The 63,938-nt window shown below is 39.5% G+C and overlaps 2 protein-coding genes across 6 annotated transcripts; both read right to left on the bottom strand.

Moving 5' to 3' along the window:
- Nucleotides 1-19,428: 19,428 nt before the first annotated feature.
- Nucleotides 19,429-39,805, bottom strand: LOC113096142 (butyrophilin subfamily 1 member A1-like). 3 transcript variants are annotated; one of them, XM_026261590.1, is made up of 7 exons: nt 39,731-39,805; nt 39,565-39,640; nt 27,692-28,042; nt 27,161-27,430; nt 25,472-25,579; nt 21,680-21,703; nt 19,429-21,030 (listed from the first exon to the last, which is right to left on the bottom strand). In XM_026261590.1, the coding sequence occupies exons 1-7, from the start codon at nt 39,734-39,736 to the stop codon at nt 20,486-20,488; spliced, it is 1,380 nt and encodes a 459-aa protein (XP_026117375.1). In that variant the 5' UTR covers nt 39,737-39,805; the 3' UTR covers nt 19,429-20,485. The 3 variants fall into 3 exon arrangements, with proteins under 3 accessions (XP_026117375.1, XP_026117376.1, XP_026117374.1); XM_026261591.1 differs by having other exon boundaries at nt 39,735-39,793; XM_026261589.1 differs by lacking the exon at nt 39,731-39,805 and having other exon boundaries at nt 39,565-39,716.
- A 988-nt stretch (nt 39,806-40,793) lies between these two features.
- LOC113096141 (butyrophilin subfamily 3 member A3-like) lies at nt 40,794-61,501 on the bottom strand. Of its 3 annotated transcripts, none has more exons than XM_026261585.1 (8): nt 61,301-61,501; nt 61,076-61,107; nt 60,878-60,954; nt 60,406-60,756; nt 60,017-60,286; nt 48,591-48,713; nt 47,734-47,760; nt 40,794-41,530 (listed from the first exon to the last, which is right to left on the bottom strand). In XM_026261585.1, the coding sequence occupies exons 2-8, from the start codon at nt 61,096-61,098 to the stop codon at nt 40,986-40,988; spliced, it is 1,416 nt and encodes a 471-aa protein (XP_026117370.1). In that variant the 5' UTR covers nt 61,099-61,107; nt 61,301-61,501; the 3' UTR covers nt 40,794-40,985. The 3 variants fall into 3 exon arrangements, with proteins under 3 accessions (XP_026117370.1, XP_026117372.1, XP_026117373.1); XM_026261587.1 differs by having other exon boundaries at nt 61,305-61,501; XM_026261588.1 differs by having other exon boundaries at nt 60,878-60,937; nt 61,305-61,501.
- Between the last annotated feature and the right edge of the window lie 2,437 nt (nt 61,502-63,938).

The raw sequence follows: 63,938 nt of genomic DNA, 5'->3' as shown, positions 1-63,938 counted from the left end.
TGTGGCTTCTGTTTGTATTAATAGGCCTTTGGTGTACACCTATGCAAATAACATATTATAAAATTACTGGTTTATAGTTGCCCAAATGCAATTGTTCAACATGTTTTTGATAATTATTGACCTTCAGAGTCTAGAGAATTGTACTTCAGTGGTTTTATTGATTTTCAGCTTAAACCGTATCACAAGTATGCCAAAGTAACTTTTTTAAATAATCTTGAATATTTAATTAACAGCTTTATTGACAACATTGGTCCCAGAGGCAAAGTTGTTCAGAATGAGGAGATTTATCATATGATATGAAGATCTAGTGTTTTTGAGTGAATATATGAGCATTTTCAAACAATTTTGAGGCCATTTACCATAAAAATCTTGTGTTTTGAGACCTTTTCTACTGTTATAGCGCCACCTATGGTCTGATCTCCTTAAAACTTTGCATGCTTGTTAAGAGTCACCTGTTACATGATTTCACCGAGTATCATAAAGTTTTGAGTTTTCGTTTAGGTTTTATAGGCTTTGGGGTATGTTTGGCCACACCCCTTTTACTAAATTACCCCTTTACAGCTAACCAAAGGACAAAATTCAACATTTTTTTGATAATTATTGATCTAGAGAGTCTACAGAATATTACTGCAGTGGTTTTGGTTCCGATCGGACAAAAAACCTAGGACTAGTTCGCAAAAGTAGGTTTTTAACATATTTGTGAATAACAATTTGAACGATTTGATTGACAGCAATGGTTCTTGAGGCAAAGTTGTGCATTATGAGGAGGTCTATCAAATGATATGGATATTGTGTTGATATGTGAAACACCATGTGATTACAGAGCCATAAAACTTGTTAGCGCCAACTAGTGGCCGATTTCTTTCAAAATTCTTACAGACCTTGAGGTTCAAGAGTCGAACGTACCCAGCGAGTTTCATTCCGATCAACATCCGTTAACCCTTTCAAATAGGTGCTTAAATTTGTTTGGCCAATGGCGGCCATGTTTTTTGAGATATGCAAATGTCCTCATAGGTACTTGTGCCCCTTCAGACCAAGACACTGCATACCAATTTTCAAGTCGATCGAGCCAACGGTTGCCTAGTTATATCCATTTATGTGTTTTTTCTATCTTATTGCGCCCCCAAGTGGCAGAGATGCGCAATTTTTTTGTTTGACCAAAGATTGAGCTCATACATATGTGTACCAAGTTTGGTGAAGATATCTCATTCCGTTCAAGAGTTATAGTCAAAATAGCATTTGGCTAACGTTAGCATAGACGCTTCTTGGCGTACTGTTTCGCGTAAGAATCGAAATTTTCAACTTTTTTTTGATAATTATTGATATTGAGTGTCCAGGGAATATTTCTGAAGTGGTTTGGTTCCGATTGGTTGAAAATCCTAGGACTAGTTCGCAAAAGTAGGTTTCGGACATAGCTCGATTTTGTGAGAAAACGGTGCGTCGTAGAGCAAAAAATGCAGTTGTGCACTTTTGTTCGGACTAACCCAAGGATTGCAACGATGCCTTGTTTTTGAGTCTACGGCTAACGGTTTACGATCTGCGGCCAAAAATGTCAAAAAAATTTTGTTTTTTGCGCTGTAGCGCCCCCGTTAGGCCGATTGGGCTGAGACTTTGATAAGTTCTCCCCAAAATGAGCTCTAAGATCTGTCCAAATTTCAGCTCTCTAGGCCTTACGGTTTGGGCTGCACGTTCAGTTCTAGGGCGGAAGAATAATAATAATAATAATTAAAGCTGCAAGCAGCATTTACGGGGTTCAAGCACATTTAGGCCTCTGAGGTGGTCTGAGCCAACCTGGATGTACGGATGACAGTTAAACACATCCAAAACGGAGAATAGGCTGACAGACAGACACACGCACTGAAATTTAAATGATTAAACTATTTTTTAATAGTTTGGATGTCATTTTCAGGTTTCACTGTAACCATAATGTGGCAAAGTTTTAAAAACTGATAAGTCTGTATGAACAAAATGGAAAACTTTAACTCAGTGAGATTTAAAATGTTGTAACTGTTTTCTTTTATTGTTTAGGCATGAATTCATAAATCTTTTCAAAAGTACTGTTTCAATTTGCTGAATGAGCCCATTAGTGGTCTCCGCTGCCATCTAGTGGTTATAAATTGCATTTACTCAAACAACACTGTGTTTTTAAACATAACTGTTATAGTGTTGTTATTGTTTTTTGCCCAATCTCTCCTAAATTTTGCATTATTTTACACAGTTTTTGATCATTTGTGGGCTTTCTGTTTGTATTAATAGGTCTTTGTGTACACTGTGAAAAGAACATATTAAACAATCACTGGTTTATAGTTGTCCAAATGCAATTGTTCAACATGTTTTTGATAATTATTGACCTTCAGAGTCTAGAGAATTGTACTTCAGTGGTTTTATTAATTTTCAGCTTAAAGCCTTGGACTACTTTGCCAAAGTAACTTTTTTAAATAATCTTGAATATTTAATTAACAGCTTTATTGACAACATTGGTCCCAGAAGTTGTTCAGAATGAGGAGATCTATCATATGATATGAAGATCTAGGGTTTATGTGAATATATGAGCATTTTCAGACAATTTGAGGCAATTTACCATATAAATCTTATGTTTTGAGACCTTTTTTACTGTTATAGCGCCACCTATGGTCCGATCTCCATGAAAATTTGCATGCTTGTTAAGAGTCACTTGTTACATGTTTTCACCAAGTTTCATAAAGTTTTGAGTTTTCGTTTAGGTTTTATATGCTTTTGGGTATTTTGGTCACGCCCCTTTTCTAACATAGCCAGTTATAGCTAACCAAAGGACAAAATTCAATATTTTTTTGATAATTATTGATCTAGAGTGTCCAGAGAAAATTACTGCAGTGGTTTGGTTTCGATCGGGTAAAAAACCTAGGACTAGTTCGCAAAAGTACGTTTTTAATATATTTGTGAATAACAATTGAACGATTTGATTGACATCTTCGCTCCTTGAGGCAAAGTTGTTTACAAAGAGGAGATCTATCATATGATATGAAGATCTAGTGTTTGTGTGAATGTATGAACATGTTCTACAAATTGTGATCATTTTCTATTGAAAATGTGTGTTTTTGAGGCTTTTCAACTGTTATAGCGCCACCTATGATCCGATCTCCATGAAACGTTGCATGCTTGTTAAGAGTCATGTGTTACATGTTTTCACCAAGGTTCATAAAGTTTTGAGTTTTCGTTTAGGTTTTATAGGCTTTGGGGTATGTTTGGCCACACCCCTTTTCTAAATTACCCATTTAAAGCTAACCAAAGTACAAAATTCAACATTTTTTTGATAATTATTGATCTAGAGAGTCCACAGAATATTACTGCAGTGGTTTGGTTCCGATCGGACAAAAAACCTAGGACTAGTTCGCAAAAGTAGGTTTTTAACATATTTGTGAATAACAATTGAACGATTTGATTGACAGCAATGGTTCTTGAGGCAAAGTTGTGCATTATGAGGAGATCTATCAAATGATATGCATATTTCGTTCATATGTGAAACACCACGTGATTACAGAGCCATAAAACTCGTTAGCGCCAACTAGTGGCCGATTTCTTTCAAAATTCTTATAGACCTTAAGGTTCATGAGTCGAACGTACCCAGCGAGTTTTGTTCCGATCAACATCCGTTAACCCTTTCAAATAGGTGCTTAAAATTGTTTGGCCAATGGCGGCCATGTTTTTTGAGATATGCAAATGTCCTCATAGGTACTTGTGCCCCTTCAGACCAAGACACTGCATACAAAATTTCAAGTCGATCGAGCCAACGGTTGCCTAGTTATAGCCATTTATGTGTTTTTTCTATCTTATTGCGCCCCCAAGTGGCAGAGATGCGCATTTTTTTTTGTTTGACCAAAGATTGAGCTCATACATATGTGTACCAAGTTTGGTGAAGATATCTCATTCCGTTCAAGAGTTATAGTCAAAATAGCATTTAGCTAATGTTAGCATAGACGCTTTTTGGTGTACTGTTTCGCGTAAGAATTGAAATTTCAACTTTTTTTTGATAATTATTGATATTGAGTGTCCAGGGAATATTTCTGAAGTGGTTTGATTCCGATTGGTTAAAAATCCTAGGACTAGTTCGCAAAAGTAGGTTTCGGATATAGCTCGATTTTGCGAGAAAACGGTGCGTCGTAGAGCAAAAAATGCAGCTGTACACTTTTGTTCGGGCTAACCCAAGGACTGCAATGATGCCTTGTTTTTGAGTCTACGGCTAACGGTTTACGATCTGCGGCCAAAAATGTCCAAAATTTTAGTTTTTTGCGCTGTAGCGCCCCCGTTAGGCCGATTGGGCTGAGACTTTGATAAGTTCTCCCCAAATGAGCTCTACGATCTGTCCAAATTTCAGCTCTCTAGGCCTTACGGTTTGGGCTGCACGTTCAGTTCTAGGGCGGAAGAATAATAATAATAATAAAAATCCTAACAATTACAAGAGGGTTTCAGCACTGCGTGCTTGAACCCCTAAAAATCCTAACAATTACAAGAGGGTTTCAGCACTGCGTGCTTGAACCCCTAAAAATCCTAACAAATACAATAGGGTTTCAGCACTGCGTGCTTGAACCCCTAATTAAAGCTGCAAGCAGCATTTACCGGGGTTCAAGCACATTAAGGCCTCTGAGGTGGTCTGAGCCAACCTGGATGCATGGATGACATTTAAACACATCCAAAATGGAGAACAGGTTAACAGACAGACACACACACTGAAAGTAAATGATTAGACTAATATATGTATACTCTATAAGCATATGCACTCACACACACACAGAAAAACACACATATACATGCACAAACATTTTGTTGCAGATATAGGTATTTGAAATAAGTGATAGGTGACAATAAACTTATTGCAAGTCTTCTCTTTTTAAGAGTTTAGATGTCATTTTCAGGTTAAACTGTAATCACAATGTGGAAAAATAGTAAAAACTGATATATCTGTAAGAACAAAATGGAAAACATTGACTCAATGAGATTTAAAATGTTTTAACAGTTACATTTTTAATGTTTTGGGATGAATTCATGAATCCTTTCAACAGTACTGTTTCAACTTAACTGAATGAGCCCATTAGTGGTCTTTCACTGCCATCTAGAGGTTATAAATTGCATTTACTCAAGCAACACTGTTTTTAAACATAACTGTTATAGTGTTTTTTTTTTTTTTTTGCCCAATCTCTCTTAAATTTTGCATGCTTGTTTAGAATGAAATTATGCATTGTTTTACACAGTTTTGATAATGTGTGGGCTTTCTGTTTGTATTAATAGGCCTTTGTGTACACTATGAAAAGAACATATTATAAAATTACTGGTTTATAGTTGTCCAAATGCAATTGGTCAACATGTTTTTGATAATTATTGACCTTCAGAGTCTACAGAATTGTACTTCAGTGGTTTTATTGATTTTCATCTTAAACCGTATCACAAGTATGCCAAAGTAACTTTTTAAATAATCTTGAATATTTAATTAACAGCTTTATTGACAACATTGGTCCCAGAGGCAAAGTTGTTCAGAATGAGGAGATCTATCATATGATATGAAGATTTAGTGTTTTTGAGTGAATATATGAGCATTTTCAAACAATTTGGGGCCATTTACCATATAAATCTTGTGTTTTGAGACCTTTTCTACTGTTATAGCGCCACCTATGGTCTGATCTCCATGAAACTTTGCATGCTTGTTAAGAGTCACCTGATACATGATTTCACTGAGTTTCATACAGTTTTGAGTTTTCCTTTAGGTTTTATAGGCTTTGGGGTATGTTTGGCCACACCCCTTTTTCTAAATTACCCGGTTACAGCTAACCAAAGGACAAAATTCAACATTTTTTTAATAATTATTGATCTAGAGAGTCCACAGAATATTACTGCAGTGGTTTGGTTCCGATCGGACAAAAAACCTAGGACTAGTTCGCAAAAGTAGGTTTTTAACATATTTGTGAATAACAATTGAACGATTTGATTGACAGCAATGGTTCTTGAGGCAAAGTTGTGCATTATGAGGAGATCTATCAAATGATATGCATATTGTGTTGATATGTGAAACACCACGTGATTACAGAGCCATAAAACTCGTTAGCGCCAACTAGTGGCCGATTTCTTTCAAAATTCTTACAGACCTTAAGGTTCATGAGTCGAACGTACCCAGCGAGTTTTGTTCCGATCAACATCCGTTAACCCTTTCAAATAGGTGCTCAAAATTGTTTGGCCAATGGCAGCCATGTTTTTTGAGATATGCAAATGTCCTCATAGGTACTTGTGCCTCTTCAGACCAAGACACTGCATACCAATTTTCAAGTTGATCGAGTCAACGGTTGCCTAGTTATAGCCATTTATGTGTTTTTTCTTTTTATAGCGCCCCCAGGTGGCAGATGTGTGCAATTTTTTTTATTTGACCAAAGATTGAGCTCATACATACGTATACCGAGTTTGGTTAAGTTATCTCATTTCATTCATGAGTTATAGCCTGTTGCGTAAAATTTGGCCTCGACTTTCGAATATTTTGGCATCCCATTACGACAGTGAGTCGAAATTTCTACTTTTTTTTGATAATTATTGATATTCACTGGACAGAGAACATTTCTGCAGTGGTTTGGTTCAGATTGGGTGAAAAACCTAGGACTAGTTCGCAAAAGTAGGTTTTGGACATACTTCAAGTTTGCGAAAAAACGAGGCCTCCTAGACCCCAAATCAGAGTGACCGTTTTTAATTTCGCTTGACCCAAGGATTCCAGAAATGTTAAATTTTTGAGTCTACGACAAGCGGTTTAGGAGCTATTAGCAAAAACGCATTTTTGATCGCTGTAGCGCCCCCCACTGGCCGAATGGGCCGGATCTTTGTATCTGAGTAGCGAGCAAGACTACTACCTTTTGACCAAGTTTCAGCTCTCTAGGCCTTACGGTTTGGGCTGCCCGTTCAGTTTTAAGGCGGAAGAATAATAATAATAATAATAATTAAAGCTGCAAGCAGCATTTTACCGGGGTTCAAGCACATTAAGGACTCTGAGGTGGTCAGAGCCAACCTGGATGTTTGGATGACATTTAAACACATCCAAAATGGAGAATAGGCTGACAGACTGACACACACACTGAATTTAAATGATTAAACTAGTTTGTAAGAGTTTGGATGTCATTTTCAGGTTTCACTGTAATCACAATGTGGCCAAATTTTAAAAACTGATAAGTCTGTATGAACAAAATGGAAAACTTTAACTCAGTGAGATTTAAAATGTTGTAACAGTGTTTTTTTTTATTGTTTAGGCATGAATTCATAAATCTTTTCAAAAGTACGGTTTCATTTTGCTGAATCAGCCCATTAGTGGTCTTCCGCTGCCATCTAGTGGTTATAAATTGCTTTTACTCAAACAACACTGTTTTTAAACATAACTGTTATAGTGTTATGTTTTTTGCCCAATCTCTCTTAAATTTTGCATGCTTGTTTAGAATGAAATTAGGCATTATTTTACACAGTTTTGATAATTTGTGGGCTTTCTGTTTGTATTAATAGGCCTTTGTGTACACTGTGAAAAGAACATATTATACAATCACTGGTTTATAGTTGTCCAAATGCAATTGTAATTATTGACCTTCAGAGTCTATAGAATTGTACTTCAGTGGTTTTATTGATTTTCAGCTTAAAGCCTTGGACTACTTTACCAAAGTAACTTTTTTAAATAATCTTGAATATTTAATTAACAGCTTTATTGACAACATTGGTCCCAGAAGTTGTTCAGAATGAGGAGATCTATCATATGATATGAAGATCTAGTGTTTATGTGAATATATGAGCATTTTCAGACAATTTAAGGCCATTTACCATGTAAATCTTATGTTTTGAGACCTTTTCTACTGTTATAGCGCCACCTATGGTCCGATCTCCATGAAAATTTGCTTGCTTGTTAAGAGTCACCTTTTACATGTTTTCACCAAGTTTCATAAAGTTTTGAGTTTTCGTTTAGGTTTTATATGCTTTTGGGTATTTTGGCCACGCCCCTTTTCTAATTTAGCCGGTTATGGCTAACCAAAGGACAAAATTCAACATTTTTTTGATAATTATTGATCTAGAGAGTCCAGAGAAAATTACTGCAGTGGTTTGGTTTCGATCAGGTAAAAAACCTGGGACTAGTTCGCAAAAGTAAGTTTTTAACATATTTGTGAATAACAATTGAAAGATTTGATTGACATCTTAGCTCCTTGAGGCAAAGTTGTTCACAAAGAGGAGATCTATCATATGATATGAAGATTTAGTGTTTGTGTGAATGTATGAACATGTCCTACAAATTGTGATTATTTTCCATTGAAAATGTGTGTTTTTGAGGCTTTTTCAACTGTGATAGCGCCACCTATGATCCGATCTCCATGACACTTTGCATGCTTGTTAAGAGTAATGTGTTACATGTTTTCACCTAGTTTCATAAAGTTTTGAGTTTTAGTTTAGGTTTTATAGGCTTTGGGGTATGTTTGGCCACACCCCTTTTTCTAAATTACCCATTTAAAGCTAACCAAAGGACAAAATTCAACATTTTTTTGATAATTATTGATCTACAGAGTCCACAGAATATTACTGCAGTGGTTTGGTTCCGATCGGGCAAAAAACCTAGGACTAGTTCGCAAAAGTAGGTTTTAAACATATTTATGAATAACAATTGAACGATTTGATTGACAGCGATGGTTCTTGAGGCAAAGTTGTGCATTATGAGGAGATCTATCAAATGATATGCATATTGTGTTGATATGTGAAACACCACGTGATTACAGAGCCATAAAACTCGTTAGCGCCAACTAGTGGCCGATTTCTTTCAAAATTCTTACAGACCTTAAGGTTCAGGAGTCGAACGTACCCAGCGAGTTTCGTTCCGATCAAAATCCGTTAACCCTTTCAAATAGGTGCTTAAAATTGTTTGGCCAATGGCGGCCATGTTTTTTGAGATATGCAAATGTCCTCATAGGTACTTGTGCCCCTTCAGACCAAGACACTGCATACCAATTTTCAAGTCGATCGAGCCAACGGTTGCCTAGTTATAGCAATTAATGTGTTTTTTCTATCTTATAGCGCCCCCAAGTGGCAGAGATGCGCAATTTTTTTGATTTGTCCAAGGATTGAGCTCATACATATGTGTACCGAGTTTGGTGAAGATATCTCATTCTGTTCAAGAGTTATAGTCAAAATAGCATTTGGCTAACGTTAGCATAGACGCTTTTTGGTGTACTGTTTCGCGTAAGAATTGAAATTTCAACTTTTTTTTGATAATTATTGATATTGAGTGTCCAGGGAATATTTATGAAGTGGTTTGGTTCTGATTGGTTGAAAATCCTAGGACTAGTTCGCAAAAGTAGGTTTCGGATATAGCTCGATTTTGCGAGAAAACGGTGCGTCGTAGAGCAAAAAATGCAGTTGTGCACTTTTGTTCGGGCTAACCCAAGGATTGCAACGATGCCTTGTTTTTGAGTCTACGGCTAACGGTTTACGATCTGCGGCCAAAAATGTCCAAAATTTTAGTTTTTTGCGCTGTAGCGCCCCCGTTAGGCCGATTGGGCTGAGACTTTGATAAGTTCTCCCCAAAATGAGCTCTACGATCTGTCCAAATTTCAGCTCTCTAGGCCTTACGGTTTGGGCTGCACGTTCAGTTCTAGGGCAGAAGAATAATAATAATAATAAAAATCCTAACAATTACAATAGGGTTTCAGCACTGCGTGCTTGAACCCCTAAAAATCCTAACAATTACAATAGGGTTTCAGCACTGCGTGCTTGAACCCCTAAATATCTGCTTGTTAGCCTGCAGCCCGACGCCCTCATCCTGAAAGCCTCTCAACTTGCATGTGTCAGTGTTTATGAATAGATTTAATGAAACGAGAAATTGAATCTTGACAAACTATGTATCATTATAAAGATCTAAGCCTCAAGCATCGACGACAGATCACGGTTTTTCAATGGAAAGCTTATAAAGACTGTATTTGCTACATTTGTGTAAGCAGTACACATAAAAAACATGAACATTAGAACTTTTTTCCACCGGAAAATTTGAATTTTGGCACTCCCTCGTGACGCGCTCTGATGCACCGGTCAGCTGATGGAGGCGGAACTTATAGAGATCGCCTTTTTCTATGTTTGTTTCATTTTTCAACAGTTTTTATATGTGAGTGTTTTTATCTTGAATTTGAATGTATCTGCATGATTACCATCTGTTTGAGTGCAAATCAGCCCAAATCAGCTCGCCATTAGTGTATGATCACAGCTATCAAAGTGAACGAGTTTATATGAATAGAGAGGGTGGATTATTTACTTTGGCACATTTCTGTCATTACCATCTGTATAAGTGGACATCAGCACTTTTTTGCATCGTAATTCATTGCAATTCTAGCTCTATCTCAGGATTTTCTGTAATTAGCAAACAAAGTTAAATCTTTTTTTTTTCTTATTATTCTTATTTTTATTACTCAAATTATTCTTATTGTATTTTTCTAGTGCTCAAATAAATCACTTATATGATGTCTAAGTTTCTGTATAGTGTTTTATAATAATAAAAAAAAACTATGCAGTGGTATGTTTACTGACTAAATAGTTTGTAGAAGCCTTTAACCTGTTAGCCAGCACCCACCATTATGGGACTCACGGCTGAAAGTGCTCTACCTAACTTATAATTGTAACAGTTTTCAACTTCAGTGTGTTACAAACATAATTTTGGTGTCTTTGGAAAGAAGACACTTTGGGCTTTACTTTTTATCAACCTGATTTGATAATGCTCAAAAATATTAAAAGTAATAGACAGTAAAGTGCCTTGACATTTTTTTTTATCAACCAGATTTGTTAATGCTCAAAAATATTAAAAGTAATAGACACTGAAGTGCCTTGACATTTATTTTTTTTTTACCACACTTTTTTTATTTAATATAAAAATACATGAAATGAGTCCTGGACAATGATGCGCGGATCAATGAATTAATAACCCGCACCCGACCGACGTTTTCAACTAACCCGCCTGCAATTTGGACCGCAAAAAAATAAAATTAAAATATTGTACCCGACCCGAATTTTTAAAAAGCAGTAAATGCTCATTGTAGCGTCATTGTGCCAAAGGAACGTAGGCAAAACTAACTAGGCAAAACAAAACATAATATATTATAATTTTGTCAATAATTATACAAAATTGTCAGTAAGCTCATAATTTGTACTAAAATAATTAGTCTGGCTATGTCTATTTGTATGTTTCTGCAAGGTCAGCAGACATTGAGGCTCTGGTTTGTTCCGATCAGAGCTTGTGCGGAGAGCGCATTTCGAATATCCCGATCCACTCGCTCATTCCATGGGGTCACTCGCTCAACCCAGAACGGCCTGCTGGTTCGAAAATATGCAAGGTGTCATTTTATTGTTTAGTAATAAACTGGTGTTTTCTGTGTTGCTGCAAAGATAAAGTTGACGATGCAGACTTGCCATGAATGCCAGAGAGAAATTCACATTTCATATGGATTACATCATCAGAGAGTAGCCCGTTTATTTTGGTTTAAATATTTTAGTTTAAAAGAAGACATTTCAAGCTGTCTGTTATATATAGCCTATATTTCTCAAATCTGTGAGGCACACGCTGAGTTTAGTTCACATGCAATGCAATGGATAGTGCCGGTGCCTCATTACATTGTCTGCTATATATATTTGCTTCTTATTTATTAAATACGGGCAACTGATTGATAAAACATTTATCAAAATTAAGATACAATTTATACAAAATGAACATCTTTTAAAAAGTTTTCTATAAAACAAAACTTAATGAAGTCGTCAAAATCATGTTTTACCAAAAACAGCGATGTTGCTCCCCATGCAGTCTTCTTTGCCGCCTCCATCTCTACGTGCAGACTGAGCTCGTGCTCAACTTCATGCCAGTTATTCAGCCAATAAAGTGTAAGCCTATGTATTTCAAAAATATGTCTAGTAGGACCCGACCACCCCGAATATCATTAAAAATATTTTTTAATGACTCATTTTGGATCAACCCGCGCATCACTGGTTCTGGAGCAATATAGAAAAGTAATGGGTTGAAAGCCACATGTCTCATGAATTTCTATTTAAAATCTGAATAAGATATCATACAAAATGAGACTCCTGCAAATATTTTTCTGAGACCATGTCTAGACCCCCACCCCACAAATTAAAAAATATATATTTTCCAATAGTATTAATAAGCCATATTCAGAGTAGAACATTAACTTTCTATAAAAACGAAGGTCAATCAATAGAATTTTTATAATTTTGGTAAAAAAAAATGTTTTACAGAAAAGGATTCAAATAAAATGCTGGAATCAACATTAAATCACAAATTATGTTGTTTGAGCTTATGTTCTATTAAACTAAGTATATTCCTGCTAAAGACAATTTAATAAATACATACTGAAAGTCCATGAAATTTCTGAGATGAGCACACACATGAGGGTTGTTCCTCTTCCCTGAGACCTTTCCACTTGTTTTGCCTCTATGTATCCATCTTGTATCCAGTGAGTGTTGTGATTCCAAGAAAAACCTCATCACATAAAAACAAGCAGAAACATCAGGATAAAGTTAAGTATTAAATTAAATTAGCTCAATAAAATAAATGTCAAAATGCCACTTATACAATACAATCAGCATTTACCAGTACTTAACGGGTTACTCCACCCCAAAATGAAAATCTTGTCATTAATCATTTACCTCCATGTCTTTCCAAACCTGTAAAAATCTTTGTTCGTCTTCGGAACACAATTTAAGATATTTTGGATGCAACTGGGAGGATTGTGACTGTCCCACTGACTGCCAAGTAAATAACACTGTCATGGCCCAGAAAAGTTTGAAAGACATCATCAGAATAGTCCATCTGTGGTTCAACCGTTACATTATGAAGTGATTACAATACTTTTTATATGCAAAGAAAACAAAAATAACAACTTTATTCAACAATTCCTCTGCTTCAGCGAAGCGCCATTTTGGAGAGTTTTCACTGGACACGAACTGTATATGTGTTCTGTGTCAGCTGGGTCACACGATCATGCTTTCTATGTTTATTTACGCTTTGATTTGAATGAAAACAGTGTATCTGTGTGGTGCGGCTGACATAACTAAAAAATAACAACTTTGTTGAATAAAGTTGCTTATATTTTTGTTTTCTTTGCATACAAAACGCAAGCCTCCTGGTTCTCATCCAAAATATCTTAAATTGTGTTTTGAAGACGAATGAAGCTTTTACGGGTTTGGAACGACATGATATCCCTGATATGTTCATTGATTTTGGAAGATCAACACTGAGTCCAGAGTTGACGAACATAGACGGAGAGGATATTGAGCTAACAATCATAAATATCTTGGGATTTTAATCAATGACAAACTAAACTTTGAGGCAAATATATCAGTTGTTTGTAAGAAAATACAGCAAATAATTATTTTATATTTTAAGGAAGATGAGTTCATTCAATGTATGCACCAAAATGTTGACTTAATTTTATAAGTCTTTTATTGAATCAGTGTTTTCTTTCTGTATTGTAGCCTGGTTTGGTAATCTCACACTGTTAAATAGAAATAAGTTAAATAATCTTGTCAAAAACACATTTAATTTGAGTAAATTTGGACCATACTTTGCTGAAGGAATTTCAATTGCTGCCCTCAGGGTGTCGTTTAGAGAACCAGGTGAAGAACAAAACCTTTTAAGAGTTATTTTGTTTCAGTGGCTATTAATTTGATGAACTCTTGATTGATTGGGATTTTGTATGTATTATTTTTATATGTGAAGGACTGTAGATTATAAATTGTCTGTATGTGTTGTGACTTACTGCTGCAAAACTAGTTTCCCCTAAATGGGAAAATAAAGCTTAACAACCACAACAGTAACAAATCTCTGAATTGTTTTAGAAGAGAGCTGAAAGCTCCTGAAAGTCCAGGCCACCTTCATCATGGAGCACAGCTCAGATATTGGTTTCCACCCAAACCATCCAGAACCACAGCTGCCACCATTTTCAGTCAGCTGGAGGACCTCAGCATGCTGTTTGAGTAAATAGGTGCACTGCAGAGGACTGCATGAGGACAGGCATCCCAAGACTAGAGAGCAAATTAATAAGTTCAATGATGATGAGAGGCTCAGAGCTGTTAAATGAAGCAATGGCAGAATGTTCCTCCAAGCTACAGACAGTGATGGAGAGATACGCACTGAACTATTCAAACCCCTCACAATCTTTGATCCTTCCAAGGTATCCGGTTTAAAAGCTGATGTTGAGAATTATGTTTAACTTGTGCCTGCATGGAGCAACATCACTACAGTAGGTGGCCAGCCTATCTGGGGCTTACAGCCGCGCATACAGCTGTAATTCAGTCGCGTGTTAAAATCATTCGCGAAACTACAGCCAGGTGGCGCAAAGGGACGGATTGCGAAATGAATGTAATTGTAAAATGAGATAAAAGAAGGAAGTAAAACAACAATAACATTATGATATTTTTTTTTTTTTTTTTACAATTTGTTAATTTTTAAAATGTAGAATAGTCTTAGACTACAGTCTACTAAACAAAAATTAAAAGAAGACCTTAACACAAAGGATCATATGCATGCTATTTTTATTAAACAGTAAATAAATATAAGACCTATATATATATATATATATATATATATATATTATATATAAGCTAATTTCATTTTCATATCGGTTCATTCTTGGTTTAAAAAAATCTTCAGGTTCCATATGCAGAGGGAAATGGGAATGGTCCAGCATTTAGCAATAATTCGTATTAACTCTGTTATTATTCTTGATTTTTCAAAATACCAGCATTTTTGAATTATGCCTTATGTGTGACCAAAAATTAAGTATTATTTGTTTCAGCTGTTTGTTCGTGCTGGTGCCTTGCGCACATATTCACTGGAAACAGCAGTCATTCACCAGACATTCGGCGTTAGCACTTTGACATATTGTTAATTATGATTTTTTTTTTTTCATCAATACTGAAACGCACACAGCCTATTTACCTCATGAATAATAGTTAAGCTTCAAATGGGCAACATCACAAATATGGAAACGTTTGATTTCTCCCGATTGAGAAAGCCCAAGCTTACCTTATGCTTAGCTTTAAATCATTATTATTATTATTATTATTTATTACTAAGCCTATATTATTATATACTGCAATTATATTTATCCATTAGAATTATATAGTTTTAATTATTGTTTTGTTCTGATAAATTTGTTAAATTTAAAGTATTTATTGTAAAATATTTTCTAATAGCCTATTTTTTTCCTATCACAAACTCTGATTTATTTTTAAGCGTGTTTAAAAAAAAAAAAAAAAAAAAAAAACATGCAGCAAACGAAAATAGGTGATTGATCCGTTAAAATGAAACCTATACACGACTCATATATTTTTTTTTCCTCTGACAAACTTAAGGGGGGGGGGGGGGTGAAATGCTATTTCATGCATACTGAGTTTTTTACACTGTTAAAGAGTTGGATTCCCATGCTAAACATGGACAAAGTTTCAAAAATTAAGTTGTACGTTTGAAGGAGTATTTTTGTTTCCAAAATACTCCTTCGGGTTTGTCACAAGTTTCGGAAAGTTTTTTTCGAGTATGGCTCTGTGTGACGTTAGATGGGGCAGAATTTCCTTATATGGGTCCTGAGGGCACGTCTGCCGGAAGAGCGCGCGCTCCCGTATAGCAGAGCACTGAGAGCAGAGGCATTCACAGATCAGAGCAAGAGCGTTGCGAAAATGTCACAAAAGGAGTGTGTTTTTGGTTGCCAGGGCAAGACAACCCTGCACAGATTACCAAAAGAGAAACAGCATTAAGGGACCAGTGGATGGAGTTAATTTTTACAGAGCATCAATTGAGTTGTGCAAGTGTTTTTGTTTGTTCCCTGCATTTCGAAGATGCTTGTTTTACAAACAAGGCCTAGTTTGAGACGGATTTGCGTATCGTTTATTTCTTAAGGATGATGCAATCCCAACGAAAAAGGGTCACGATCGTGTGTTGGAACCGCAGGCGGTGAGTAAAACTGCTTCAAATATCTCTGCCTCCTTGTTAGTGCGTCCCCTCCCATATCGGAGACCCGGGTTCGAGCCCCGCTCAGAGCGAGTCGTTGCTGCTGCTGCTCTCTTTCAGTTTCAGCCTCGGGATCTGATTCTGGATCATAAATAAACGGCTCAATCTGACTGTAAGCCATGGTTTGTTTTGGATGATGGTTTTTCCTTCACGGTAATGTCACAGCTTCCAAACGCTCTCAACGCAAAAGCCTACTGGCGCTCAGTGATTCTTTAGCTCCGCCAACACGTCACGCCTCCAGCTGGTCCTGTTTTTCTGGGAAAAATCGGTACAGACTATCTTTCTCTAATGATAAAACTAAATACTTTTTGGAGTTATGAAGGATGCAGTACTACTCTATAGGTACTCAAGATTAACAGGATATTGAGTGAAAACGAGCATTTCACCCCCCCCCCCTTTAATTTATATTTTAGCATGTAAAAAAAAAAAAAACATTCAGCAAATGAAAATAGGCGATTAATCCGTTAAAATGTGTTACTCTTGGTTAACAGTAATTATAATTATTTTACTTCAGAACAGAGCCTGGGACTAATCTAGGTTATCCATGTTTTTTTTTTTTTTTTTTTCATTGCATCTGAAAATGACTTTTGTTCATTACATTCACTTCACGCGATCTGGCGCAGATCAGCCTCCGGCAAAGCTCAGCTGTGGACGATTTAAAAATGTTTGATATAAAGCAGTGGTTCTCAACCCGCAGCCCGTCACGAATTCAAATGCGTCCTGCACCACATGCTGAATAATAAAAATAAAATAAAAAACTTTAGCAGTTTGTAAAATTTTATTGTTTACATCAATTTTAAAAAAAATATGCTACTAATGAAATAAGCTATATCCTAATGTTTTTATGTGATTTTTTTCTTCAGACATGAGCACTGGCATAAGCATTTAACGAACACATACAAGCGCGCACTTTGGCAGAAATCAATTCAAATAGTCATCAACAGCCATTAGGTAAATTGCCTTTAAGGTAAATTGCACATCAGAATGGACAAATTTGTTTTTTAAGGGAGAGAAAAAAAAAGAAATTCAAAAAATGCCAGCGAATGAACGTGTACAAACTGTGAATAGTCGCAGTACCAGTATTGAAGGAGAAGTGCTGGGTTTTTTTTGTTTTTTTTTTTGCCCCGCAACTCACTTGAAGTTCAGACAAATGGAAACACCATACACTATGTAACAATCCTTAATTTAACAAATGTGGCAAAATATCTCAAGAGAGAACCTAATAATATTAAATTCAAAAGTGCTTTCCATATTTGGATTAAAATAGGCTAGATTTGTGAACGCACATTTTCTGAAATGTTGCGCGTCAGGTCATGCAAGCCTGCATCTTAAATCCTCTGTCAAACTTTCTGCGCCCGCAAGTCCGCTATGGACCGCTAGGTAGGCGTGACATAAAAATCGTCATTGGAGAGTGTCTCGAGGCTCTGAGCAGACGACCGCGCGGGCAGGTGCGCAAGGTCAGTAGGCTTCAAAAGCAAAATTGCACATGTGCAGGCAGAGTGAAGAAGCTCATTGCTACTCGAACCTGCAATCCGTCAATAAAAGAATATAAATACAGCGATGTGCAATAATTCTGGGCAATTGCATCAGCCTGCACATTCAGAAGTATAAATTGAAGAAGTGTTCGGTCGCGCTGGCCGTGTGCGCGTCCAGATCGCTCATGCGGAAAGTAGGCTATAACACAGGCGTTACAATTGAAACTGCTTTGTGTTACTCCTTTCAAGCTGAATCTCACAAAATTGGTCAGCTCCCGACAGCATCAGGTGTTTTATTTATGGGGAGTAGAATTGTTTATTTCAATGAATGTAATAGATTATATATCATAATAGTTAGGCTATAATATTATAAGGTTGGTTTGTATTGCTGACATAATGTGTAAATTATATGCGTAGACTTGCACTTAGACCAGTGCGGCCCGCTGGAAAAAAAGGTTGAGAACCACTGATATAGGGTTGCTGTCCCATTTTATACAGGAATTGTTCATTTTAAAAAATCGAATTATATTGTTAGTTCTAATTATATTGTTAACACAAGTTCATTTCGAACTTTTTTTTTTTTTACTTATAAACTCCTTGAGAATTTAAAGTTAGTTTAATAGTATTTAAATTCAAGTTAAAAAAAAAGGTTTTAATTGCTTAAATTATTTTTTATTAATTAATAATATGTTATCATTTTTATTCTTGTAAAAAATACGTGTTTATTCTTTAGGAAAACAAGGGGAAAAAATAAGGGACAATCCGAATATTTGTTTTGCTTTACCTATTTATGTAAGCTACAATTATTCAAATAATGATGATAATAATAATAATAAAATAATTTCATAAAAAAATACCATTGGCCTGAGTAATTTTGACCATTATAGAATTGTGACTTTAAAGATTAGTCATATAGGTGGTAAAAATACTGTGAAATTAATAATGGCATGGATTTTAGAGCATAACAACTGAAGGTTTATGAAACATTAGCCAATAAAGCATTTTTTTAAACAACGGAACTTAAAGTTGTGAACTAAAATATTATTTCAACCATACAGCATGGGAATAAATAAAATGCATAATTTTCATAACATTTCATTATTCATAAAATGCATAACGTTTCTGGTGTTTGGATTTGTACTTCAATATAATGAGCTCCAAGTTTAAGAATAGTCCTAGACTTCTCTCACTCTCTCTCTCTCTCTCTCTCTTTAACAGCATTAGCTCAATTATATACGTCTTCCTTCCATTAGAATTTTCCTGCCTTGCTAAATGTTGGGCTCATGATCAATAAGTTCGCCTCAATGGGTCTTCAGGCTATGACTATATAGGTTTATAAATATTTGTGGAGGAGTGTGATGCAGACATGTCCACAAGATTTTCACCTGAGAAGTCAAGTATTTATTCTTTAAGCTGGAGTCAGAGTCAAGTCTGGGGTTATTTCATTAATTGTTGCAAATAAATTCTCATCCTTAAAAATCATATTTACAAGGTTGCATTTTAAAGACAAAATATGTTCCAGGGATACTAATAAGAGTCTTGCTCAACTTGTCTTCCTCTGCCTGTATACAGTGTCAGTCCAAAATACAAAATGCATGAATCTCTGGGTGTGTGCGCACTTGAATGGGTTAAATGTAGAGCACAAATTTAGAGTATGGGACAGAATACTTGGCTACACGTCACTTTTCACTTTCAAATATATGTAAAATTATTGATTTTATATATTTAATATATGTTCATATTCAAAATCATCTGTAACACCATGATGTAGCCATCAGATGCTAATTAATCATATTCTAGAACTAATTAATCACAAATTAATTACACATCAATTTTAGCTGAGAATATACCCCCAAAAGACCATTTAAAACTTAAACATTGCATAAATAATGATAATAGATGGGCATTAATAGGTTTTTAAAATGATTTTTAATTGTGTTCATTCTCAACAGCTATTATAAAAATATGATGATACTAAACTTTTACATTTTACATACAGAGCAAAGTATACACAAATTGAGCAGGTATAAAATATTTATATTTAAAGGTGCTAAATTAAATGTGTCACAATACTGCATTTACATCAGGTATTACACTTTCATGGATTTGTAAGCTCTATTAGAAGGGACAATTATAACTTAATAACAGTTTGTTCATCACAACATAACATGGCTTCAGGAGATTTTGACTACAGTACATGAGTTGTATTGACTTTTTATATTGTTATGATACTTATTGAAGATTGGCAGTACAAATCTACTTAGTTTGTATGCAGCACAGAAGATCAGACACACTGAAAACATCTTAACATTTGCTGGAACGAAAGTGACCAGGTGTAAACATGCCCTTTGTCACATTGATATTAATGTTACAAATTAATACATAACATGAAAATGAATGCATATAGGAGTAAATTAATTAACTTAAACTCATAGTTCATTTATTTCACAAATCTAATCAATATTTGGACCAACCTACTAATTCTTTATGCTATCAAACATAAAAGTAGAGAAAACCAAGTAATAACACAGACAGCACTGTGGGAATTATATAGTTAACAACTCGTGACACAAATTCATTTCTATTCTTCTATTTGATCTTGTTGTTTGATTCCAGCTTTACTCTATCTAAAGATTCATCAACAAATACCAAACACTATTGAAGGAGGAACAGTTAACTGTATGATGCTTTTCATTCATTATCTGCTCCAGCTCAAAACAGTATTCATAAATAAATGTATTTCATAATATTTATAGATAAATTAAACCCCTTATCTTGTAAACAACATTCATATTGATATAGAGGAAGTATTTGTATTTGTTTACAAATATAAGTCTTTTACAGTCATTTTAGTCATTTAAGATCACATACAATCCTTCTTGTGTGTACTGTAAGTTATATGTAATGTTTATTACATTACACTTTTCATTTAATTTCCTTTTATTTCGTAATGTAAATCCAGTTACTGATCACATTAATAATCATCACAGATAATCAGTGGTGTGAAGTTTTCATTCTTCAGATACCCCAAACTAACAAATGGATAGAGTTTCTTATCAAAAGACTGATTAGTGAAAGAATACATAAGAGACATAGACTCCACGTCATAAAAAGTGATAAGACCCTTCTCATAATCTACAAACACACCGACTCTCTGAGAAATTACACTCATAGAAAGAGAGACACGTGGAGATTCATGAGCCCAATACTTCCCATTTTTCAGACCCACAGCCCAGTATCCATCCCCAGGACTCAGACTGATCGACCCCTTCCTGTTCACAGATTCTCTGGTCACTCCTAAATCCCACTCAGTTTGTCCCTTCACCTGCACCTCAAAGTAGAAACACCCCGAGGAGAATCCATCCTTCCCAAGAGCACCATGATATGCATTAAATCTCTCTTTTTGTGTTTCATTTCTATCCGATTCTTTTCTGTGTGCTTTTACAAGTTTCACTTGTTTCCCATCACAATACACAATGAGACGTCGGTGAGCCGTATCAGCATCCAAAATTACATTCACTGTGGAAAGCAATGAAAGTTTGCAGATAAGTTTATTATATATAAATAAATAAATATGCTTTTTCTGCTAGTGTGATATCGCTTTTGGCAAAACTGCATTTATGGAGTTGTTGCCCTGCATCATGTATATCAAGAGTCAGCTGTGTGAAATGTAAGATGAGGCCAGAGCCAATGTTAACTATGTTAAAATATTTTAATTGCATTACTTTTTCATAACTAATTAATTATGTTAAACTGACAGCCCTAATAAATATATTTCCACATTCATTTGAAATTCTCCTATAACATTCAATTCATCAACATTTTAATGTTTAATGTGAGTCCACACATACTGTATATACCTTTTGATCACATATCTTATGACAGTAAACGGTAACCTGTTTTATCAAACCCTATATACTGTATAAATGCATATCAATATACTTAGCAGTAAAAAACACTTAATTATATATTTTTCAGTGCGACAGGCTTTTATTTAGTTATCTCTTTAGTTTAAATGTATAGTTTTGTTATGCACATAGAAAATGTATTTGATTTTTTTTTTATGGTTTGAATTATTGATTACATTTATTCAGTGTATTATACCAATATCTGACATGATGATTAAAATTAATAATTATGTCAAAAAACATTAGTACTTTTTACTCACCCATGTATGTTCTTAAACGGCTCACTAAAAACAGAAAAAGTATAAAGTTATATAGCGTTCATAGCATAATCAGTAATGAGATCAGTCATTTTAACCAGCCCAAGAACAACAAAAACATCACACAGGACCAACAAACAAAGAAGTCTTTACATAGTTTACATATCTTAAAATATAATGTAGAAATATATTTTCCTTGGCCCACATCATCAGTGCTGGCCCCGTCCTATCCAAAGCAAGAGCACCCTAAAGTGATATCTAATTAATGTGAGATAACAAATTATGAGTTGTTGGGGCATATATTATTCAGAATATGCCCCTCTCTGATATCCACATTATTAGTGTAGCGTAGATACTCCTTCTCTTTAGAAAGTCAGGCAGTGGTGCTGAGTTGTAAGGCTCTCAGTGAGCCTCCTTGGCTAGCTGCCTCTGCAATTTGAATTATTGTTAGGCCTTTGTGGAGGGCTCCTCTCTTTCAACCTTACTACTATGTTAGTCCGTCCCCTTTCTGAAGGTAGGTAGCCTAGGTAGCCTGTTTAGTGCTCTGAATTTTATGTAGAGTTGTATGGCCCTTTGTAAGCTTCCTCCAGTTTTGAAAGCCTCTCTGTGAGTACTCCTGTTCTGCTGCACATAGATTGAGCTTGGAGGGTAGTGCTCTACTTCTAGAGAGTTGTTTTGCAGAGTATTCTGCTTCTTGGAGCTCCATGCTTCAGCCATGCCAGGTTGTTAGGCCCTTGATGGTCCTTCATAATAAGGGAAGCCTAATTTTGAACTTGCCAGTGCTCCCCTTGCTCAGGGGGTCACCTGTGAGTATGCCACTCCCTAAGGGGATGAATAAGAGTCATAAATAAGATACACAAGTACTCCCCCAGCTTTAGAGTGTCATTATGTTGAGTACTTGCTCCCAAGACCTCTGTTCTGCATGTTGAGCATTCTTAGTACTCCTCTGACTCTAGACAGTCATTATGCTGAGCACCCTTAGAGCTCTGTGCTGCAGTGAGGTCAGGTTGTTAGGCACCTTGTGATCCTCTTTTATGGTATGTTTTCCTTTATGGAACGTATTTAGAGTATTCCGCTTCTAAGAGCTTCTTCAGCCATGCCAGGATGTTAGGTCTTTGATGGGCCTCTTTTATGCCCTTATGGTTGAGCTTAGCAGTGCTCACCTCGGCTCTGAGGGTTGTCTGACAATACACTGATCCCTAAGATCCGCCCTCATGGTTGTGCTTGGCAATGCACCCCTCACTTCAGAGGCTTCTCTATGAATACATCACTCACTGAGGTGGTGAGCATAACAGTATTCCCCTCGCTTTAGGGGGTCGATATCTGAATACTTGATCCCTGCTTGTCATGTCACAAACAGTAGCCATGATAGTACTGTATGACTAATATAGGCCTACTGGTTTTATTCAATTTTTTCATTTTTTTTTTATTTGACATATTCCCAAACTTGTTAATTTTATCATGAAATATCTTCATTCTTGAATATGAGTAAATAAATGAATTTAGTAGTCTAAGTGTAATCTATTATCTATGCATAAAACCCGTCTTTTTACTTAAGTACTTTACTTATGGGTGTCATGTAATCAAATACATATATATGTTTGATTTTGATGTATCATTTAGACATTTAAATTTTATTAAAATTTTGTAATTTACTAATTCTAACACTTTCATTATACAGAAAGTAAGCCAAGAATATTTACATTATCAAATACAATTTTCATTGTCAAAAACTCCTGTCTGCCTATAATCAAAGAAGCTGTCTACACTGTGAAATTAAGGATGTAAGTTCTTTAGGGTATGTAGCTCAGATTTTTGGGTAAAGGGGATAGTGTCACTGACTGCTACGTCAGATGGGTTACTATGACGTTTATCCTGTGGAGCTGATGCTTACTGCTTGCCTTCAGAGATTATGGCATGCATTCCCCTCAGCAAGGCAGTGTGGGTATTTCATTCACCATAGTGACTACTAGTGGATTCATTTTACTCATGTAACCATGGTTCCCTGAGAGGGAAAGAGACTCTGCATCCCTTTGCCATGCCTCAGTGATACCTGTTTCATCTCCTTCAGACAATGGTCACACTGGAAGTAACATCATAAGCTGTTGCCAGACAATGTTTTTATTGTGTATAGACATGTGCTTCAGATGTCGGTCATGCTGGAAGCCTTCCCCATAGTAACCACTAGAGGACGCAGTGTATCGTTCCCTCTCAGGGAACTATGGTTCTCTTTCAGTTGGTCACTCTCTACGTCATGTCGGATGATAAAAAAATTGGGATCTCACTTAGAAAGACCAATCTACTTCAAGTGTAAACTAAACGAGCCCATGCACACTTGCATGTGATTATTGCGTCCAGCTGCCACTGATCACAGCGTGAGAATAAGAAGGCAGCAGGTGTACCCCATATTCAGCTTTCTGTTCCTGATCTCCTGTTTTGAGTCTGCAAGATGAGTCAAGCACGCTCTTCGAGGGCTCTTGTGTTGGTGGTACGGCGCTTTAGCAGCGGTAGTTTTCCCATGTCGAGTGGGTTGCACACAGCAGGGTGCACTATACACTACAGTATGTGTGTACCAGGCAGCCATGTCCCCTGTGCTCTTCATCACACTAAAATAGCAATTTCTCATAAAAGAGCATTCACGGTTGGAAAGTCTTTTAAGGACGTGTCTTTTTAAAGATTCCTTTCCATCCATGCGTTTCTAGATCCGGTCGTTACCTGGGGGCAAGTGATGGTCATGATCGCTGCCTCACCTGTCTGGGCATTAAGCACACTGAGGTGGTTTCCGCTTACAAATCATGCTCCCATTGTGGGAGGATGATCATCTCAGAGTTGCGGACCAGACTACAGTTTGCGTTCGAAGGATTGGAATATCAGGACAAGGTCCTGCCCTTCGGGCTGTTCCTATCTGCCCATGTCTTCACAAAAGTTACGGAGGTGGCCCTGGTTCCTCTGAGAGAACAGGGCATTCGCATTCTCAACCACTGGCTCATACTCGCTCAATCTCAGGATCAGTTGTGCGAATAAAGGAACTTGGTGCTCTCACGCTGGGAAAAGAGCAAACTCTCCCCGATGCAGAGGATCTCTTTTCTCGGGTATGGAGTTGGATTTGGTTGGAACTACATTCAAGAGCAGGATGAAACAATTTCAGAGGCTCTTGGGGCATATGGCAGCTGCAGCGGCAGTCACGCCATTGGGGCTGCTTCATATTATACCGCTTCAGCACTGGCTCCATGGCCGAGTCCCAAGGTGGGCGTGGCAAAGCGGCACTCACCGGGTCCAAGTTACATTGGCTAGTCCTCAAACCTTCTCTCCATGGTCAGACCTTGCATTTCTCCAGGCAGGAGTGCCCCTAGACCAGGTCAACAGGAATACTGTGGTCCACACAGATGCTTCAACCACTGGCTGGGGTGCATCGTACATTGTGCTTGCAGTTTCAGGGATTTGGACGACTGCAGAGGCACATCAACTGCCTCGAGTTGCTGGTGGTGCACCCTGCCTTGATCCATTTCAAAGGGCGCTTACAGGGCATGCATGTACTAGTCCGCACAGACAACAATGCAACTGTTCAGGGAACGAGGGTTATCATTGTTAACCGAGAAACATTACCTGAGATGTTGTAACAGGAATTTGTGAGATCGCGATGAGTGATGGATTTTTTGTGATTATAAAGGGGGGTTTATTTGCATTCTTTCTTGGCTATATATAATCCATTCTGAATTTCAGGTAAATTGTATTTTTGTTTTTCATGATGCTAAGATGACCAGTGGCCACATACATAAAATAACAAAATATTACCTTTGTTTTTATGAACAAACACAGCTATCAATATTCCAGCAATCATACTGAGCACAACAAAAACTGAAATTAGGATGACTGGTGTCCTCCAAGAAATAAACATATTACCTGTAAAACAAAACAGAAATTAAGCACATTGTGTAAATAAAATATTTCTGGTTCATAAAAATATATAATGCTTACATGAATATAATGCTGAATGGCATATACACAATAAAATGTGACCTGTCACGGAAACCAGTGACACAAGTCGGCAGCACAACTTTCGAGCAAAATGAGAAAGAAGCATTTTTTTTTTCAAAATTGGTGATTTTCTTCTTCGACAAGCCGGATGCTTATGAACAAGCGCTCACTGATTCTGAAGACGATCTGAGCGACGATGAAAGCGGCATAATAAGACTGTTTAATATCCCTAATCTACAACTGAGTGAAGATGACGACGAGGAAGAATGTATAGGACTGGTGTCAGACGAGTTGGACCGTAAGATATCAGAGGCTATATCGATAGCAACATTTGATGGGGATAAAGACAGATAAATGGGGAAAATCCGTGACTTTGACTGTAAATGCTACACGAGGAGAAAGGAATCCAGAAGCTTTCTCCAGACATTATGTACAACATACGGCTGGATTCTTTAGCTGCGGAAAAAGAGTGGCAGGGCATGCAAATTATTGGACATTTAGAGGCAAACAGACGCACAGTGCAAACTTTGGAGATGGTTACTTATTTCATTGAAGGCAACGAGATCTGCAAGAATACTTTTCTCTTTCTTATGGGGTGAGTTTCCATAAACATCAAAGTTTGTCGTTTTTTTTCATTCTAAGAACACATACACATTATCTCATGTTTAGTCCATGTTTAGACCTTATGTTAGTTACTTGCATTTACGCGTTATGTTAAGTGTTTCCCGCATGAGGTAATTTTTTGTTGCAAGTTGCCATGGTGTTCACAAAATATGACGAATAGAATATCAGACCTCTGTCATATGGCCAAAAATAAATGAAAAAAAAAGCTTTTTGCATAGTTGTCTTTGACACATGAAAACTGTAACAATGCATTTTACAAGGTAACACGATGTAACCTTGATCTCACTCGAAATGTGTGCCCACATTATCCTTTATTATTAATAGTATGTGGTCAAATTTTTCCCATTGTGTATAGTATGTGGTCAAATTTTTCCCATTGTGTCTGTCTTTGCTATGCATGCTATGCATGCAAGCATGCAGCTTTACAGGGGGGAGCTTTACAGGGGGTATGGCTTATGTAAATGAGATGTAATTAGATGTAAATGAGCCCTATTGTCACTCCCAGCAGTGAGAACAGGTGAGAACTGCACAATCTTTAGAGGCTATTTTCTGCTTTTTGAGGTTTTTTGAGTAACTACCTTCAAATGGCCACAACTTATCCAAATATTATCAGATTTCAATGTGTTACACATCGTTGGAAAGCTTGGAGACTACACTTTCGGAATCTGTGAATAACTCAAAATGCCCCAGAACCGACTTGTGTCCCTACTTTCCGTGATTGGTCACAAATGATTATATAACAATCTGTTAATGAACCTAATTCTGCTATTGTTATTAACTTCACATACTGTAATAGACTAAGGTAATGATCACTGAATCATTTTACTTCAACAAAATGAAAACATGACAAACAATAACATAAACAAAAGTGTCAGTTCTTACTTGAGCTGATAATCAGTGTCTCCAGCATGTGATGTCTCAGTTTGACTCTGCAGTGAATCTTGTCACTGTGATGTAAAGTGATAGCACGTTTTACACTGAATCCCTCTGTGTTTCCGTGTGTCTCTGTAGTTTCTGAATTTAAACTGACTCCTTCACTGTCCAGCCACTCAAGATCAGGTTCAGGATACCAGCCTTCAGATTCACACTGAAGATGAAGCCCTCCTGAATGATCAAACCCATCTACAGTGATCACTGGAGGACGACCTACAGCTACAGACCAACATCAACATCATTCAGTGAGTGAATTAAACAACATAATAAAAAATATTAGATCAGTTTAACTCAAAACCATTAATGAGATTACCCATACAAATACAATGGCTCAGATGATATCAACATGAATTAGTGCCTACAGTTTATAAACATGTTGAACTGATTTTGTCACCATCGTACTAGGGGCTTCTTCCCTCATCTTAACCTACATAAAACGCATCATGACACTTAAAAGTTAGCTTTCATTGGTTTACTCACCTTCAACTTTAACATTAACAGTGGTGTCATTGTTCCAGGATTTGGACTGAATAAAACACTTATAAAGTCCTTCATCAAATATTTGGACTGATGAGAGTTTGAGTGATGCGTTTCCTCTCTGTAGTTCTTGATGATTCAGTTTTGTTCTCCCTCTGTAGGTCTGAATCTGCTCTGTGTTTTTGTCTTCATGATCATCATAGAGATGAACTAGTAAGTCTTTCTGATCAGATCTAAACCACTCCACTCTCATGTCCACAACGCTGATGCTGGGTTTGACTGAACAGGGCAGAATCACATCTTCACCAGCTACAGCAAACACAGGATCTGCTGATCCCTCTAGCTTATACTGCTCTGTAAAAGAGAAAGAAAGTAGGTCTGTTGCATACAGGGTATCTGAAGAGTTTTAAAGTCAAATTTTATACCCTTTCAAGACTTGCTAAAGTAAAACGAATACCATACAGTCATTGTTATGAAAACAGGTTATGGTACCTTTAAGAAAGGTTCTGGTTAATGTTGTGTTTTCCCTTTAGCATGTGTTTTGCTGTAAGGAAAACGGGGACCAGTTGCTCTTTGCTGTTCTGAGTTTAATGTTAAGAGATTGCGATAGTAAAGTCTCTGATGTGCTAAACTCTGCCTGGACTCCATTTATTACATATTTGGCGACGAGGATAAACGATACAGTTCAGCTAACGATTCGTATGGGTTGGCGACAGTGAAGTAACCTGCACGGATTGATTATATTGAAAAAAATGGTGATGTTCGGAACTGTGGGGGAATTTGTGGAAGACGGTGGTGACTGGCTGGAGTATACGGATCGTTTGGAGCATTTATTCGCCGCGAATGAGATCACTGATGAAGATAAAAAGCGCTCTATCTTGTTAAGTGTCTGCGGAGCAAAAACGTACAAGCTCATGAGAAACTTAGCTACGCCGTGGAAGCCGAAAGATTTAATCGACCTGATCCGGAACCACCACAGCCCTAAACCTTCAGTGATTGTGCAGCGTTTCAAGTTCCACAGCCATTTTTGTAAGTCTGGTGACTCTATTGTAAAGTTTGTGGCCGAGCTTTGCCAGCTTTCTGAGCATTGCGAGTTTGGGGCCGTGCTGGTGGACATGCTGCGTGATCGCCTAGTGTGCGGGATTAATGAGGATGTAATTCAGCGTATGTTGCTGGGGGAAGCAACGCTTTCATTCACAAAGGCAATGGAGATGGCACAAGGTATGGAGTCGGCAGCATTACATGCCAAAGACATTCAGAAAGCAAACAGCAGTGCACAGAGTGATGTGTTTCAGGTGACTAAGGCTGCTAAAGGGAAAGCAGTAGAATGTTACAGATGTGGGAGAGCTCACTTTGCAACTTCTTGTAAATTCAAAGAGGCAGTGTGCCATAATTGTGGCAAGAAGGGACATTTGGCAAAGAAATGTAGGAGTAACAAATGGAAAGTCAAAAACTCCAAAGATGGGGGAAAACCTCACTCAAAGACACATCACATAGGGGAAGTTGAACAAGAGGAGACTTGTTCCTATTCAATGTTTAACTTGAGTGAATCTCGTTCAGACCCTCTTTATGCAACAAATCAAGTTAATGGAGCAAGTCTTAAGATGGAGATAGACACAGGAGCTTCGGCATCGATCATCAGTGAGGAAACTTATGGAAAGTTATGGATTAATGATCAGACACTGGCATTATGTGAGTCTTCCATTAAACTAAGAACCTATACTGGGGAGATTATTCCAGTAATGGGTGCTGTGAAAGTGAACATTGCTCATGGTAGTCAGAGAGCTGAAGCTCGGTTGCTCGTTGTCAAGGGAACAGGCCCGAGCCTGCTGGGGGCGAGATTGGCTCAGCAAAATTCAGTTAAACTGGGGTGATATTAGGCTCATAAAAGGGCTTGGTGCAAAGGATGTGATTGACAGGTACCAAGATGTGTTTAAGGACGAGCTGGGCACCCTGATGGGCACCACAGTGAGACTTTGCGTGGAGCCCAATGCTATTCCTCGTTTTTGTAAACCCCGGTCTGTCCCATATGCAATGAAGCATAAAGTCGAACAAGAACTTTAGAGGCTTCAGCAGCTTGGGATTATTGAGCCGATTCAGTTTTCTAATTGGGCAGCCCCAATTGTGCCCGTTCTGAAAGAGGATGGCACAGTCCGCATTTGTGGAGACTATAAACTGACAATTAATCAGGCAGCAAAACTGGAGACTTACCCTATTCCAAGAGTGGAAGACTTGTTCTCAAGGCTAGCGGGAGGCAAAACCTTCACTAAGTTTGACATGAGTCATGCCTATCAACAGTTGTTGCTAGATGAGGAGTCAAAGAAATACGTCATGGTCAACACTCACAAAGGGCTGTTTAAATATAACAGGCTGGTGTTTGGGGTGGCGTCTAGCCCGGCCATTTTTCAAAGGACAATGGAAAGCCTGTTGCAGGGAATTCCAAAAGTCAGGGCCATTAAAGAGGCCCCCAAACCGGGAAGTGTGTCGAGGATGTCAGAGCTTAAATCATTCCTGGGCATGGTAACATATTATGGGAAGTTCTTGCAGGACCGAATTACGCCACAGACTACTAAAGGTCTAGCACCCGCAGAGATTTTGCTGGGGCAGAAACCAAAATCTCATCTGGATTTGCTGCATCCAGACGTTGGGGAGAAAGTGAGAGTCCAGCAAGAGAAGCAGAAAGCTTGGCATGACAGGCATGCAAGAGAAAGGAGTTTCAGAGAGGGTGAGGCTGTCTTTGTCAGAAATTTTGCCAGAGGTCAGCGCTGGTTACCAGGATCAATAGTCAAAGAAAGTGGTCCTCGCTCGTGTGTGGTAAGACTGTCAGACGGGCGGGAGATCCGACGTCATCATGATCATCTGAGAAATCGGCACACGTCAGAGCAGTGGAGTTATTTCGAGCAAGCTGCTGGATTGGAAAACAAGGAGAGTTCTGAGTTGAAAGGAATGCTGGGCCCTCAGCAACTGCCATCCACACAGAGTTTGGAGGGGACGCTTGTGCAGGTTCCGGTGGAGACACCTTTGTCCCATGACAGTGTACCCACCCCACTTGGGGAAAGTGCAGAGACTGTTCGGAGATCAAAACGACAGAAGAAAGCACCTCAAAGGCTTAATTTGTAACTCATAGTGGGAATGAGAGTTAAATAGTCAGTACAGGGGTCTTAAAGAGGAAGTTTTTATTTAATTATGTTGAGTGGTTAATTTTCATGCTTTGGAGGGAGAGATGTTATGAAAACAGGTTATGGTACCTTTAAGAAAGGTTCTGGTTAATGTTGAGTTTTCCCTTTAGCGTGTGTTTTGCTGTAAGGAAAACGGGGACCAGTTGCTCTTTGCTGTTCTGAGTGTAATGTTAAGAGATTGCTATAGTAAAGTCTCTGATGTGCTAAACTATGCCTGGACTCCATTTATTACAGTCATGGCCAAAAATATTGACACCCTTGGTAAGTATAATCAAAGAAGTCTGTGAAAATTAATCTGCATTGTTAATCCTTTTGATCTTTAATTTAAAAAGAAAATCACAAGAATCTAACCTTTTATTAGATAATAATAATTTAAAATGGGGAGAAATATCATTATGAATAAATGTTTTTCTCTACATTTACCAAAATTAACGGCACCCTTTTATTCAATACGTTTTGAAACCATCTGTCACAACCACACCTGCTACACTCCCAGGATCGGACACTTACGCCACACCCACTCGTCCCCAGTCACCAGAATTCTAAACACCTGTGCATCATCACCAGCACCACACATAAAGCCACCAGTCACCATCACTCAGTGTCTGGTCTTGCACCGATCTCCTCACTACCTGATACGCCCTTCGTCTACCTACCTGATCTGCCTTACCCTCTTCATCCTCATCGGAATTCCCGCTACCATCGTCTTCGTCTGAGTCACCATCTGTACCACCATTCACCTAAAGGAAAGTTGTGTTGTCTCAGTGTCTTCCACGTGTCAAGATTCACCTGTGTCTGAAACCTCTGATTTAAATTAAATACTGTTTCACTGAATCCTCTGTGTCCTTGTCTGTGTCTGACAGAAGACCAGACCAAATGCAGAGCTCTCCAGATACAGGCGAGGACCGCACCGCGGATCCCTTCACCGAACTGGTTCACACTGTACGGTCCTCACTAATACAACAAACTCAACTTTCTGCACCGACTGTCAACAGTTCTGTCACCGCTACACCGCCGGTCACTTCTTCAGTTGCCCCTGCGAGTCCCATGGCCAAACCTGCGACATACAGCGGCACAGCGGAGGATTGCAGCGGGTTCCTACTACAGTGTTCCCTCTATATGGAATCCAACGCTCATTTATTCACCACTGAACGCAGTCGAGTCGCATTCATCATCAACCTGCTCTCAGGTAAAGCTCTTCACTGGGTTCAAGCTCTCTGGGACTCTAACTCCTCAGCTATCGGATCAGTCACAAATTTCTGTTCTCAGTTAAAATCCGTCTTTGGTCAACAAACTTCAGCATTATCTGTCCATGATCAACTATTTACAATTCGCCAACAGAGAGATGAATCCGTGAGTGATTATGCCGTACGCTTCCGTACACTCGCTTACATAAGCGGCTGGAATGAAACTGCCTTAATTACGGCATATCGCCACGGTTTGTGTGACAAAGTACAAGGGTTGATTGTGGTATATGAAGACTCACTGGGACTTGAGTGTCTAATCCAAAAATCCATTAGAGTTGCCCAGAGACTCACTGCCTGTCATCAGCTCACTCCCGCTGTACTTCCTCCGCCCGCTATACCATCTGTCGCTCCTCCAGCACCTGAGCCCATGCAAGTGGATTCTAACCACCTATCCACATCGGAACGCCAGCGGAGGATTAACACCGGGCTGTGCCTCTACTGTGGGGGAGATGGACACCTCTTACCATCCTGTCCAGTACGACTTCCATGCCCAGCGGTGAGTACCATCCATATTCCACCTCTAACTGCTCCTTTGACTAAAACCTGGGTTACTCTAAGACATCTCCATTCTTCCGTTTCAGTACAAGCCCTCATCGACTCCGGTTCGGCGGGGAACTTCATCAACCGGCAAACATTAACTCGTCTAAGTGCCAAACATCATCGAAGCCCCGTCGAACTCAAAATAACGACGATACAGGGAAAACCGCTGGGCAAGGGTCGTGTCCACTATTTCTCCCCCACAATCATCCTCCGCGTGGGACTCCTGCACGAGGAAAACATCACGTTCATGGTGCTGGAGGAATCCACTGCAGACATCATCCTGGGACGCCCCTGGCTAAATCAACACCAACCTCACATCCATTGGCCCACTGGTGAGATCCTGAAATGGGGACAATCCTGTCATCTTACCTGTATCACTCCCCCAGCTAAAATTCCCAAGGTCACTCCTCCCAGTAAGAAGTCATCCCTACCGGTCCAGTCCACATCAGTGGAAAGCCCCGACACTAAGGCTGATCATATCATCCCTCCTGAATATTGGGCGTTCCAGGATGTGTTCAGTAAGCGCTTGGCAACGAAACTTCCACCTCATAGGCCATGGGACTGCGCAATCGACCTCCTGCCTGGAGCAACCCTTCCTAAAGGACGAGTCTATCCACTGTCCATCCCGGAGCAGAAGGCCATGGAGGAGTACATACAGGAAGCCCTCGCTCAGGAGTTCATCCGACCATCTACTTCCCCTGCCGCTTCCAGCTTTTTCTTCGTGGCCAAGAAGGACGGAGGCTTGAGGCCGTGTATCGACTATCGCCACCTCAACTCCCAAACCATCAAATTCAGCTATCCTCTTCCCCTGGTCCCAGCAGCATTAGAACAACTACGTGGAGCCAAGATCTTCACAAAACTGTACTTGAGGAGCGCCTACAACTTAATCCGCATCCGGAAGGGGGACGAGTGGAAGACTGCTTTCATTACTCCTTCCGGGCACTATGAATACAGGGTCATGCCGTATGGGTTATCCAACAGTCCATCCGTCTTCCAAAATTACATGAATGAAGTCTTCAGAGAATACCTTAACCAGTTCGTAATTGTCTACATCGACGACATCCTCATCTACTCCACTTCCATGGAGTAACACATCCAACATGTCAGACTCGTACTCCGAAAACTCCGGGAACACCACCTCTACCTCAAATCTGAAAAATGTGAGTTCCACACGCCCTCAGTCCAGTTCCTGGGATACATCATCGACCCACAAGGCGTGAAGATGGACCAGGGGAAGGTGGACGCCATTACACACTGGCCTCAACCTGGTTCCATTAAAGAACTCCAACGCTTCCTGGGCTTTGCCAACTTCTATAGAAGATTCATCAAAGACTACAGTTTACTCAGCTCCCCTCTAACTTCTCTCCTCCGGAACCGGCTCAAGTCTCTGTCCTGGAACCCCGAAGCCACAGAAGCTTTCCACCTACTCAAGCAGGCCTTCAAGACTGCTCCGATCCTAGTCCACCCTGACCCCAAGCTACAGTTCATTGTGGAAGTGGACGCCTCATCAACCGGGGTCGGAGCAGTCCTATCCCACCGGCAGGGGGATCCTCCAAAACTCCATCCATGCGCCTTCTTCTCGAAGAAACTATTACCCCGGCTGAGCAGAATTATGACATCGGTAACTGTGAACTACTGGCCATCAAGCTGGCTCTGGAAGAATGGCTTCATTGGCTGGAGGGAGCCCAGTTCCCTTTCGAGGTAGTAACAGACCACCGGAACCTGGAATACCTCCGTGAAGCTAAGAGACTGAATCATCGCCAAGCCAGATGGGCCTTGTTCTTCACGAGATTCAACTTTAAGGTCACTTACCGTCCTGGCTCCCAGAACAATAGAGCCGATGCCCTCTCCCGTCTTCATCAAGCAGATCCTGAACCCGAATCTCCGGAACCAATCCTCCCTCCAGCCATGATTGTAAGTCCTATCCAATGGAATATTGATCATCTGACTGAACAAGAAAACCTTCAACACCCTGCTCCGCCAGGAGGTCCAGGAGGGAAACTCTTCGTCCCTCCTCAACATCGGATTACCCTCCTGGACTTAGCTCATACCTCTCCGGGATCTGGACATCCAGGCAGGAGGCGGACCCTCTCGCTCCTTCAACGCCTCTGCCCATTCCTGAACGTCCATGGACCCATATAGGTATAGATTTCATGACTGACCTCCCTCTTTCTCAAGGCTACACCTGTGTGCTGGTGGCAGTGCGGAGGCATAAGGAGCAAGCGGACGCTCGTCGAAGACCTACACCGCAATACCAACCTGGACAGCGAGTTTGGCTCTCGACGAGGGATATCCGCCTCCGGCTGCCCTGCCGTAAGCTGAGTCCCCGATACATCGGACCATTCACAAATGAACGGCAACTGAATGAAGTGACCTATAGACTCCAGCTACCTGCACAGTACCGCATCTCACCCTCATTCCATGTTTCACTCCTCAAACCCTTCACTGAACCTTTGTCTCCTCCATCCACAGAGCCTGGTGATGATGCCGTACCTCCTCCTCCAGCCATCGAAGAAGACAACGACATCTTCCGGGTTAGAGCTATCCTCGACTCTCGATGACGGGGTCCTCAATTGGAGTACCTTGTAGACTGGGAGAATTACGGCCCGGAGGAGCGTTGCTGGGTTAATCGTAACGACATCCTGGACCCCAGCCTTCTCACTGACTTTCACCGAGACCATCCAGACCGCCCCGCTCCCTGTGGCCGAGGTAGACCCCGTCGCCGTACAAGGTCCCAGCCGTCAGGAGCCGCCCGTGGAGGAGGGGGTACTGTCACAACCACACCTGCTACACTCCCAGGATCGGACACTTACGCCACACCCACTCGTCCCCAATCACCAGAATTCTAAACACCTGTGCATCATCACCAGCACCACACATAAAGCCACCAGTCACCATCACTCAGTATCTGGTCTTGCACCGATCTCCTCACTACCTGATACGCCCTTCGTCTACCTACCTGATCTGCCTTACCCTCTTCATCCTCATCGGAATTCCCGCTACCATCGTCTTCGTCTGAGTCACCATCTGTACCACCATTCACCTAAAGGAAAGTTGTGTTGTCTCAGTGTCTTCCACGTGTCAAGATTCACCTGTGTCTGAAACCTCTGATTTAAATTAAATACTGTTTCACTGAATCCTCTGTGTCCTCGTCTGTGTCTGACACCATCATTTGACAGTTTAACAGCTCTGAGTTTTCTCCTATAATGCCTGATGAGGTTAGAGAACACCTGACAAGAGATCAGAGACCATTCCTTCATCCAGAATCACTCCAGACCCTTTAGATTCCCATCTCCATGTTGTTGCTTCTCCTCTTCAGTTGACTGCACTCATTTTATGTAGGGTTCATGTCAGAGGACTACTCCCCCTCATTGTTGTAAAACTAAGGAGGTCTGGCCAGGTCACCCTGAGGGGCTTCCTGGTCAACAGGATATCCCTTCTTGCTGATGCATCGAGCAGGAAGTACAAGTAGCATGTGCAAGAATCTTCTTGTATAGTTCTGTCTCTGGCAGTGCTCCCCTCGCCTCAGAGGATTGTATTTTAGCTTTCCTCTCTCATTAAGTTGGGCACCTACTGCAATGCTTAGGAAGCTTTAAGTACACACGCTCAGCTCTACGTATGTACTTTCTGCAATCCATATGGTGGTTAGTGTGCACATTGAATACTTTGCACATTTTCTAAAATCTGTGGTAAGTGTGCACACAAGACTCTGTGCACTTTCTGAAATCCTGTATGGTAAGGTATGGTAAGGGTTACGCGCTCAGCTTCATTCCCTTTCTTCGAGTTGGTTAGACCTTGGTTCCTTGGGCTCCCCTCAACCAGTGTGTCTTTTATCAATACACTTCAAGCATCGCTTCCCTCAACATACAGGGCTATTGTGAGCATGGCACTTCCCCTTAAGCGCCCCAGTTCTCTCCCCTTCTGAGGAGTTGAATTCCTCTCTGCGTGGGCTGTTCTCATGGTAGTTTAGCAGTGCTCCCCTTTACCAAAAAGGGTTGACTATGAACTTGCTACTCTCTTCTTTAATTCAGAGTTCTCCTCTCATGTGAGAGATCTCTGTTTTTTCCCAGAGCACCTGGCAACCGATGGGATGCACCATTCAATCTAATGGAGTGCCACAACAGCCCCTTAGAACTGTATCTTAAAATCTATGTTATGGTAAGTGTGCACGTGAAGTCTTTGCATACTTTCTAAAATCAACACTGTGGTAAGTATGCATGCTAATTCTTTGCATTCTTTTCTGAAATCCTATATACTGAGGACTTTGCACAGTTGCTTCGTGCCCTCTCTTTAGTTGGTAAAAGCCCTGTTCATCTTGGGCGCCACTCCACCTATGTTTCCTCAGATGCCTGTCTAAACAGGGTGTTGCTACTAGGGATCTGTTGAGACAGTTCCTTCAGCAAGCTTACGCAAGAGCAAGCAGTAGTCCCTGTGTGACAGGAAAGACTTAGTATAAAATGCTAGGCTTTTGCCGTATCCCTTTAAAGGAATCTTTCTTGATTCCAAGCCTTGAGCTCAGGTAGGAACAGGTAAGTTGGATATGTAGCCTGGGCTTCTGGCCGTAAGGGATAATGTCACCGACAGCTGTCTAACATCCCAGGGGAAACTCCCATGGAAATGGTAAAGTTGGTACTTAGTGCTCATCATGGTTCTGGCCTGCACTCGCCTCAGCATGGTGGCGTGTGTATACTGTTCCCCATAAATACCCCTAGAGGATGCAGTTCAAAGTTCCCTTGAAAGGGAACGTCTAAAGTTACGATTGTAACTATGGTTCCCTGAGTGGGGAATGAGACAATGCGTCCTCTAACTTCCTGCCTTGCTTCGTACACAAACTTCAGACAAAGAAGTTAATGACTTGTTCTCCCGGTGCCTATTTATACTACAATCACACTGGTAGTGACGTCATGGGCTGTCGTCGGCCAACATGTTGTTGGTATTTTTTCAATGTAAGTTTCAGACACGTGTCACGACGAGGTGTTCCCCTTAGCGACCCCTAAAGGACACAGTGTCTCGTTCCCTACTCAGGGAACCATACTGTAGTTACATTCGTAACCTGAGACGTTTTGTGTCTTTTCCTCAATGTGTTAACTGAGTTGTTATGATCAAACCTATATGATTATCTACAAAAGAAGATAATAAATAACTGGACAGTTACAGTGTCTATCGAACTCAAAAAGGGACAAAAAGTTATAATAACAGTGCATAAATTAGATGTGTCAAGCCAGGTTTAATGTCACTGGCACTGGCAAGTCAAACCACCGTCACACACTGATCACAACAAATTTGGGCATCAGAGGTGGACGAAATACACAAATCAAGTATTTAAGTAAAAGTAAAGATAAGTAATATAAAATATTACTCAAGTAAAAGTAAAAGTCTCCTTTTTCAATTTTACTCGAGTGAAAGTACAAAAGTACAACATTCATTATGTACTGAAGTAAAAAAGTACTGATGTATAAATTTATTTAGCAATTTTATATAGGCTACTTAATTTAATGTTATATTAGCACAATTTTGTATAATCCTACTGCTCAAAATACCTGGGATTTTCCCAAAATAACCACTATTTGGAATAAAGATATATTTTTGTGGTTGATATGGAATACGTTGACGAGAGTAATGTTCACTGTGAAGCTTGCACTGCAATGTACCTGAGAGAAAACAGAGTTGACCATCTGATTTTCACCAGTAAGAAAAAAGAACATCACAGTTATATATGACAAGAGAATAAGGCTTGAAGAACATTTTAAGGAAAATATAATTAGATTTTAAGATTGTCTGTGGTGTAAAAACAAGCCTGCCCAAATGCCCCCAGAGGGCATCACTTCCCACTTTGATAATTATTGTAGTTACCATGTTCTGAACATCACATTCTTTCTTTTTCCCCTAGATATAATCTATTTAGGTGGTTGAATACAAATATTTGGACTTTATTTTTATTTTTTCTTTATCTAAAATAGAGACACTGATAATGATGTGTCTGCATTTAAGCATTTTAGTGGACTTAAATAGATCACCCTTTACAGCAGATTTAGTTAACAAAATTACAATAATTAATCCTAAAATTCAACATTAGTAACTTAATTTTAGCATCACTCCCGGTTCTTAATTGTGAATTCAGTTCACTGGAGACTCGCACTAAATGGTTCATTTAAATCAGTGAGTTGTCAACTCGAGAACAACAGCAATCAGATCATTCTAATTTGTCAATAAATCGTTTGGTGCAATTTGAGAACTTATTTAAAAGGTTCATTGAAAAGAATCAGTTCGATTATGAGTCAGAAACTGCCTCTGCGTGTCGGAGCACATTATATAAGGAGTAAAAAGTATGATCCTATGCTTCGGAATGTAGTGAAGTAAAAGTAAAAGTTACACAAAATAAAACTATACCCCAGTAAAGTACAGATACTTTAAAAATGTACTTAAAATATCCAAATCATGTCCATGAAACCGGCAGCAGAAAAACACAAGAGACACTCCTTTCCTAAAATTAGTTTTTCCTCATTCCACACGTTTCCATGCAAAGCAGCAAGATTTGTACTTGACTATGTATTATTATTTATAATTGCACAGCACTCTGGAAAACTGATTCGTCTCTGTCTCTCTCTCTCTTGATGAACTGATCAGTCAATTCAGTGGTGAAATATTTCGGAATAATGATCATCTTTGAAAACGTTGTATAAATGACTGCTTATCCTGCAACTTAGCCTAGTTATACATGCACATGATCTCTGCAGTTTCTAAAAGATAATGAAATAATTCCTATATCAGTTTTACATGTTGATTTATTTATTTGGTACGTAGCCTTGTAAAATATTGGATTGTTATATATTCCTCCTCCATTCTTTTACACATGAACACACACCTCATCTATTTAAAAGACAGCTCTTTAAAAGGAGTAAACCATTACCTGATCTTGAGCCTGTAATTCCACTAATAATCAGCAGCGTCAAACAAATGAACTTCATCTCTAAAGGACACAGATGCTTAAAGAAAATTATAAAAAGAGAAATCATATTATCAGAAACTCACAGAATGGTGTATTAGTATGCATGTGTTTGCCTCAGAATACTTACGTACATGCATATACACTTAACTACATTTCACTCACACACACACACACACACACACACACACACACACACAATCACTTTCTGTTACAGGAAAACCGGTTAAACCTGCAGAAATATGAAACCTACCCTATCAAACATGCCCAAACAGATTTACAGATGACTATTCATGTAACTTGAAAGAATTAGATCTATTATCTTGAAAACTTTTTTTTATTATTTTCTTCCCATTTCAAAAACATCATACCCTTTTACTTATTAACATTTACTCATAATTATATATTATTTAAACTTGATAAAATAATATATCTGACCTCAAGTCACTCTCATGCTAGACTTACTCATTTTCGGGTGTTTCTTGATTATGAATTATGATCATTGTCTTGAGTGTCTGAAAAAATTGTGTTGATATGAGAATTCATAAGAAGATCATAACTAATTACTGGCTTGGTTTTTACTTAATTACATCACTGAAAAACTGAAGTTATGACAAAAAAAAACAGTTCTTCAGAGAATATTATTTCTAATAGAATGTGTGGCAATTTAACAGCTACATTACTAAGTATTAATGAGCAAATTAGCAAAATTAATAGTTAATAGTTAGTTAATATTGAGAATTGGATCTTAAAATAAAGTGTGATCAAATGTAAAACAGTTGTAGTTTTGGATTTTATCCAGTGAAATGTTTTTTCTAGGCTTTAAAAAATCTTTTAAATGATCATAAATGAGTTCAATAATGAAAATCTAAATGTAAACAGAGCCACTTTAAAACAGAGCATCAGATATAGCCTACAAATTAAACATCAAAATTGTGCTCAATAGAAAAAAAAAGCAGTGTAGTATATTTGGGGTGGGGTGTGGGTGGTTGGAATAACCTGTAGGGGCAGTAAAAGATGATAGAATATTCATTTTTGGGTGAACCATCCATATAAGACAAAATCTATGTGGAATCAAACTAAAAATAAAAAAATAGTATTCAGACATTACAGTCATGAAAACTATGGAATAACACAGACAGCACTGTGGGAATGATGTAGTGAGGAACACGTGACACAAATGAAAACTGTCTTATATTTGAGCTTGCTTTATTTCAGTTTTCCACAATCTGGACATTCAATAACAAATACCGAACACTATTGAGAAACATAAAATAAACATATCATTGTTTTCACTAGCAGTGTATATAAAATGCAGTATTTATTGCTATTACATTTTTGTTTTTTAAATTATATTTCCTTTTATGTCACAGTCACTGATCTCATTAGTAATCATCACAGATGATCAGTGGGATAGAATTTGTATTCCAAGAATAATAACCTTCCCCCAAACAAAGAAACGGATAGAGTTTCTCATCAAAAGACTGATCAGTGTAAGTATAGATATGATACATGGATTCCACATCATAAAAGGAGACAAGACCCTTCTCATAATCCACAAACACACCTACCCTCTGAGGCTTCACACTCAGAGAAAGAGAGATATGTGAAGACTCATAAGCCCAAAACCCCCCATCTCTCAGAGTCACAGTCCAGTATCCATTCATTGGACTCAGACGGATCCAGCCCTTCCTGTTCACAGATTCTCTGGTCACTCCTAAATACCACTCAGTTTGTCCCTTCACCTGCACCTCAAAGTAGAAACACCCTGAGGAGAATCCATCCTTCCCAAGAACACCAAGGTATTGATCAAATCTGTCTTTTTTTTCACCCACTCCCATCTGTTTTTTGTTTCCATTTCTCACTTGTTTCCCATCATCAGACACGGTGAGATAAGGATGAGCCATATCAGCATCCAGAATCACATTCACTGCAAAACAATATTTAAAATTCTGCTTTAAAGATGAATACATAATAAAGATAATGACAATTATTATTTATAGGAATCATGGTAACTTTACAAGAAGATTTATAAAAACGGAAATACTTCATTATGTGTAAATAATTAATTTAATAAAAAATAATGAGGGAAAAACCCTATAATTTTTACATTTGCTACTGAGAAACTGAAATGTTCTGTTTTTTCTGGATGTGTTTTTCCTGATTAATTTTGATCAACTGGTCTCTCAATGCAATTGACAACATCTATTTTTAGTTTTAGACTGTCCTCATGGCAACTTGCTGTGTATCGCTATCACAATGCGGACTGAGGCACCTAGATTTGAGAACCTTTACATACATACATACACACACACACATACATACGCACATATATACAGATATGCATTCACCCCCCCACTCCCCATCCCTCGGCTTCACCACTCTGTACCGCCAGTCTGACAAGCGGTTCTGTGACCAGCGCCGTAGGGCTGATGGACCTGATGGCTGCTTGCCTACGCTGGATTACCTCGACCCCCCTTTTCCCCTCCCCTGTTGTAAAGTCATGTGTTTATGCTGTATTGATTATGTGCTTTTGTTGCTGAGGTGTTTTTTCTGTTCTCACACTGTACTCAGCATAGGAGCATAGTCTGGGGGTTATTTTTTCTCCTCCCAGTGCCGGCCCGAGCCTTTTGGGGGCCCTAAACAGAATTTGATTTGGGGCCCCCCCCCTCCCACCACGCAGAGTCACCTGTGCTTCAAGATTATTGACACAAATGTCACGCTATAATGTTACATTATAAAAAAATACAGTGAGGTTATGTATTAATACAAAATAAATAAATAAAAATCAATACTTAAATAACATACTTTACTCTTAAACTTCTGAATACAAACTGTCACAAAACATGAAATAAATAATTTGCAAATGTCCAAATGCATATGTGCATTAAATGTGCAATCTTTTAAATGAAACCAAAATAGACAAATAATGAAAGCAAACATAAGAACAGCTAGGATTCAACAATGGCAATTGTACAACAATGACCTCAAAATTGTTCCTTGCTAGCTTTTCAGGAGACAAAGTCACTGATGACATCGGGACAGCAGGATTGTATTGTTGTGCCCCCTTCCTCAATTATGATGAAGGGAAAAAAAACTACTAGGGGTGAAAATAGAACTTTAATCAAATAAAAAAGTAAATGAATAAATTGTATTATTTACTAATTACAATTGTAGCTCTCGACATTTACCTTTGACTATAACTTTATTATGACTAATTTATTTCATAGTCTTAAGCATTCAGAAATCAGGCAAAAGGAAATTAAGCAGTTTTACTATGATAAAACCATGGTTTATTTTTGTAAGGGTTGTGATATGCAAGTTTTTTTGTTGAAGAAATTATAAAGGCTGTGTCATCTATAGCAAAAATGTAACAGCAGTAATTACATGGCATTTGGCTCCCTGTGCAGGCATTTGTAATAACATGTACAGAAATTGTTTATTTTGTATATGCCTACATTATATATTTGAACAGTGTTATTATTAACCAATCATTATTGCCTCATAGTTTTTTTATATAATGCATTTTAAGTCATTTTAAAGGCTATTGATGGCTTAGGTCTGTTTTTATAGCAACAACAACAACAACAAAAAAAGATTACAGTATATGAATACTTCTTTGTAAATTATTATTTGAATGGCTACAAGAACGATTGTTATTGATAAAACCATGGGTAATTTTCGTAAGGGAACCTAAAAAAAAAAAAAAACTTTAACAGGAATGTGCCTGAAAGTGATAAACGTTTTTACCTAAATGATTTATAATTTATTTTGATATATATTAAAAATGTATAAGGTGTGCATTGTAGCTGACACCTGAATGAACACATTACGATTGTTTTATGACTGCAAGTCTTTCTCTTCAAATGCTATTGAGCTTCAAATTTGCCTTTGAGCCCATGTGAAAAAGTAGCATAATTTACATATGATTTAAAGTTTATTTGAATAAATATTAAACATTATATTCAATTGTGCATTATAGCTGACACCTAGACTGTAAGTCATTCTCCTGAAATGCTACTGACCTTAGAAAAGTGTATACCAATATCGCATGTAACTTTAGAGACGGTCCCTAAATTTGAGGCTCTCGAATGTCCAACGTCAAGCCGACTTTATGTCTTTTCTTCTTTCTTAATCGGCACCAGAGGGATACATCCTTTTTGTGACATGGCTTATCATTTATTACAGTGACGCGCACTTGCACGCCGGCGCGAATTGTCAATGCACGCCAGGTGTCTATGCGCAATTGCGCATGACTCAAACGCTAGCAGACACAGCAGCAGTTGTCGGTAAATAAGAATTTTCTTGTCTTGAATTAATAATTTATTCGTTCATTATTCATTCATTCATTCATTCATTCATTCATTTTTATCACTTGTTTAAGTTATTTAATTGTAAAAAAAAAAATAAAAAAAAATGATTGGGGGGCCCCCAGGGCAGCCGCTTAGTTCGCTTATGCCTCGGGCCGGCCCTGTCTCCTCCTCTAGCTCATGTTATGCTGTATTTCTTCCTCAAGTCTTCCTGTCCTGTCTACCCCCCTTGTCATATTGTATGTATGTTGTGTATGTATATGTATGGACAGGTTGATATAGCTAATTACTTGTGACAATAAAGGGCTACTTCTACTACTGAAGCTGGTATTTTAACTGTCCAAACAACGTGTCTAAAATCTATGGGTGATCGGGCTTTCTCTACTTTGGCTCTTAAATTGTGGAATTCCCTGCCCCCTGAGATTAGGAATGCAGAATCACTTAAAACATACTATTTTAGGATAGCTTTTATGTGATTCATGTGATTACTTTGTTTGTTATTATATTGGCTTTCTATTTTATTGTATTTTGATCAATTTTTACTGCCTGCACTTATGTGTTTCTTTTAACTTCTTTTTTTTATGTAAAGTGCTTTGAGATGCTACTTTTAAAGGCGCTATATAAAATAAAGTTTATTATTATATTATTATTACTACTACTATTAAGGCAATGTGCATTCTGGTTCAACTCTGGAACCATAAGGGCTTGAATAAAAAAATTTCAGGTGAATCCTTAATTGAAGCAGTGCATATATCCATTTAGATTTTTTTTTATATTTTCTTTTTTGTACTCCTCATAGGTCGTTTGTCTGATTGTGATGATATTCAAAACATACCATCTGCAGACACTCACACTACAGACACTAATGTCCAAGCTTAATCAAACTTGACACCCATAGACAACAGGACTGAAAAATGACAACTGAATAATTACTAAAATTCCACAACTATTAACTGGCAGATACCAGGGACCATAGTTCTATCATTGGAAAAAGCATGACTGTCAACTTGGATCAAATATCCCTTTATAACCAATTACATAACAGTCTTGACATCACTGAATTTCTGTCAGAGTTTTGCAGCAGTCAATAACTGTTTGTGGATGCCACAGGAAAAAATGAGAAGTGCTATAAACTGAATTATACCTTTTTTAGTATAAAGTCTAAAAAAGATAAATCCAAAATTGTTTTAAAAAATTTTTTGAGCCTAAGCTGATCACAAAGATGGCAATGGTTTTTATGCCTCCACAATTTGGGTCATTTTACTCAAGGAAGGAGATTAAACTATAGTAAGTGGTAACACATACAAATATGAAGACATTTAGTTTGTATGTTTGCATCGAACTGCAGTATTATATAACTTTCTAAAGGTTACAAATGAAACAATTTGGCATTTTATCCTATTGTTTCCTATGTTTAATTGCTTGGTCAGTGTCGTTATTGGGTTTGGGTTCTTTTGCTAGTGTAAGCTGTATGGAAACCTTGAAATAACTGAAATAATTTGGCGCAGTGATATGGACAATGTGACGAGTGGGGCGGGGTCGAGCGCCATGGGAATGGAGTGAGGCCAGTGGAGTGATTTGGAAATGAGCAACACCTGCTCCACTCACCCGTCTTGAGTCCCAAGGAGGAGATCGAAAGGATACAAAAGGATATGGATGTGGAGGGGCAGTTGCCGTCTGTGAGGGAGCGGAGGAGTCGACACCATTCGCTAGGGGGCCGGAGCCTGCTGCCATCCGAAAGGAGGAGCAGAGAACGGGGGACTCCTTTCGGCTGCCCAAAACCGGAGGAGCTGTCACCATCCACTGGGCAGTGTGTCTGGACACGGAATTTTTTTTTCTCCTTTCTCCCCTCTCTCAGCTCTGTCACTCCTCATCCTTCCATCTCCTTTTCTTTTGTCTCGTCTGTCTGTCCTTACCCCCAGGTTCCCACAGCCACCTTAAGCAGTCCCCCCGGATGGAGGGTGGAGGGAGTAGAGCATAGTCTCGGGAGTACCCCCTGGCCTGCGAGGGGTGATGGGGATATCTGACGAGTGGGGCGGGGCTGAGAGCCGTGGAAACGGAGCGAGGCCGATGAAGTGATTTGGAAATGAGGGACACCTGCTCCACTCACTGGTCTCGAGTCCCACGGAGGAGATCGGAAGGATACAAAAGAGGAGCGACGACAGTGAAGGATGAGAGAGGACCAACCCTGGATTTTATTCAGTGTTTGGTTTTTGTTTGTGCGTGGCAGTCATCCATGAGGGACTGTCACGCTGTTTTGTGTTTATTTTATCATTAAAGTTTGATTAAAGCCTCCTCCTTCCCATGATTATGGAGTTTTTATATTGTGACAGACATCTAATGAGGTCAAGACCTATATGTTCGCCATGTGTTTCCTTGAAAATAATTAAACACCTTGGAATGTTTGTCAGCCAATCAGATTCAATCATTCAACAGTGAATACCATTTGCTAACATAGTTCCATTTTGTTGGTCGGCCTGATTTTGCTAATTAAGATATGTTCCTGGATCAACTTCTTTTGATGATCCTGGATCAACATTATTGTCCAGAAATATAGACTTGACCCAATCCCTTCCCCTAAACCGAACTCTACACATAATTTATTCCTAAAATCAGTGGGAAATGATAGCTGATTAAAAAGGGTATAGAAGAACCTAACCATGATTTTAAGCCTAAAACAGATATTTTCTGTTAAGTTATATCTCAATTCTGATTGGTTGATTGGAATGTTGTTCCAGGATAAACAAGGATGTTGATCCAGGAACATGTTTCATGCTCGCCCCATTTTGTTATGCACATAGATATCAAACATGGACAACTCTCATAGGAATTTGCATGTTACTGTACATGACAATGTTTATGTATTTGGTCTTGGCGGAGTACTGATACTTGCTACTGCCAATACATCCACAACATGCTGCTGTGAGCATGTAAGAACCATGACTGAGGTGCCCTTGAGCATCCCCAACTGCTCCCCGAGTGCCGCTGCAAAAATGGCTGTGTGTTCACCATTTGTTTGTTCACTGCTGTGTGTGTGCACTTTGGATGGGTTAAATGCAGAGCATGAATTCTGAGGATGGGTCACCATACTTGGCTGTATGCCTTGTCACTTTTCTACTTTTTACATTTGAAATGTTGAGCAGCAAGCTCACGGGTTACCAATTAAGGAGAAAACCAATCAGCTGTGCCATGTGAATTATGTCAGACTGAGTTAGACCTATCAGACTGCACCATGAGAGTTTCATGCCAGAACTCTGTATTATTTAAAGCCCATTTCTGATTATTTAATATTCTGAATGCTGCACTAATCACTGCTCTTCAGGAGTTTTAAAGCTTGTTTGGCTCAGCGGTCCAACGGTACACATCAATGCCAAATTCATGGAAATGGTAAATCAAATCAAAGAAGGCAGGGTTTTCTGTTCACAGAATCCAATCATGAATAAATCAGCGCAATACTCAGTTTAAACATTTAAACAGTCTGAGGTAATAAACATTAATCAAGACTTTAATAAATATGACAGTAAACATTTTTTACTGATGGTTTTTTGACCTCTCATTCTAAGAGTAAGAGGGAGTGTTACCTTGTCGTCTCTGTTGTAAAAACCACATCATAAGATACAGTACATCTGACTGATAATCATCTACATTACCATTGATGATTGTTATTTTTGTGCCTTGTTTATGACATCAACACTTTATTTATTGTATTAAACCAAACTCTTGAAATCATCTCTATAAATATTCTACATGATAATGAAATTATTAAAATTAATAATTATTAAAATCTTTAAATATCTTAAAATAGGAATAGATTTTTACTTACCTGTGTATTTTCGTAAATGTGTAGTCACTAAAAAAAAAAAGTATAATGTTAAAAAATCTTTTAGTTCAATCAACATTTTTAGTTATCAATTCCCACTCACTTGAGTTGTATTTACTTACAGTATAGGCCTAATGTCATCTTGATTTCAACTTGATAAATGTATTTATTTGAACTTATAAAATTGAGTTGGAATAACTTTTAGAAAATTTACCTTTTCAATACCAAATTTCATTTCTCATAATTTGGCTTATTTTCTTATTTAACCAATTTAGTCACTATATAGTATACAGTTATAGTAAACAGTGTCTGGTTTAATTGTGCACTTGACTCTTGACTTTTTTTTAACAAATGTAACAGTGTTTCATTGAAAATACTTGTGCAATGACAAAGTAGATTAGCTGATGTTTGCTTTTTATTATCAAATATTTCTTGTACAGTGGTTTAAATGCAACATTTTTACAGTGTTTAAATGACTGTCTCAACGCAGAAAGATCACTAATACATTTACACTTTTACTATTTACTGCATCGTTATTCTTCTCATTATTCCCTATAAATTATCACAGAAAATGGCTTACTTTTGCACTGAAAAATAAGGAAGATAGAGGGCAATTTTGATTTAGGTCAAAATCTAAATTGCACACCAGTTTGTTCTTTGATTTCACTTTAAGTATATTGGATGCCCAACAGATATTGCCGTAATGAAATTCATATTTTATATATTAATCCTGTGTGGAAGATTACTTGTGTGCATACTAAAGATCCTCATGTTTTTTTTTTTTTTTGCAGAAGTCTCTTTAGGGGCTCCATTTGTATTTTCATAAAATATATACAACAAGAAGAAAACAAAAAATTTACCTCTGGTTTTATTAACAAATGTGGCTATTAATGTTCCCGCAAATGCACTGAAAACAACAGTGACTGAAATCATGATGACTGATGTCCTCCAATAATTCCTCCAAGAAATAAACATTTTTTTACCTGCATAAAAAATAACATTATGTTAGTCAAATATATTATAGGTGGATTAACACAGACACAGAAGAGAAGACAATGCTGAATAAAGTCGTTGTTTTTGCTATTTTTGGACCAAAATGTATTTTCGATGCTTCAAAAAATTCTAACCGACCCTCTGATGTCACATGGACTACTTTGATGATGATTTTTCTTACCTTTCTGGACATGGCCAGTATACCGTACACACAGCTTCAATGGAGGGACTGAGAGCTCTGGGACTAAATCTAAAATATCTTAAACTGTGTTCCGAAGATAAAAGGAGGTCTTACATGTTTGCAACAGCATAAGGGTGAGTTATTAATTACATAATTTTCATTTTTGGGTGAACTAACCCTTTAATGTAAGCTGAGCATTTGCTTTGATGTTCTTGAGTATGCGGTGCGTTTAACACAGTCAGGTTCAAATATGGGTTAAAACTCTAGCAGAGGTTTGTCAGAGCGTTGGCATTGTGCTATTGTCTTGTGGGCAAGTGAGAAATGTTAAATAAAGCAACATGGTAAAAATATGAAAATGACTGGATTTTACTTTCAATTCCTTTTACATTCTCCAAGGTTTTAACATTTTTCATAACTCCATGTAGGACGTTTCTGGACATAAATGTAAGCACTGTGGCAGTAGCAATGCAATATTTAGAAAATGTACTCTTAATACCCAAGTACTTTTAAAAACAAGTACTTCAATACTTTTACTTAAGTACACAACTGACTGTAGTACTTTTACTTGTACTTTAACAATTTAGCAACATTCTTTTGCATAGACTAGAATACTTTGTTGGCATTAAAGGGACAATAAGTAACTTTTTAGGTATTTTATTATCTAAAATCATTATTTTTATTGATAAATATGCCCTCAATGGTGTACAAATACCTATGCCAATGTTTAAACTAATCCTCGTAAATGAAGAATTTATTATCTTTATATACATGGGACGGGTAGGTCGACGGAGGCTTCCATGTAGTTCCGCCATCTTGCAAAACTATAATAGCAGAGAGGGACAAAAAGTACTAAGCCAACGCGTTTCCACAACGCGTTTTCAGTCAGAGCCAGAAACGCAGGTGCACAGCAGTGAGAGGCGCTTGAAACTGCACCGGCAAGTTTAAAAGTCTGGATTGCATTCTTATTATGGACCATACATATGCCGCGCCACAGGAGAAGAAAACATCGTCGCCAAAACAGTCAAAAATAGAACGTAAAAGGAAACGTGACCATAGATTACAGAAAACAAGAGTTAATTTCGGGGAAGCTTTTTCTAGGTGGAAAGAGCTAATGCTGGATAAAGATTTCAAAAGAGACGCTGAAGTGGCCAGTTTTCTTCTCGACAGGTAAGTCAGTGTTACAATCTATATTACAATATTTTTTTATATCTAACAATGCACATTATTCAGAAAATGTAACGAATAAAGAAGACATAACTACTAATTACAATATTTCATGTTTTCCACAGTCAGTAATTCATACTGTAACATTCGTTTGTTTGTTGTCATGTTGCAGTTTGTTTTAAATAACACACCTGTTCACCTGAAGGAAAACTCTACGAAGTGCTATTAGAAGACATCCCGTCAAAGCTTTTTGGTACATATCGCCTACCGTAGATGCAACGCGCATTTGAAAAAGCGAGGCGCTGGAGAGCAAAATTAGTTTGAATGCAAAATACAATTTCACCACTAGATGGGAGTAATTCCTACTTACTGTCCCTTTAATGAAAGTGCATTAGCATGGTTTAAATCGTACTTCTATGACCGCCATCAATTTGTAGCAGTGAATGAAAAGGTATCATATCGATCACAAGTGCAGTATGGAGTACCTCATGACTCAGCACTATGGCCATTACTCTTCATGCTTTACATGTTACTCTTGGGAGATATCATCAGGAAACATGATGTTAGCTTTCACTGTTATGCTGTGTTGTTATGATACTCAACTCTTTATTTCTTTGCGGCCTGGTGAAACATACCAATTTGAAAAACTAATGGAATGCATAGTCAATATAAAAAAGTGGATGGCGAGTAATTTCTTACTGCTAAATTCAGTGAGAGGTGTTAATTATAGGACCTAACAACTCTGCATGTAATATCCTAGAACACTGTCTAAGACTTGGCTGCTCTGTCAATTCTTTGTCATCAGTTAGCAACCTAGGTGTGCTATTTTATAGCAATCTTTTCTTAGAATGCCACGTTTCTAGCATTTGTAAAACTGCATTTTTCCATCTAAAAATATATCTAAATTATATATGCCTATGCTCTCAATATCAAATGCAGAAATGTTAATCCATGTTTGTGACCTCAAGGTTAGATTATTGTTATGCTTTATTGGGTGGTTGTTCTGCACACTTAATAAACAAACTCCAGTAAGTATTAAATGCAGCAGCTAGAGCTCTTACTAGAACCAGGAAGTATGACTATATTAGCCCAGTTCTGTCAACACTGCACTGGCTCCCTATCAAACACTGTATAGATTTTAAAATCTTGCTTATTAATTATAAAGCCCTGAACCCCTAGAAAGGGTTGTGCACTGTCGTTCTGTTTTTGTGGGGTTTTTTTTTGTGTGTGTCTCTCTTGTGTCAGCACATGGCCTTAAAGTGGTTAAATGTTTTCTCTGCTATGTGCTCCTTTAGCCCCTCCTCCTTGTTTCCTTTCTACCACACCTTCTTGTTAGTCTAATTGTGCTCACCTGTTCCTCATGTTTTCCTTCTCTATTTATTGTGCCCCTTACCCTTTTGTGTTTGTTGGTTTGTGGTAATTCTCACTCCTTCTATCGCTCGCCTTGTCTCTGTCTGTGGATATGGCTTTGAGTTTGTGTCTGTGTCCCCCTGCCTGGTTGGTCTAGTGCCCTTGTTTTGTCTGGTCCTGTGTAGTTCCCTGTTCTTGTCTTGCTCTTTGTTTTAGTAATCTGTTTGTTCTTGCTTTTTGCTTTTAATGTTTTAGTTCTTATCCTGATTTTTGGTCCTATATCTTGTTTATTCCTTTATTTAGTGTTTAAATTGGTTTATTTACTCATTATCAGTTCTTCTTTTTTTCCAATTGTCTTGGATTTTATTTGTTTCTGTGGCGCTTCTAGTCCTGTCCTGTCTAGTCTTGTGTTAGAGTTACTGTGTGTCCTGCCTCTGGTTCTACATGCCTAGACCTTGGGTCTGTCACGGTAGGAAATCCAGTGTTTCCTCCGTGTCATGTTTTGTTATTGTTTTTGTACTTACGTTGTCTCCATGTGTTCGTTTAGTTGATTGTCATCACCTGGGTGTTGATTGTCTCGCTCCAGCTGATCGTCATCATACCTCTGCTACTTATACTCACCTCGCTCTCTCTCTGTTGTCAGATCCTCTCTTATGTCTCCACGTACAAACTGGATTACCGTCTTCCGTGTTTGTGTGCTGGTTGGATTCGTGTTGTCGTCCGCGTGTCAGTGTTCCGGTCTGTTCCTGGTTCTAACCATTGACCACCTTCACCTGCACCGCTGACTTCACCATCCCGCTCTTCGCACGCCACCGTAGACCTTCCTTGCCATTGCCAACACTCTGGACATTCCTTATCAATAAACAACATCTGATTGCCTGCAATTGCTTCCTCCTCTTTTGTCTGTCGTTACAGTAGGATCTGACCATCATGGAAGCAGCAGGCGATCGCTCCCCATCTCATCTCGAAGAATTTCTGCAACGAGCTGTGGGTCGTATGGATCGCCAAGACAAGGCGATAGATGAGATGGGTCGAGCCTTCCAAGCAATGGTGACGAAGGTGTCCGAGCTCGTTCTCCAGACGCAACAACAACAACAATCGTCACCCGCTGCGCCTCCCACGCCACCCACACCGCCGATCGTCTCCGGGGGGATTTCCCAGCCCGATCCACGCCTCCCCATCCCGGAGAAATATGCGGGTGAGCCAGAGTTCTGTCGATCTTTTTTGTCTCATTGTTCTCTGCACTTCGCCCTGCAGCCCCGCACGTTCTACACCGAGGAAATGAAGGTGGCATTCGTCTTATCTCTACTTACGGGAAGGGCTGCCCTCTGGGGGACGGCGGTGTGGGAGAACCAAGACAGCTGCTGTGCCTCGTTCCACGCACTTTCGGAAGAGATGAGACGGGTCTTCGACCGCTCCGCCGCCGGGAGGGAAGCGGCTTGGCTTCTCACGGACCTACGTCAGGGGGAAAGGTCCGTTTCTGACTATTCGATTGAGTTCCGCACCCTGGCGGCGGAGTGTAAGTGGAACGAGGAGGCGCAGTGGGATCACTTCCTGCATGGGTTGGCTGACCGCATCCAACAGGAGATCCGCGCCGTCGAGCTCCCCACTTCTCTCAACAGTCTGATTGACCTAACCATCAGAGTGGAGAATCGACTCGATCAAGCCACCAGACGGAGGGGGAGAGCAGTTCTCACGAACAGACCGGAGGTCCAGTATCAGCGCTCAGATGTTGCGGTCAGCCCACCGGGAGATCTTGAACCCATGCAGGTGGGGCGAGCTCGGCTCTCCCGGGAGGAGAGGATCAGGCGGAGGTCCCTGGGACTATGTTTATACTGCGGCAGTCAAGAACATCACATCCAGCGTTGTCCGGTAAAAGACCAAGCCCGATAGTAAGACGGAGGCTACTATCGGGTGGGATCTCTGCCAGAAAGACCTCTTCTACATCGACACTCCTTCCGGTGAGTCTACGGTGGTCCACCCACGCACTCGAGCATCACGCCTTGTTGGATTCTGGGGCAGAGGGTAATTTCATGGACTTCCAGTTCGCTAGTAAGCTCAACATTCCTCTCACCTCCCTCAAACACCCCATTGCACCCTTTGCTCTCAATGGACACAGACTACCAGTCATCACTCAGACCACCTTACCTGTTTCCCTCACCACCTCTGGCAATCATACAGAGGAGATATCATTCTACATTACGGACTCACCTTCATCCCCCATCGTTCTCGGTCACACCTGGCTTCAGAAACACAACCCCAGCATCAATTGGCGCCTTGGATCTGTGGTTAGCTGGAGCGAGGAATGTCATTTGTCTTGTCTTTTGTCTGCTGGTGTTAATGTTTCTGAGTCTGTGTTTAAGGGGGAAGCAGTGGATTTGGCTAGCGTGCCCGCGGAGTACCACGACCTGAAGGAGGTGTTCAGTAAGTCTCGTGCTGATTCTCTTCCTCCTCATCGTCCCTATGACTGTGCGATAGAGTTATTGCCAGGTACTTCTCCGCCTAAGGGCAAGTTATATTCTTTGTCTGTTCCAGAGACGGCGGCCATGGAGAAATATATATCCAGTTCTCTAGCAACGGGGTTTATCCGCCCTTCCTCTTCTCCAGCGGGGGCGGGGTTCTTTTTTGTGGGAAAGAAGGACGGATCCTTGCGACCTTGCATTGACTACCGAGGGCTGAACAACATAACGGTAAAGAATACCTATCCTTTGCCGCTTATGTCTTCAGCTTTTGAGAGGTTGCAGGGAGCGTCCGTTTTCACTAAATTGGACTTACGTAATGCTTATCATTTGGTCCGCATCAGGGAGGGGGATGAGTGGAAGACTGCCTTTAACACCCCTAGAGGCCATTTTGAGTACTGCGTTATGCCGTTCGGGCTAACCAACTCGCCGGCAGTCTTTCAAGCACTCGTTAATGACGTGTTGCGAGACATGGTCGATCTGTTCATATATGTTTACCTGGATGACATATTGATCTTTTCTTCGTCTCTCCAGGAACACGTGCAACACGTACGACGAGTGCTTCTGCGGTTGCTAGAGAATGGATTGTTTGTCAAGGCGGAGAAATGCGTTTTTCATGCACAGTCTGTTTCTTTTCTAGGACACATCATTTCGACTGAGGGTGTTCGCATGGATCCTGAGAAGGTTAAGGCTGTGGTAAATTGGCCATCCCCTGAGTCTCGCAAGGCCCTGCAGAGATTTCTGGGGTTCGCCAATTTTTACCGGCGTTTCATTCGCAATTTCAGCCAACTAGCCGCTCCTCTGACCGCCTTGACCTCCCCTAGTTTGACGTTCAGGTGGTCAGACGCAGCTGAGGCTGCGTTTGCCAAACTGAAAAGCTGCTTTGTTTCAGCTCCCATTCTCGTCACCCCTGATCGCTCACGTCAATTCATAGTGGAGGTCGACGCGTCAGAGGTGGGGGTAGGAGCAGTGTTATCCCAACGCGCATCCTCAGACGGAAAGGTGCATCCGTGCGCGTATTATTCTCACCGTTTATCTCCTGCAGAAGTTAATTATGACATTGGCAATCGAGAGTTGTTGGCAGTCAAACTTGCACTGGAAGAATGGCGTCACTGGCTTGAAGGGTCGGGTGTACCTTTCATTGTATGGACAGACCATAAGAATCTCGAATACATTAGAACCGCCAAAAGACTTAACTCCAGGCAGGCTCGGTGGGCATTGTTTTTCGGTCGTTTCGATTTTACACTTTCTTACCGGCCGGGTTCCAAAAACATCAAACCCGATGCTTTATCCCGTCTTTTTGAGCGTTCCGATCGTACTGCTACTCCCGAGCCCATTTTACCGGGGACCATCATTATCTCCGCGCTCAGATGGGAGGTCGAATCGAAGGTGTTGACCGCCTTAGAAGGGGTAACGCCCCCGGCTCGTTGCCCACCGAACCGATTGTTTGTGCCGGAGAGGTTACGGTCAGACGTTCTCCAGTGGGGTCATTGTTCCAGTGTTGCTTGTCACCCAGGGGTTAGTAGAACTAGATTTCTAGTCAAGCAACGATTTTGGTGGCCTGGTATGGCTCGTGACGTCCACGATTTCGTCTTGGCTTGTTCAGTTTGCGCTATTGGTAAGACTTCCAATCGACCTCCAGATGGGTTACTCTTACCGCTGTCTGTCCCTTCAAGACCCTGGTCCCACATTTCGCTAGATTTTATCACCGCCCTCCCGCCCTCTAAAGGCAATACGGTGATTTTAACCGTAGTGGACCGGTTCTCGAAGGCGACTCATTTTATTCCCTTGCCCAAATTACCTTCAGCCAAGGAAACAGCGGTAGCTGTCATTGACCACGTCTTCCGCATACATGGCCTCCCGACAGACGTGGTTTCTGACAGGGGTCCCCAATTTGTGTCCAAATTTTGGCGAGAGTTTTGTAAATTGTTAGGGGCGACTGTTAGTCTTTCTTCCGGGTTCCATCCCCAGAGCAATGGTCAAACCGAACGAGCCAATCAGGATGTCGAGAGGGTTTTGCGATGTTTGGTTTCCAATAATCCTTCGTCCTGGTGTCAGCAACTCTCAGTTGTGGAGTACGCACACAATTCTTTGCCAGTGTCATCTACGGGCATGTCTCCATTTAAGTGTAGTTTAGGGTACCAACCACCTAATTTTGTCAGTACGGAATCCGAGGTTTCGGTCCCCTCCGCACACGCATTAGTCCAGAGGTGTCACCGCACCTGGACCAGAGCTCGCAGAGCTCTGCTCCAGGCTAGGTCGCGCACCAAGGCTAAGGCCGATCGCCACCGGTCGAAGCCTCCCCGTTACGTCGTCGGTCAAAGAGTGTGGCTTTCTACCCAGAACATTCCTATGCGGTCCGTTTCTAACAAACTTGCTCCCAAATTTATTGGCCCGTTTTCTATTACCAAGATTATTAATCCGGTTACCGTGCGTCTTAGCCTTCCTCCGGCGTACAGGAGGATTCATCCCGTGTTCCACGTCTCCAAAATTAAATCGGTGATTTCTTCCCGTCTTAATCCGCCTGCTCCGGTTCCCCCCCCGCCTCGTCTCGTTAATGGGGAAACCACCTATTTGGTTAATCGTATTCTGGACTCTAGACGGAGGGGACGCGGTTTTCAGTACTTGGTGGATTGGGAAGGTTACGGTCCGGAGGAGAGAAGTTGGGTTCCTGCTCGGGACATATTGGATCACCACCTTATAGATGATTACAATCTACAGGTAAAGCAGGCTGGGAACGTCAGGTGACGTCCTAGGGGAGAGGGTACTGTCACGGTAGGAAATCCAGTGTTTCCTCCGTGTCATGTTTTGTTATTGTTTTTGTACTTACGTTGTCTCCATGTGTTCGTTTAGTTGATTGTCATCACCTGGGTGTTGATTGTCTCGCTCCAGCTGATCGTCATCATACCTCTGCTACTTATACTCACCTCGCTCTCTCTCTGTTGTCAGATCCTCTCTTATGTCTCCACGTACAAACTGGATTACCGTCTTCCGTGTTTGTGTGCTGGTTGGATTCGTGTTGTCGTCCGCGTGTCAGTGTTCCGGTCTGTTCCTGGTTCTAACCATTGACCACCTTCACCTGCACCGCTGACTTCACCATCCCGCTCTTCGCACGCCACCGTAGACCTTCCTTGCCATTGCCAACACTCTGGACATTCCTTATCAATAAACAACATCTGATTGCCTGCAATTGCTTCCTCCTCTTTTGTCTGTCGTTACAGGGTCTGCTTCAGAGTCGGCGTTCAAAGTATCTGAGCTCTGCTCTATGGTGCCTTGTGTGGTCTTTATCAACTTGGTCTTGTCGCCCCCCTCTGTTGCCATGGTATTCTGCCAGTTGATTTCTGAAGCTGTTCCAGTGGCATTCTCTAGCTGTTTCCGTTTACTGTGTTCCTTTTATGGTATCTCTTGTGCACTTCAGTACCCTCTTGTATCAGTCTGTTTTGTCAAAACCTTTTATCTCACACTGCAATTGGGTCCTCCTTCCTAGATCCCTGACACTACACCCCTGAAAGATAGCGGAGACCAGGACAACTAGAGCTCCAGAAACAGATCCCCTGTAAAGACCTTGTCTCAGAAGACCACCGGGACAAGACCACAGGAAACCAATAATCCTTCTGCACAATAATCAAATGATTGCACAGATACTATTTAAACTGAACTGAGGTGATGACACTGAATTCAGTGGCGAACTGCTTTTAACTGTGATTTTGCATTATTGAGACACCGTTTTCCTAATTAATGTTGTTCAGTTGCTTAGAGAATTATTTTTTTTTTTTTTTGAAAGTGACGTGACATACAGCCAGGTATGGTGACCCAATTCGTGCTCTGCTTTTAACCCATCCAAAGTGCACACAAACAGCAGTGAACACACACACTGTGAACACACACCCGGAGCACTGGGCAGCCATTTATGCTGCGGCGCCCGGGGAGCAGTTGGGGGTTCGGTGCCTTGCTCAAGGGCACCCAAGTCGTGGTATTGAAGGTGTAGAGAGCACTGTTCATGCACTCTCCCCACCTACAATTCCTGCCGGCCCCGAGACTTGAACTCACAACCCTTCAAGTGCGAGCCCAACTCTCTAACCATAAGACCACGATCACCCCCCCACTATAAATAAAGGTGACTCGACTTTAAGTGGTCTGTGTTTTCTGACTGGTGTGCAGTCCAGAATTAAGACCTTTGAGCCACTCCAATCAGCCAGCTTACAGCCTATGCTGCTTATAACAGCCCTCCTTTTGGCTTTAGCATCGGTCAAGTGAGTGGGTGATTTTTAGCCATGCTCATTCAGCACTTCCTGCCTTGAATGCTCTAGCCACTTCAGACAATCAGAGTAGTGTACACTTTAGAGACCACTCTAAAGGGCTGCCAGTTGCAAACCAGAGACCTTCCCACTGGACAGTAAATGCTAGCACTGGCTTCCACCTTAGTGAACCTACAGTGTCCTATTGGAGTGAGGGGGCAATTCACAAAAGGAATGGCCTCCTTGTGGGTTTGTTTCAGTGGAGTTTTAATTGTTGATATTTGTGCAGTAGCTGGCTTGTTTTCGCCACCTACCTTCACTAGATTTTATAACCTGGACGTCTCTGTCCTTTAGGCATGGATCTTTTCCCCGTAATCTCCCTGATCCCCTTGTGAGTGGAGAAGGTTTTAGGGCACTTCACACTAGCATATTTGGTGTGCACCTGGGTTCTATTGACGTCCGAGTTTGGTACGTTTGGCTAGTGTGAAAGCTGTCATGCTAAAGTGAATGCACACCGGGTAACCGAACCTGAAATTACCTGAAGGAGATGGAGTTTGATTGCACTTGAACTGCTGAGTGGTTCACGTGAATATGAAAGCAACATAGACTCCGCTCCGCACTTGTTCAGGAAGTAACCTGCACATGCGTTTTAGCTGATTACAATGTGTTTTCTTCAATAAAACACATAAGTGATAACAGTTGCAGGGGGTGCCAGGAACAATCACACTCGGGTTTGAAACAAGCCCAGTCTGAAAGCCACCTTAGTTATGCAGACCCCGACCTCAAGTCCTGAGTCTCATTATTAGCAAATGCTTCTTAAGAGCCATCATTGCAGCACTCCAGGGCTTTGCATCACCCACAGTAAGAGACTTTTGGACTGCAATGCCATGGTTTTCACAGAAACATGGCCACTATTACTAATGCCAAGCTTTGAACAAACTTCATGCAGCCATTAGTAAACAACAGACTGCTCACTCTGAGGTTGCTTTTATTGTGGCAGCTGATTTTAATCACTGCAAATTAAAGACAGTGCTCCCCAAATTCTATCAGCATGTTTCCTGCCACACTAGAGTAGACAAAACTTTGGATCATGTTTACCCATACATTGATGGAGCCCCCAAGGCTCACCAGCGCCTTTTCTTCCTCAGGACACTGAAGAATAACCAGTTGTCTTCAGCCATAATGGTGAAGCATCTTGACCAGTTGCATCACAGTCTGGTATGGGGACTGCTCAGTGGCTGACCGCAAAGCATTGCAGAGGTTGGTGAAAACTCTCCAACGCATCACGGGGACACCCCTTCCTGCTATTGAGGACATCCAAAGAAAATGCTGTCTACGTCGAGTGAGCAGCATACTTAAGGACTCCTCTCACCGTACAAGGACCAGCAGATCCAGGAACAGCTTTTTCCCTACAGCTGTCTCCTTGCTGAACTCTGCCCTCTGACACCGCTCAACCCTCTGCCTATAGTGTACATACACTTTTACATAATCCATCTGTATAGTATGTTCATAGTACACCTATCTGTATATCATGCGGATAGTATTTAAAATCTGTAAGTTATGTCCATAATACTTATCTGTATAGTTACATTGTAGACCTTGTATATTCTGTACTTACTGCTTATTGCATTTCTGGTTAGATGCTAACTGCATTTTGTTGCCTTGTACCTTACATGTGCAGTGACAATAAAGTTTAATCTAATCTAATCTAATAACGGGAATGAGCATTGAATCGACTGTCATGCTATAAAGTAAACAGGAGTTTTCACATGGAGTTTGATGCATCCCTTGTTCCTGTTATCTCAGGGAAATGAGGTTGCTGCTATAATGGATTAAATCTGTTTACTGCATACCATGAAAAAATGACAAAAAATTACATGAACAAAAGTGTCAGTACTTACTTGTGATAATCAGTGTCTCCAGCATGTGATTTCTCAGTTTGACTCTGCAGTGAATCTTGTTGTCACTGTGATGTACAGTGATGGTGTGTTTCACACTGAATCTGTCTGTGTTTCTGTGTGTCTCTGTAGTTTCCGAACTCAAACTGACTCCTTCACTGTCCAGCCACTCAAGATCAGGTTCAGGATACCAGCCTTCAGATTCACACTGTAGATGAAGCCCCCCTGAATGATCAAACCCATCTACAGTGATCACTGGAGGACGTCCTACAGCTACAGACCAACATCAACATCATTCAGTGAGTGAACTACACAATATCATAAAAAAGCAACATATACGTCAAATGCATCATGCCTAAACATTACATGTTAACTTTAGTTAGTTTCCTCACCCTCAACTCTGACATTAACTGTGGTGTCATCATACCAGGATTTAGACTGAATAAAACACTTATAACGTCCTTCATCAGAGACTTGGACTGATGAGAGTTTGAGTGATGCGTTTCCTCTCTGTAGTTCTTGATGATTCAGTTTTGTTCTGCCTCTGTAGGAATCAATCTGAACTGTGTTTCTGTCTTCATGATCCTCATAGAAATGCACAAGTGAGTCTTTCAGTCCAGGTCTAAACCACTCCACTCTCATGTCCACAACACTGGTGTTGGGTTTGACTGAACAGGGCAGAATCACATCTTCACCAGCTACAGCAAACACAGGATCTGCAGATCCCTCTAGCTTATACTGCTCTGTAAAAGAGAAAGCAGAACTAAACTACACATCAAAAAGTTTTCATGTTGGTCCAGACAAACAGTAGTGGCGAAAAATTAGTTATAAAAATAATTTATTATTCAGTGATGAATAACTTACCTGAACTTGAGTCTGTAATTCCACACACAAGCAGGAGAGTCAAACAAACGAACTTCATGTCTGAAAAGATACAGATGCTAAAAAGAAAATTAAAACAATACTTATAATACTAATAGTAATAATAAAAGAAAAAAGAAAGAAAACAGAATAGTGTGTCAGCATGCACACTTTTCAGTTTAAAATACTACTTAAACTTACCATCCAGGTCGAATGAAACACATTTATTCTTTCTAATGAAAGAAAACCAGTTAAACCGGGTCAAGACAAGTACAGACGAGTACAGAACGTATATCTAGTTAATAAAATACATATAAATATGATTCATTTGAAAGAGGAGATATATATTATTAAAAACAATGTGCTTTGAAAGGGATAGCAATGCAAAATCTGTTATCCCTTTCAAATTTACAAAAGTAAGTTTACTTGCAATAAGTTGTTGAACGAATGTTCCTCAAGTCACACTCATGTCAGGCTCCAGGTAAACATTTCTTGAATCCTCCGTGGCTTCGATTCAACATTGATGTTCTCAAGATATTCTCAAGATTGTCTTAATAAATTACGTCCAAATGAGAGTTTTTACAAATGGAGATCAGGAAGGAGATCATTCCTGTATTTGTTTCACTTACTTGTGTAACCAAAAACCTGAGATGACAAAGTCCCTCCCATCATTCTTACATCAGCTGATAAACATGACTAACAAAGACTGACATTCCTTACATTATTCTGATTTGAAATATGGCAGACACATTGCACAGAAGTAAAAGAAAATGCGAACACAAATGTAGATAAAACCAGAATAGACACATCCACAAATATAGAGAGAACTTTAAAATCTAATGACAACACACCAGAAATAAATTTCAAGCTATATATATATATATATATATATATATATATATATATATATATATATATATATATATATATATATATATAGTATATATCACATACAAACTTTATTCTTGAAAAAAAAATGTATAATGTAATGTATAAGATAAAGCTAATATATTTCATGTAAATTTAACAAAGAAAATAGAAGTTTAGATTATCATTATTTAGAAAAACAATTGAGACAACAGATCACAAAGCTGTAAACAGGGGTTTCAAAACTCTGTACTGGAGAGCTGTCCTGCAGAGTTTAGCTCCAAATTAAACACACCTGAACCAGATAATTCAGGGCTGTGTTCGGGATGGCAAATTCATTTGATGTTTTGTAAAATATTTCACTGTTATTACCCAGGGAAAAAGACAATGTCACATATGGGATAAGCTGTTTACTGACTGATTGAAAAAAATATTTTAAATATGAAATACTATCTCAAGCATGGGCTCTATAAACAAATCTTGATTATTGCAGTTATGGATATGTTTTATGGTAAACCCATGCAATCACATACTTTTTGCAACTGCTAATGATCCTGGATTTAATACTTCAGTGTGGTTTTATTCTATTCGTGTTTTTAGCAGATGCTGTTACAAAATATGATGAAACTGTTTTTATTTTTGTTTTGTTTTGGACTAGTTTAGTCTGAAACCAATATATTCAGAATGTAGATATAAACACACATGTAATCAATTTATATTGTGTATTTACATCTAAAGTTGGAGAAAACAGACTTACTTCTGTTTTTATTGCACAGCTATCATAATTCCTGCAATCACACTGAGCACAACAGCTACTGAAATCAGGGCGACTGATGTCCTCCAAGAACTAAACCCAGACACTACAAAAATTAGAGACTCACATTCTGAGCACATATTAATATATTTTTATATAAAGGTGCTGAATGAAAAATGTTGCAGTGCTGCATTTACACCAGGCATTTCACTCAGAGATTTGTGAACTCAGTCAGAAAGATGATGATCAATGAATAGCTTCAGAAGACTTGGACTACAGAACTTGAGTTGAATGGAATATTGTTACGACAATTATTTTAATCCTGGAAATGATAATGAACACTCAGAGAAGAAAGAGAGTATGATCTAAATACAGTATTTATTACACAAACAATAATTCTACTAATAATAACTACTCAATAAGAAAAATTACAAACAGAACACGAAAGAGGAACAAAACAGGGCAGAATGCAACTTAAAATCCAAATAACAAAAACACAAGGTAAAAAATAAAAACACGTATACTGTGTATCAGTTCTTTTAGGAGCTTTGCACTCAAAATCAATTCCGTTCAGAGAAGCTCAAACATAAAAATAACAGAAATTCACAGAAATTCAATGAAATACAAAATCAATGAGAAATCAAATGAATAATTATAAAATTAAAAACATTCATCAACCAACAGAAAACTGTGTTGAAGGAGAAACAGTTAACTGCATGATGAGCTGTTCATGATGCTTTTCATTAATCATCTGCTCCAGATCAATACATTATCAAGCAAAGCCTCTGTCTTATAAAGAAATTCATATGTATACAGTATATAGGCATTATATATATATATACAGCTTTGATGTGACGGTTGGGTGAAGGAAAGGCTGGAAACAGATGCAAGTTAACCGTTTTTAATGAAAATAAACAAACAAACAAACACGAGGGAACAATGAGGCTGGGAAGACGACAATCCAAGATGGTGGTGAGGAGGTGAGGAATCCGGATGATGGCGGTGAGAAGGCAGCAGGAGAGGATGGCACAGGAACTGCGGGGAATAGAGCCGAAGGTAAGTGTTTGTAGCTGAGTGGAAGTGCGTTGCGTGGATGAGGTTCTGGGAAAACACAGACATTCAATGCAGACAACACTGAAGCCGACAAACAGGGTAAATGACATGGGCTTTATATTCCAGTAATACCCCAAACTAACAAATGATAACGCTCACTTTTAGGGCGCTAAGAAGACCTCGAAAGATATATCTTACCAATGTTGTTTATGTTCCTGTTAATGTTGTTAAGTGTGTTCCCCGAAGAGTCCCTTAGAAAGCTTCTTAACACGCTGCCTCTTACGTCCGACGTTACAAGAGCGCTGTCCCAAGTGAAGGTGCTGAATTATTTGGCATCAGATTGCTCAGGAATCAATTTTCCACTTCACGCGAAGGTGCAATACAGCGTTA

Source organism: Carassius auratus, unplaced genomic scaffold (genome assembly GCF_003368295.1).
Source record: "Carassius auratus strain Wakin unplaced genomic scaffold, ASM336829v1 scaf_tig00215883, whole genome shotgun sequence".
NCBI lineage: Eukaryota > Metazoa > Chordata > Actinopteri > Cypriniformes > Cyprinidae > Carassius > Carassius auratus.
The sequence above is the reverse complement of the archived record's forward strand: the minus strand, read 5'-3'. Positions and strand labels throughout refer to the sequence as shown.

Coding starts and splice junctions, on each gene's coding strand:
- LOC113096142 (XM_026261589.1), bottom strand. CDS start 39,670: ATGATTTCTCTTTTTATAATTTTCTTTAAGCATCTGTGTCCTTTAGAG. Junction 25,580..27,160: donor GACACTGATTATCAGCTCAA/GTAAGAACTGAC, acceptor TTTGTTTTACAG/GTAATATGTTTATTTCTTGG. Junction 21,704..25,471: donor GTTTGTTCATAAAAACAAAG/GTAATATTTTGT, acceptor TTCTGTTTTTAG/TGAGCCGTTTAAGAACATAC.
- LOC113096141 (XM_026261585.1), bottom strand. CDS start 61,098: ATGTGTTTCATTCGACCTGGATG. Junction 60,287..60,405: donor AGTTAATGTCAGAGTTGAGG/GTGAGGAAACTA, acceptor GTTGGTCTGTAG/CTGTAGGACGTCCTCCAGTG. Junction 41,531..47,733: donor ACATTTACGAAAATACACAG/GTAAGTAAAAAT, acceptor ATTGTTTTGCAG/TGAATGTGATTCTGGATGCT.